Below are 71,439 nucleotides of genomic sequence, written 5' to 3' on the forward strand. Positions count from 1 at the left end.
TTTTAGTATGCAAATGAATGCAACCAAACACTGACAAGGGCTCATTATCGAGCCTACCTAGTGGCAGTGAAGGCAGCAAAAAAGGCATACTTTGCTGCCTTCATTGCATCCTTATTATGCCGTCTGGCAGAGCATTTACAGGTTATATTGGGCCTTTTACAGGCTGGCCCAAAGGAGGTGATAGAACCAACAGTAGCTCACTGTGACTTGTTTGCAAAGCATTTTTAAGATAAAATCACTTGCATCCACCAAGACGTTGACTCTGCTGTTATAGCAGATGAATCTCATGGGGTGTCCATGTGGGGTGTAATCCACTGGGAGCAGTCAAGTTCAACATTCCTTTTTTATGCTTTATTGAACTTAACAGAAAGTAACATAGTAACCAAAACAAAGTTGTTTCTCTATAACACAAGATTATAAAAATTTGTTACATTTTGTCACCATCTTCGTAAGGTTCCATTGATTTCCTGCCAACTCCATAAATCTTCAAGTACTTATATGCTTGATGCACTGTTCATCTAAGTTATTGCTATTAAACATTAAGAGATTTATATTTTCTTACATATATCTATTGTAATGCTGAAGTTATTCAAAGGCTGCCACAGATGTTATACTACTACAGTAGGATTTAAGATAGTTTTTATACATGCCCCATTTTTCAATAAATCTTTGATCTGTATATTCTCTAATTTCCCCTGTTAATTTAGCCAATTCTGCATATTCCATTAATTTTTGTTGCCATTCCAACTTTGACGGTACTTTCCCACCTTTCCAGTTTGAGGCTATCAGGATTCTTGATGCCACAATGGTGTATAAAAATATTTCCCTTGCATTCTTGGGTATGTCAGAACCTGAGATTCCCAGAAGGAAGGTCTCTGGGTTTTTTAAGAACGAAACTTTAAACATTATTTTAAGTTCTGTATAGACTACGTCCCAGAACTCACTAATTTTTTTTTGCATGTCCACCACATATGCAATGTCATTCCTACTGCTTCTCCACATCTCCAACATTTATTTGTAACGTAGGGTTAAGGTTAGGTTTTTTTTGTTTGTTTTTTATTTTTTTAATTTATTTTTATATATTTATATTTTTATTATTTTTATTTTTAATAGAGAGAGAGACAGAGAGAGAGAGACTGCGTCAGACCAACACAGCTACCTACCTGAATTTAGGAGACGATACATTTTAGAAAGAGTTTTTACATTTGAGTTTATCAGATCTGTTTCTAGTCTGGAGGGTTCTGCCGCAAATCCCGTTTTTAAATCTGCTTTGAATGTCTCATACAGTTGGTGGTATTGAAGCCAATCAGACAAATACTCTCTTATTTCATCACAGTTTTTAAGTTTCAATTGGTTCTCTTCCTCCTTTAATAATAGTTTATATGCTGGCCAATTTTCTCTCATGTTCTTTCTTTTTACGGCCGTTGCTTCTAGAGGTGATATCCACCACAGTTTTGGGTTCCAACAGTTCTTTATATTTCGCCCAGACCGTATAAAGCGATTTTCTTATGATATGCTTTAAGAAGTTCTTGTGAATCTTGACTTTGTAGTATCCTAAGTACGCATGCCAACTGTATCAGTTGTCATGGCCTTCTAAATCTAAAAGGTCTGGGTCTTGTAATACACACCACTCCCTAATCCAAGTAAAACAGGCCATCTCATAATATAATATTATATCTGGCAGGGAACCCTCCCCCTTTCCTTAATGTCAACCAATAGTTTATGTTTAATTCTTGGTCTTTTACCCTGCCAGATGAATTTGGAAATATCTCTTTGCCATTTTTGGAGGCAGTCTGCCTTTACCTTATATGCTTTTCCCCTTAGAGTTTATTTCTTTTATGTTTTTATCTTCTCTTATTTTTTTGTTCAACACCTCCATAACCAAAATAAATATCAGTGGGGATAGTGGACATCCTTGTCTTGTTCCTTTTCTTATTACGCATTCTTCTGTGATGCTACCATTGATAATTATTTTTGCACGTTGGTCTGAATAAATAGCCTCGATTCCTTTACAAAACTGTTTGCCAAATTCCATTTGTTGTAACATTTTTTTCATAAATTTCCAGGATATGTTATCAAACGCTTTTTCTGCATCCACTAGCATTAATACTGCTGGCTTATCAGTTCTGGTTTCCAGGTATTCCAAAACTTTGATAACATTTCTAATGTTACTTTGCATATGGTGTCCTGGGAAGAAGCCAGCCTGGTCCTTAAGAATGTTTTTCAGCCTTTCTGCGATTATGTCCACAAATATTTTGTAGTCATTGTTTAGAAGAGCAATTGGCCTATAATTAGATATATTTGTCAGGTCAGTTCCCTGTTTAGGGATTAAGGTTATGAAGCTCTCTGACCATGATTTTGTGAGCTTTCCATTTTTTTAGTATATCATTCATTGTATCCTTCAGCGATTGGAATAAAGATTCTTCAAGTTTTTTGTAAAAGCTTGCTGGAAGGCCGTCCGGGCCCAGCGTCTTCCCTATTTTTGTTCTTTTAATGGCTTGTTCTACTTCCATTGCTGTGATTGATGAGTTTAAGGAAATAATTTTCTCCTTTGGTATTTTTGGGAGTTTGTTTTGTTTCAGGTATTCTTCTATTTCTTCATTGCACTCTGATCCTTCTTTATATAATTTCCTGTAGAAGTTCACAAAATTTCTATTTATTTCCTTTGGGTCATCAATTATGTTATCTTCAATTTTAATTTTATTTATGATTCTTTCATTTTGTTTCTTTTTAAGTTGTCAGGCTAATAATTTTCCAGGTTTGTTGGCAAACTCAAAACTCCTGTGCCTTAGGCACTTAATTTTCCATTTGATTTCTTGATTAATGGTCATCGAAAATTGTGTCTGTAATAGTTTTAAGTTTTATTTAATTTGTTCTTTGTCCAGCTTGCGAAATAGTTCTTTTTCATTTCTTCCAATTTCTTCCCATATCTCCATTTTTTCTCTTTAATTTTCTTTTGATGAGCGTTCTGTTGTATGAATAATCCTCTTAGCACAGCCTTGCTTGCGTCCCATACAGTTTTAACGCCTGTTCCTTGGTTCAAGTTATATTCAAAAAATTCTTTTAATGCTACCCTTGCTTTTTGAAGGACAATTTCATCATTTAGCAAATTCTCATTTAGTCTCCATCTGCTCACTCTTCTCTCCGATCCTTTCATCCATACCCATACCGGGTTATGGTCTGAGATTGTTCTTGGCTGCTATATGGGACTGGCAGAAATGACCGGCAGAATCCGAGATCAGGGAAAAGAGACGGCGGAAGAAGATTGGAAGAAATTTAAGGACTGTCTTAGGAAACATTGTAAAATTATTGAAGGTTAGAACGATGTTGATTCAGAAATTAAGTGGTTATAAGCTGTAATGATTATGTGATCAAGAAAAGAAAGGCTAAAAATTATACAGAAATTAGGGGAAGGATTTGCTGAATTGAATTAATTAGAGATTGGAATACAGAAAGGGGAGGTATGAGGAGGTCGGGAAAGTAAGTTTTATGAATATAAGGGATTGAAATTATACCTGTTGTTGTATATGTTTTGTATGGTTTGTATGTATTTTTACTGTTTTTGTTTTTTGGTTTGTTTTTTTATTTTATATAAATTCTTAAAACCTTAATAAATATTTTATTTTTAAAAAGAGATTGTTCTTGGCTGGATTTCCACCTTATTTACATTTATTAATAGCTCTTTCAAGGTCCAAATGACGTCTATTTGTCCCACTGAATTATTAGGTTCAGAGAAATGTGTGAATTCCTTTCTAGTAGGGTATTTAAATCTTCATATATCATTCATACATCTTTACAAGAGGGGGTGGTCCCTGCCTGTTTGAAGGAGGCAGTAGTAAAACCACTCCTTAAGAAACTTTCCCTGGATTCAGAAAACCTAACTAACTACTGGCCAGTTGCTAATCTCCCTTTCCTGAGCAAGGTTCTGGAGCAAGTGGTTGCAGACCAGATCCAGGCGCTTTTGGAAGAAACTGATTTTCTGGATCCATTTCAATCGGGGTTTAGGCCTAGTTTTGGCACAGAAACTGCTTTGATTGCCCTGTATGATGACCTCTGTTGAGAGAGAGAAGGGAAACATGTCCTTGTTAATTCTTCTCGATCTCTCAGCGGGTTTTGAAACCATCAATCATGGTATACTTCTGGACTGACTCTCTGAACTAGGGGTGGGTGGCACTGCTTTACGGTGGTTCCAGTCCTACTTGGTTGGTCGTTCCCAGAGGGTGTTACTTGGGGAATGCTTTTTAGTCCCATGGGACCTTCAGTGTGGGGTTCTGCAGGGCTCAAACCTACCCCCCATGTTGTTTAACATCTACATGAAACCACTGGGTAGAGTTATCCTGAGGTTTGGAGTACATTGTCAGCAGAATGCTGATGACACTCAGTTCTATTTCTCCTTTACATATGTAGGTGAGGCAGTGGAAGTAATGGACAAGGCTCAGGTGGCCTCAGTGGCCCGGAGTGCTTTCCATCAGCTTCAGCTAGTGGCCCAGCTACACCCCTATCTGGACAAGAATAGCCTAACTACCGTTGCCTATGCTCTTGTAACCTCAAGGTTAGATTTCTACAATGTGTTATACATAGGGCTGCATCTGAAGACAGTACGGAAACTTCAGCTAGTGCAGAATTCAGCGGCCAGGTTGCTCACCAGAGCAAGACAGTTTGAGCATATTACACCAATCCTGGTCCGACTGCACTGGCTACAAATTAGTTTCTGGGCCTAATTTTGACCCATAAAGCCTTAAACGGCTCAGGACCGCAATACCTCAAGGACCGCCTTTTTCCATATGACTCTACCTAGACCCTGAGATCATCTTTTTGAGGCCCTTCTTCGTGTGCCTCCTCCTCAAGAGGTCTTGAAGGTGGCAACACAAGAATGGGTCTTTTCTGCAGTGGCTCCCCATCTGTGGAATGCTCTCCCCAGGGAAATTCGCCTGGCGCCTTCATTATACAGGTTTAGGTGCCAGACAAAAACGTTCCTTTTTAACCAGGCCTTTGGTTGATTTGATTGACATCCTATGCCCTTTTAAAATGTGGTAATGTGGTTCTTTTTTCTTTCTTTCTTTTTTGAGGGGGGTGTTAGTGGGTGGCTGTTTTTATTTTGATTATATATATTTTGCTTTTATATTTTGATTTTGTTCTGTGAACTGCCAAGACCTCCAGGTATAGGGCGGTATATAAATTCAATAAAATAATAATAATAATAATAATAATAATAATAATAATAATAATAATAATAATAATTTTTTAAAGGAAGAATTTTCTGGTGCTAAGAGCTGTTTGACAGTAGAAAAGTCTTCCTCAGAAGGTGGTAGACTCTGCTTCCTTGGATTTTAAAGCAGAAGTTAGATGGTCATCTCTCACGGATGCTTTGTTTGAGATTCTGCATTACAGGGGGGTCCTTTCCAGCTCTACAATTCTATGATTCTATTGCTCTCACTCTGCCTGCTTCTAGCCCAGCTCACACAACTAAGCTGTGGCTTTCATCTTTCTTACTACCAGCCATGTGAGGGAGGGGCCCATTCATTTGCCCTCTGGCTCAGAGCAGCGTCCTTTGACAGACTAACAACCACACTTGGTGGTAACTATGACCATTCTCTCACAAAGGAACTTGCCTGGACAATTCAACAATGGAATCCTCCAATAGATTTTAACCTTTGCTGGATCCAGGACCACAGGGATTAGAAGGTACTCAGGCATTATGAAGACTAAACCCCACAAACTGACAACGACAATTATAGTCAATGTGCATATAAGGCTCAGATGAATTTCCTGTTTGTCAAAACACGAACCTATCCAGACATGTAAGCCTGCTCAGACATGTAAAAGCTGGCATGAGTTTTTACTTCTTTTTAACTCATTGTTGAAGAGGCAACAACAAAGCCGCTGGGCTGCCCTTGAGTCCCTGGAGCAAATGAAGCAGAGTCGGGAGGATCCCAGTCTAGGGTGAGGTTTGTCTCAGACTTGATGTTGGGAAAGCCCAAGCTGTGGTGGTGAGGAGTTCCTGGAATGGGAGGTGCTGTGGGACTATTGTGTATGGGGTGGGACAGGGAGATATTCCAGGCAGGGGAGCCTTGATGCCAGTGCACTGGTTCTCTCCATGTCTGAGTGCAAATGAGGGTGTCATTGCTACAAGGAGGAACTGGCAGTGTTGGTATGGAAGCTGCTTCCCCCGCCTCGTAGTTCTGGGCTGGGTAAGAGTAGGGCATTGGCTTGGCATATTTATGCCTGCTGGGTAACTGGTGTGCAGGATTACTTTGAGCAAACAGGCTTTTCAACTACTTGGTTAAAATGTTATCAGGCTTAACTATCTTGATAGCAAACTATCACTAATTGAAGATGCTGCAATGAAATCTTGTCGCTTGCATCTTTGGCTGGGGAGTATATAGCATGCTATTGATGGAGAAACAGCCGCATTTGGCAGCCGTCTCAAAAAGAAGCAACAAACCACAGGAGAAATCACGGTTAACTGACAGCTGTACAAGGAGGATACAAAGACAGAAAGAAGAAGCAAAGAAATGGCAGCGATCTGGGAACTTTTTATTGTTCTGTCCGTGAGTCTTCTGATTCTGCACTTCCTGAAACATGTCTGGTCACGAAGACACTACCCTCCTGGTCCTCTTTCACTTCCTATCATTGGTGGTCTCTGGCGGATCGGGATCATGATTACTCAAGAAACGCTCATTCAGGTACCTTTTCCTAATAATTAATCAGCCGGGTAAGAAGCTTAGCAAGAAGAACTGCAAATTATTTTCTTCCTATGGTAACTGGGGATAAAAGTGTTTTGTTGGCAAAACCTTGTGTCTACATTAATCAATCCAAGGATTTTGGCTTGCTAACAATTCCACCCAATATTCTCTCCTTCTTGTTGACTTCTCCACCAAAAGTTATTTCAAAACCAAGTCCTTTGAGGGGTGGTTGAAAGAATTGGGAAAGTTTAGCCTGGAGAAGAGAAGATTAAGGGTGTGACATGACAAAAGTCTTCAAATAACTGAATGGCTCTTATCCAGATGATGGAGCAGACTTGTTCTCTGTTGCTCAAGAGGGAAGGACTAGAACGGATGAATAGAAATGGCAAGAAAGTAGATTGTGACAAAAGGCTTAAGAGAAACTTCAGAATTGTAAGAGCTGTTGTAAGAGCTGAGTAATAGAACTGACTTCCGTGGGAGGTAGCGAGCTTTATGGTCTTATGTTAGGGATACTGTAGTAGTCAGTGCTATTTTTCTAGAAAAAAAGGAGCTCTCCATGAGCTTCTCCTGTGTTCTTTTAGAATGGCAATGGTGCCCACCTTAGAGGTGTCGGAGCTCAGCTCCTGTGAACTGGTGTGTGGGAAGCCCCGGTAGTAGTCGTAGCCTGCATTGCAGATCCTGTGCTGAGCAAATGTTAGAGCAGATCAGACATGTAAAACCGGTCGACTGCAATTAATAGGCAGATCGTTGGGTAGTTCCTTATCAATCACGGTCGATCTGCGTCCCCCGCCCCTGTCACTATTTTCCTCCTCCTCTGGCTGAAATCCCAAGTAATGCCTCCTGTCTTAGTGTTTCATTATGCATCATGATGTAGCCCCCTAAAAAAAGCAACTGTTGCAACTCCCCCTAAAAAAAGCTCAACAATCCCGGCAACTCTCCCCCCCCCAAAAAAAAAATCTCAACAACTCCGGCAACTCTCCCCTAAAAGAAAGTTCATCAACTTTTGGCAATTCTCCCTAAAAATAGTTCAACGACTTTGGGCAATTCTACCCCCCCCACCCCGCTTCCAGTTAGCCACCACCTTCCACCCACCCACCCCGTACATGCTCCTCCTCCCTCCAGTAACAATGGGTAGATCACTGCCAGTTTTTTATATACTGGGAGTAGTCTCTTGGGAGTTGTACGTGCCTGGAATAAATTATCTTCAAGGCTCTTGCATGCCCTTCTGGCTTGCACTCTTTATAAAGACTTGAGGAATGAGATTATCACCCCTCTTTTATTGTCCATTCCGGGTCACCCAACCACTGCCACAGTGTCCTTTCTTTTGCAAGGTTTTTAGCTGGGGCAATCAGAATAAGATCCACAATTTGATTATTGATTCAAAACCCTAAAATGTATTTTATATGATTACTTTTTATTTCCTATCTGTCAGATGCTATGTAGTGGTTGCTCATGAGTAACCAGACAGGACTCCAACCTGTCTTTTACAGGTTTTATAGTGCAAACTATTTACAGTGCAGATACACAAAGTTCATGGCCGTCTTAGTCACTTGCAGAATCCGGGAGTGGCCCCTTCCGGCTTCTCCCCCAACATAAGAACTTCAGCACCCCAAGCCTCCGCCTCCCCTCCTTGCGTTTCACCCCTCTGCACAAGGTGGGCGACGAAAGTGGCGTGCGTCCCTCCTGGCCAGCCTGGCGAGGTGAGGCGCTGGGGCTCTCAGCAGCATCCTCGAGCCCTTCCCTCGCTTGGCTGGCCCCTTCCCTCTCTTCTCCACTGGAGGTGTGGCTTTTCCCACCACTGGAAGAGGAACTGCTCCTCAGGATTTTCGGGGGCTCCCTGTATACCAACGGCCCCCCTGCCTCCCTCCCCTGTTCTGACGGCAGTCCCCTGACACTATCCTTTCCATATTATATTGTTGTTTTATTGCTATGGCCGATGGCTGACAAAAATAAAGATTCATTCATTCATTCATTCATTCATTCAAGGCTCTTTGCAATTCCATCACATGATGCTGTCTCCTATTGTACTAATGTCCCACTTGTAATTTAATTTGGCACCTTCTAGCAAGCATCCTGCTTCTTGGGGGAAAGTCTCAAGCAATGTGTGTCACAATGATGGAACAGGTGCAGATGGTTCTTCTGCATATAGTTACTTTTTGTCAACTGCTTTGAGGGTTTTTGACAATTAAGCTTTGTATACATTTTATGAAACTAAATGACTGTAAGAAAAAAACTCAAAGCAGTTTACAAAAATATAAAACAGAAAAATGAAGGATCATTCACAACCCTGCTTTAAAACATACAAAATTTAAAAGATAAAAAAAAATTTAAATGTTTGAGTTGGGGCATTGTTTAGCTGGTTTTGGTTTTCCTAGTATGGCTCCAATTGTCTAAAATGATTTAACTGTTTTTAACTGTATTTAAAAGTTCTTAACTTGTATGTTTTTAAATTTGGTGGTTTTGTGGGATGTGCCTGGGAAGAGAGGGTTGTCCCAGCATGTCACCAGCCCAACACATGTGGCAGGTTATACTCTGGACCTTGTTTTCTCAACTGGGCAGGAAGGGGGTGATCTGAAAGTGGGAAATATTGAAATCAGCCCCCCCTTGTCATAGTCAGATCACCTCCTGCTGAGATTTAGGCTTCAGCACCCTTTCCCCTGTGCAAAGGCAGGGGACCTATGTGGATGGCCTGCCCTTGGAGGCTGATGCATCCAATGGGTTTCTAGACAGCTTTGGGGGGTTTTCTGTCCGATTTGACTGGTGCTCCTGACAAAGCCCTGGTCAGCCTCTGGAACATCCAAGTGGCTCAGGCCATTGACACAATTACTCTCTCTAAAGGACCAGGCATGCAGCTTAGGGCTACCTCTGGGTCCTTTGCTGTCACTTGAGGCTCAGGTGGCCTCAGTGGCACAGAGTGCCTTTCATCAGCTTTGACTGGCAGCCCAGCTGCACCCCTATCTGGAACAAAGCTATAAACGCAAACAAAAAAAGCAGTCGGTCCCTGGCGGGGTCTCCAGCCAGTTTAGCCCTCTGAGGCTCAGGGCAAATATACCCAGATGCCTCCCTTCCTTTGCATGGGTCTGGACTGAAGTGGACAGTTTTCTGAAGTGCCAAACGAGGATCCGAACAGTTTTGTGGTCAGTGCACACCTCTACTATTACACACACACACACACACACACACACACACACACACACACGTGTGCATTTCAACTGTAAAATGATGTTGAAAACGAAATATCCAATGGAGATCTAACTTGCAATCTTCCCAATTAATGACCAGTTAATGACCTGTTCCCCATAACGTCTGGTAGTGCTGATTTGGCATTTCCCACGTAATCTAACAGATTACTCAAAAAGTTGTCTCAGAGGACCTTCTCAGTAGTGGCACCCACCCTGTGGAACACCTTCCTGTCAGATGTCAGAAAAATAAACAACTACTTGACTTTTAGAAGACATCTGAAGGCAGCTCTGTTCAGTGAAGTTTTTAATGGCTGATGTTTTGTTATATTTTTAATACTTTGTTGGGAGCCACCTAGAGTGGCTGTAGTGACTCAGTCAGATAGGTGGCATATGAATAATACATTGTTGTTGTTGTTGCTACTGTAAACCTGGATTCTCATTAAGGAAGAAACTATATTGAAAACAATACGGCTTACCAAATGTTGTGGCCATTTACTTAAGAAACACAATTCCATGCACAACTGCATTCTAATTGTAAGATGGAGATGTTGAAAGCAAAAGATCCACTTCACAATCCACAAGATGGCTAAACATGCCCAAGGAAACATGTCTGGGGCTGTGTTATTCCAGAGGCGGAGCTAGCTGCTCTGGGACCCGGAGCGGCTCACGGGGGCGGGGCTAGCCGCCCACAGGGGTGCACCAATGCCGGCGTGCATCCCAGGGGGTTGCACTGGTGGCGGGAGTGTCCCAGGTGGTGCCGCCCGTGGCGATGTCACCCCCCCTAGGGACGGCACCGCCCCCACCTTTCTCTGCTACTGTGTTATTCTCACTCCACTTCTCCCAGCAATGAAGATTCCCAGGGGTACGCTGCTTATCAGGATCCAGTTTCTTTACGTCAGAGACTTATGTCATTTTGTAATATATGCATAGGTGAAAACAGTCAAATCCATTGATCCCATGCTAGATTTCCATGTAAATGTTGTTAGCTTACAGAGTGCAATGTCTGCTCTCTTCCTGTGCCTTTGGTCACAGAAAATGTGTAGAAAATGTAGTCTACTATTCTACACTCCCAATATCTTACCCCTTTTCCACAGGCTAGTGGATGGTAATCAGGACAAGACATTTCCCCCAATAATCTCATAGCTTTCTTAAACTATTAACTTACTGTATTTACTCAAGCCTAATGCACCATCGAATCTAAGGTGCACCTTATTTTTTGCAGTGGTAATTTGGCCAAAAAGGGTGAGCATTAGATCATTCTGGTCCCATTAACCATCTCCTAGCTAAACTCCAAATTTCACTAATGGACTGATTGTCACTTAATGCACTGTTTTTCTGGTTGTGAAGAACCTTGTCAATATCTCCCCCCACACACACACACACACACCTGTACTGTTCTAATTCTATGCAAGAGCAAGGCAGGCAGGGACAGGAAGGGGGTGTTTGCTTCAAATGGGTGTTTGGAAGATGGAATGACCCAGAAGAACAAAGGGAAGGTGATAAGGCAAGCAATAGGAATCTGACAGGAACAGAAAACTAGAGGAAAACTGCGCACAGCCAGAAGCTGGAGTGGTGAGGAAGGCTGTATTCAATGCATTAACTTGAATTGATCTGCTTGGTTTGAATGTGATATTTCTCTTTTGATCCAAATGGCAGATAGCAAAGCAATATGGAAATGTGTACTGTATATGGGGAGCATATGTACCAACAGTAGTACTATCTGGATACCAAGCAGTGAAAGAAGGCCTTACAAACCATTTCGATGACCTGTTCGACCGACCAGTAACCCCATTCCTGAAAACTGCACTTAAAAAGAAGGGTAAGTTTTTGTGAAGAGTGATGGGTTTGAAAGACCTTTTCTCCAGAGAAATCACCAAGCAAAAGAGAATAATGCTCTGAATGTTTCCATCATCTGGAGCTTTCTCCAGCACATGAGCTCTTGAAAGTAGCCATTGCACCACATTTGTCAGCGATGTCTTTATGCACTGAGATTACCACATCATCCTTAGTTTATATAGTCTCTTACATAAAAGCCAGAAGTCTACAAAAGTGATGCAAATGTGGAAGACACAGATTATCAGGAGGTGCTCAAAGAGGAAGTTTTGCTTGCTTGAAAGGAAGAAGTGACTGATAAGGAGCAGAGTAATTGAATGTACATGAATCTGGGGGGATACCTAAAAGAATCCAGAGTAGGTGGTTGTAAGGAGGATAAACGAAGGTAGTGTGGGACTTGTAACTTAAGTTATCCTTTGGGAAATGACTGTGGAACACTGAGTTCTTGAACCTGGCAAAGCCCTATAGTAAAATCTGCATACATCCTGAACAGTGTTGATCTGCCTGTTTGCCAACTTGGCAAGCCATCAAAGAAAACTGATGACGTTTGGGCCAAGTTGCCTCAAAATGTCAGCCAAAAGGTGCAGCTAGGAGCCTTGAGCTGAGTGACATCCATGTGCTCCTAAAACATGTGGCTCCTGGTACTTTTGGATAGAATCTATGGATGATAGGTCAAGTCCAGCTTGAAAACATGTTGATGGAGAAACACCTGTTGCCTTCAGTGGCCATGGCATGGGCTGCTAATTTAGAACAGAGGCACAAGATGTGCACAGGTCATCCCACTGAGGGCTCTCTCTCTCTCTCTAGAACATATAAGGTTGTAGTCAATATTAGGCATACTCAGAGTAGACCCACTGAAATAAATGGGTGTGATGAACTTGGGTCTATTAATTTTAATGGGTCTGCTCTGAGAAACTGGATACAGCCAGTGTTTTTCCCCCCTGGAAAATTGCCAAGGTTGCAGGTTTGATCCTGCATGGGACAGCTGCATATTCCTGCATTGCAAGGGGTTGGACTAGATGATCCTCAAGATCCCTTCCAACTCTACAACTCTATGATTCTGTGATGTCCATGAACAAGTGAAGGCAGTGGCCCAAGCAAACTGGAGTTAGTAGGCCCAGGGTCTTGGATGGCAGGCCAAGAGAACCAAGGTGCAGATGCAGGGCCACATTAACAACAACAACAACAACAACAACATTTCTACCCCGGCCATCTGGCTGGGTTTCCCCAGCCACTCTGGGTGGTTTCCAGCAAAAGATTAAAAATACATTAAAACAAAAAATACATGTAGACTATACAAATTGCTTCAGAGAAGCCTTTGAGCAACTGGTAGAGCTTTCTTGTCAAGATGGGTGCCCAACCCACTGAGTGCTGCATCTGGGCAGCTGTAAGGCTGCACCTCAGCATTAATAATAATAATAATAATAATAATAATAATAATGAATTTATTATTGATACTCCGGCCATCTTGTTGCAGTACCAAGTGGAACTCCCAGCCCACACATAGCATGTTTAGTTGCTCTGCCTCACCTTAGTGTTGCTGGACCTGTCCCCAATGAGAATACATCAGGGGTAGGTCAGATGTCAATGACATATGTAGCAGTACTTGTCAGTACAAACAGGAGGCCCAGAGTTCTGCTCAGCCCTGTCAGTGAGCAGCCCTCCAGTTCCTGGAGGTTAGGGGGACATCAGAGGGCAATGCCAGACAAAACACTTCTTTGTAACACTGTAAGTAATATTTTCTCATTGATTCTTGATTGTCTTAGGCATGGTATTTTCAAACGGTCGTATCTGGAAGCAGCACAGACGTTTCGGCGTGATTACTATGCGGAAGCTGGGGCTGGGGAAGAAAGGTATGGAGCACCAAATAGAAGAGGAGGCCATTGAGCTTGTGAAGATCTTTGCGCAGGCAAAGGGTATGTGATACTGGATAATGACACTGGATAATGGTGATGGATTTTGTAAGAATCAAGCTTGATACCAAGCTCTGCATGTTTATGAATGTTTGTAAGGTGATCAGCAATATTTAGCAGTACAGCAGACAAAAAATAGCAAACCAAATGACAAATTTTCAAACATCCATTAATTCTACAACTCCGCTCCTTGTCAGCTCTGAATTGTTTTATTGAGGTGCTAATGGTGGCCATTAAAATTCAGTGGAATTATTGAGGGGTTGGCAGCTTCCCTTTTTCTTTCAGTAGCTGCTATCAGCTGGAAGGGAGAGAACAACAGATGGGAAGTTGAGGTGATGTTTGTAGGGGGAAAACTAAGTCTAAGCAGAACTGGTGTGTGCTATCACTAGTGGAGAGGGGAACAAGATGTGGGAGAATCAGCTGAGGAAGGTTAAAGGGAAGGAGGAAACTGAGCAACTACTATTAAGCTCCAGGTATGGTGGTGAGAAAGGGCTTTCAAAGACTCAGTAACAACCACCTCCAAGTCTTGCCAGCAGAGTCCCATGCACATTTACTCAAAAGTAAGTTCAATTAGCCTTATTTCCAGATAAATTTGCACAGTATTGCACCCCAAGCACATTTTGGATAAGAGGCTAGCTGTTTCTTTGCAAAAAAAAAAATTTTTTTTTTTCAAAATGCAAGAGCAAGCTGAGTTAATTAGCATTTTACAAGCTTCGTACAAAATGAGTTCATGCAAGGGCATTTCAAGAAAAAGAAAACGTGTGAATTAATGCAAGCCTCATCAATATCTGTAAATAACTTCATTTTCAGGACATCCATTTGATCCATCACTGCTCATCACAAATGCAGTTTCCAATTTAATATGTGTTTTGGCTTTTGGGTACCGATTTTCCCTCGGAGACGAAAAGTTCCAAAAAATGATGGAAGGTGTTGATTTTTGCTTAAAACATGGAGGTTCCACAATTCATTGTGTAAGTAATTTTTTTTCTGATGGGTGTCAGAGAGGCCTTCACCACCATAAGTATTCACAGAACTATTCTGGTACTACTCTTAGAGTAGTATGTCACAAAGGGATTCAAAGCAGACTTGCTAAGCACTGGACTAATAACCTCAACTCACACACTAGAAAAAACATGCCTAAATAAGGATAGTAGTGAGTATTAAGGGAGGTAGAAGTTAGCAGGTGCAGAAGCCTACTAAATAAGATTAACCTATTGATATGTTTGCCTCGGACTTCATCAGATTTTGGAATGTGGACCTAGGTAGGCAGAAAAAAAATTTCCCAGCCCATTTTAGAGAGTTTGGCTTAGGACAATGGGGTGTTTTAATCTGTGCTCACTATCACACAAGTGTACCTACTTCTCAGGGTTGTTTTGAAAATAAAGTGGGCGAGGGAGATATATCACACTGAACCGCTTGGAGAAAATGTGAGATTAAAATGTATTGCTAGACCAAATCATGAGAGTGACAGGTTTTGTTTTCTTCTTCCCTGCAGCTGTATGAACTCTTCCCATGGTTGATGAAACATCTCCCAGGGCCTCACAATAAGGCATTTTCTTCCATAGAGCTAGTACATTCATTTGCAAAGGAAGAGGTGGAAAGGCATAGAAAGCAGCAAAAGGATGAGCCTCAGGATTTCATTGATTTCTATCTACTTCAAATTGAGAAAGTAAGTATCCAATAATAGCTCAAGACACTTTAGTGCATGAAACGAAGCAAACCTGGTTGGATTTAGCGGAAGTCCAACACCTGGAACCGTCTTGCTGCACCATTTAGACACACATTCCTGGTCTCATCTATGAATTCTGAAGGCAGAATCAGAATTCAAAATGACCTTAACAGATTGAAAAACTGGGCCCAAATTAACAAAATGAATTTTAATAGGGACAAATGTAAGGTTCTGTGTGCTATGTGATCATGATTATGAAGCCCAGCTCCCATACTTCTGAGGATGAGTGGCTATTCCACACATGATTCTGTCCTACAACGATGGAAAAAGATCTGTTACATGCCACCACAATGTCCACAGCAGTGTGAGAGTCCAGGGGTCTAGGACTTTACCCAGGGTCTGTGCATCCTTTGGAAATGTGGCACAGTGGAGACGGTGGTATCTTTATGGTATATGGTTTACACATATATACAGCCTGAGCCTGCCTTGGAGAGGTTCAGAGCATTCACACCCTAAGAAGGCCTTGCTTTTCCCATAGATACAGTTCTGGATTCAAACAGAAATCAAACATGCTCCAAAACATCACTCTGGCCCCCTCTATAGCTTGCTGACTACCCAAGATTTTCCTCCTTCACATATCAGGCAAACTGCCGTCCTAAAAACTACCAGAAGCCTTTTGTCTTACTAACTAAAACCAGGGCCTAGGGAGGGGCTTTACCCATTTGAATTTCTGGCAGTGATTCTCCTAATGATCTCCCTACTTTTTCTTCGGTTCACAACTCAGTCTTTACCAGGCTTTGTTTCCCTAATGACCCACTGTCACAAGGCAGGGGTTCAATGCATAGCACAGTTTAACCCCCAAATTGTGATTAGTTCTAACTTTTATTGGACCCAGGAATTTAGGATGTCTCGCACCCCACAAGCTCATATCAGATCTATCTATCTATCATTTATAAGCTGCCATGTAACATTATGTTCTTGGGGGAGAACTTAAAAGCAAGTCCTATCAAAATGAAAGATCCCCCAATCCCCACCCTTCACCCCATCACCTCTCATGCTGTGGGTGCTTCCCCAATCAGTTTGATTCCATTTTTGGGGTAGGAGAAGACTGGTTGATGAATGGTTTTCGGACAACTGAGCTGCAAAGCTATTCAGAAGTGTAGGAAGTCCCAGATCTGCTTTGAGAAACGTTGTTAGTGGGGTGATTTGATTTGGAAACATGATAACTTTTCCCAGATCACCCCAGTTCACCTTGTAATTCTGTGTTTTCTTTTTATTACCTCTTATGGTACATGTCTTCAGAAGAAAAGATCATTTCCTGTACCCTTTACACTGTAATGCTGTTTTAGATTACTACTCCAATCCATGACTCTGTACAGATATCTCCCAGTACACTCACCTGCAAAACATATTATTAGGTGTTGCAATAGGAAGACACCCCCCACCCCAAGGTCAGATAGATTTTGTGTGGCCTGTAAATAATTCCAACATTTCACCTTTTCCCATTATCGTCAATAGAGCAAGGATGACCCCAACTCTACCTTTGATGAAGAGAACCTGGCAGAGTGTGTTCTTGACCTCTTTATCGCAGGGACAGAGACGACTGCTGCTACTCTGCAATGGGGACTGCTCCTCATGGTGTCTTATCCAGATGTTCAAGGTGAGGGAGAACTTTGCAATGGAAGCAAGCACCTCCCTGGATCCCTGTAGGGAAGAGCTTAGATTTATCTGCTTTTTTAGTAGTAGGTTGTGATTCTTCCAAGGTTTCATAATGGGTGGATGACAAATATTCATTCATATCTGACAATCAACTAAAATGTATATGTATGTATTTTTAAACCCACACAAAACACTTCAGGCCTAATAACCTATCTTTGAAGTTTAATTAAATAGGTGGGACATGTTCCAAGGAAATTTTTTATGGCTGTTTTGGAAAGGCTCAGTGAACTGAAAATATTTGATCTATATCTGATATGCAAATGTAGTTTCTCCTACACTTGGCCGTATATTAGAAGCGATCATCAAAGGCATTCTCAACTGCAACAGCTTGGTACATTAAAATCAAATAGATAGAAGTTCAGTCTCCCCCTGGGCATCTAGCACTTTGACGGTATTTCTGCCTACTCCTCATTTATTTATTTATTTTATAACCCATCCCTTACTGAACCAGTCCATACTTCACCTGTCATACCAATTTCCACTGAATGAATCAATTTGGGAAGCCTGAGTGGGAAAAGGTGGGCCAGATGGATTTGGCAAAAATGGTGCTTGTTGTGTGTCAAGTAAGCTACGTGGGTGTATAATATGTATATTTAGCTGTCTGCAGATTAATACTACCTATTAGAATATATGGGAACAGAGATTCTGTGCTGACTTGTCAACTGTACTAGATTAGTCTGCTGGGATAATGTTATTGCTTCTATGCAGAATGTTCAAAAAGGTGCTAAAATGCGTCACCACTTGGATAATGAACATCTCTCAGAGGAAATACACAGAGAAGGGCTTCAGGTGGCAAACTTAGAGCGTGAGTAGGTTTTATGGAGAAAGGCAGCCCCCAATGTTCTGGGCTCCTGAGCCAAAGAAGTCTTGGTCTGTGTTCTAATGTCGGCTATTGTCATCAACAACGTAATTTTGTCAGTATCCCCCCCCCCCCCCGCTTCATTGGAGGCTCACAGCTGCCACTCTGCGCTTTTTACATTCTTGAGCCTCATAAGGGAAAAGGAGGGGAGTTCTATGATCAGGATGGGGAAAGCACAGAGCTCTCACCCCTGCCATTTTACCTTTTTACATGGAAAAGGGAGGGATAGCTACTAAGGATAGGCCTCAGTCCTGCTGTTAGGCTGTTAGCCATCTTTTCCCCCTTTCCTGCCCTGTCTCTCTGAGGCACTGAGAGGAAAAGGCAGGCCAGAGTTACCAGGCCGCTGCTGGTAAAATTCCTGAGGTAAAAAAAAATGAGGAGAGGCCCCAGGGGACTCTGTGGGGCACCTTCACTCCTACTTTAGTATCTGTGGGCTCTAGTTGTAGCCAAATGCCATTTTGCTGCTTCTGCTGCTGCAAGCTGCTTCACCCCTGCTGCTCCTGCCACCTCCTTGGGGTTCTTTACATGGCGTCCAAAGATGGCAGCCGCAGGAGGGTTGGTTGGCCCTCAGACTGACTGAGGAGCGAGCGCCATCACCAACTCTCCTCCTCTGCAACGTGCTTGTGCCTGCTTTGCAGATTTCACCACAGAAGCATTTGTGGGGCTGCAGCAGAAGGCCTTGAGGCATGGCTGAGCAGGGCATGGTGTGGGTCGCCACAGTCGCCAAGCAACCACTTTGCCCTACTCCTGGCCAGGAAGAAGACAGGGGGAAATGGGCAGCCATATAATTGTGCCAACTAGCCCTCTCCAGGGTTTCAAAGAAGGAACACTCGCAGCCATTGACGTAGCCAGGATTTTTGTTGGTGGGGGCAGGCCTTTTGTTAGGAGGGGGCAGAACCTCAGTTAGCTATTTATTTTTATTTATTTTTATTGCTATAGGGGGGCATCTGCTCCTACCTGGTCCCCCTCCCTGGCCCCCCTTGGCTATGCCCATGCTCCTAGCCCTGACTGGAGATACTGGGAATTGAAGCTGGCACCTTCTGCATACAATGCAGATGTTCTACCACAGAGCAATAGACCTTTTCCACATGCAGCTGCATTTACTTAATTGTTAACTTCTTATTTTCAGGATGCTGCCAGCATATACCAATGAGCCTCACTTAATTTACCAGGGTCTTCTCACCCCACCCTACACAGCTTGATTATCAGAAGCTTCTCAGATTTAAACCAGGGTATTTTAAAATAAAGCTTCATTTCCCACTTTTCCTGCAGATAAAGTCTACAAAGAGATGGAAGATGTTTTTGGTTCCTCGCTTCCCATATGTTATGAAGATCGAAAGAAACTGCCTTATACCAATGCTGTGATGCATGAAATTTTGCGTGCAAAATATCCCTTATTACTTGGGATTCCCAGACGAAGTGCAAAGGATATGAAGATGCGTGGTTTTCGCATTCCAAAGGTAGGAAACATCTGTATATTTTGAGAGAAAACAGCATATGATGGTGACACTTTGAATTAAGCATCCACATGTGTAATGCAGAATCTGAGGAACTAGGGGGGAAAACCCTGAAGGTTAATAAACTGTTACGATAATTATAAGCCAGAGTCTGATTGTGTAAGCAGTGTGGGATGAAGCCCAGATACTTAAAACATAACCAACTTTATCAAGATTAATAACTTCCCTTCACTATATGATGGCTTCAGAATCCAGTTTAATTATCTTTTTCAACTGAGTCCTGGTTGACATCACTGTGTTGCCTGGGGACAATGACGATACAGTCTTCCCATAAATCTACTGCGTGTGTCAGCCAGCCAGCTCCTAGTTTTTCAAAACCATTCTGAAGTGTGCTGGTCCAGATGCATTCTGAGCCAACTGTTTCTTCTTTTTAGGGGACATTTGTTATTACAGATCTGCATTCTGTTCTCGTTGATCCCACACGATGGGAAACACCTGAAGAGTTCAACCCACACCACTTTTTGGACAAGGATGGAAATTTCAGGTCTAGAGAAGAATACCTGCCATTTGGAGCAGGTATGCACAGAAATAATTTACAGTTATATTTAGTAGCTTGCTTCAAAGAAACTGATGGTCAAATGTGTGTGAACAAATACAAATGTGCAGGCACCATTCTAACTAGTTGCTTTGTGGGTAATGAATCTGCTCACACTTTTCACTGTTTTTAGCTAAAGACTACTAGAGGGCCAGTGTACCTGAAGGAGCATCTCCACCCCCATCATTTAGCCCAGACACTGAGGGTCAGCGCCGAGGGCCTTCTGGTGGTTCCCTCACTGAGAGAAGTGAGGTTACAGGGAACCAGGCAGAGGGCCTTCTTGGTAGTGGCGCCCGCCCTGTGGAACACCCTCCCATTGGATGTCAAGGAAATAAAAAACTATCTGAATTTTGGCAGACATCTGAAGGCAGCTCTGTATTGGGAAGTTTTTAATGTTTGATGTTTTTTTAAAAAAATGCTTTTTATTAATTTTTAACATAAATATACAATTTTGATCCAAATTTTCACAAATTCCATACTTTTGGACTTCCTTCAACTTCTCTGACAATCATCCATATTTAACTCTTGCTTACGCATTTCTTCTGTTCTCTATTGCCATAAGTCCCCCCTTCAATCATCCATTTTCATTTAACAATATACCTCAGTTTTTACAGTGCTTCTTTAAACCCCACTAGCGTTGTTTGTACTTCACATGTACTTTCCAGGTATTCCACAAATTTCCCCCAGTCCTCGATGAACTTTTGGTTTCGAAGATATCTAACTTTCCCTGTTAACTTGTCCAGTTCTGCATAGCCTGTTAATTTCATCCTCCATTCCTCTTTCATCGGTATTTCCTCTTGTTTCCACTTCTGGACCAGTAGAATTCTTGCTGCTGTAACTGCATATTGAAAAAGTTTATAATCCTTCCTTCTTATTTCCTTTCTTGTAATGCCTAAAAGTAGGGCTTCTGGTTTCTTAACAAATGTATACTTCAACATTTCTTTCATCTCATTATATTGTGGAGTTTGGAACTGACAGGGTTAAAACTCCGTGGTGTCCTGAATCTGGGAGGAGGAGCTTGTCGCAGAGAAGTGACTCACAGCGTGTGACTGCATTCAGACTTACTTTCACTTCTCACTGAGCAGCCGCTCGGCACAGAGGCTGCGTGTGTGCTTTTGGAAGCACGGGAGAAAATGCAAGAAAGCTCCGATGGAGTGTGACTGTTTTATGGCTTGTAAATAAATGCTTCTAGAGATAAGAACCGAACTGTCTCTGGACTTGATTTATCCCTCATCTCACACGGACCCAGGACCGCTGCGACTCTGCTCTCCTGCCAGGTCAGCTTCTGAACAGAGCTGCGCAAGGGAAGCGCGACTGGATGCAGGGGTTTTATTTACGCAAATATATATCATCTCCCATAAGCTCTTCACTTTCTTACACTCCCACCACATATGATAAAACGTTCCTTCTTTTTCTTTACATTTCCAACATTTATTACAGGTTTTATACATTTTTGCTAATTTTACCAGTGTAATATACCATCTATAAAACATTTTCATGCTATTTTCTTTTAACGCCGTACATGCAGTAAATCTTAAGTTTTCCTTCCATAATTTTTCCCAGTCATCAAATTGTATATTATATCCAAAATCTCTGGCCCATTGTATCATTACCGTTTTAACGTCTTCATCTTTCGTATACCATTCTAACAATATCTTATACATTTTTGACAGAATTTTACAATCATTGTTTATTATATCTGTTTGAAACTTTGAATCTTTTTCCATATACCCACTTTCTTTGATATATTTTTTAAACATTTCATTAACCTGAAAATAGTGCAACCAATCATAAACATGATCCTTAACTTGTTCATATGGTTTTATCTTCCATTTACCTCCTTCTTTAATTATTAAGTCTCCATAAGTAATCCAATTACTTCTCATATTTACTTTCTTCACAGACATAATCTCTAACGGAGATAACCAATGCAGAACTCTTGGTTCTAATAGGTTTTTATACCTATCCCATAATGGACCTTGGAATATGTGGCTCCCAAACCCTTTGTGTATTTTCTTCTTCTCACACCATAAATACGCGTGCCATCCAAATCTATTATCAAAACCTTCAAGGTCTAATAATTCCTTACTTTCTAATTTTATCCATTCTTTCAACCAACAGAGACAGGCTGCTTCATAGTACAATTTCAAATCTGGCAGGGCGAAGCCTCCTCTTTCCTTCACATCTGTTAATAACTTAAATTTAATTATCGGCTTCTTGCCCTGCCAGATATACCTAGATATCACTCTTTGCCACTCTGTATAGATTGATACCCCCTTTATTATGGGGATAGTCTGAAACAAGAATAACATCTTAGGAAGGACGCTCATCTTTATAGAAGAAATTCTACCCCAAAAGGATAGTTTCGGTCTGCCCCATACTTCCAGGTCTTTCCTTATTTCGTTCCACACCGGAATATAATTGTTTTGAAATAAGTCAATGTTTTTGGGAGTTAGCCAGATTCCCCAATATTTTACCTTTTTCACCACATCTATCTCTGTTTTTTGTTGCAATAATTCAATCATACTTTGGTCCATATTTTTCACTATTATTTTGGTTTTCTTTTTCTTTGGTTTTCTTTTCTTTTTCTTTCTGCTACCATTCCAAATTGCTCCATCTCCTTCAATACTTCTATTACACCTTCTGTTGGTTCTTCAATTGTTATTACCAAATCATCTGCAAAGGCTTTCACTTTATATTCATTCTGGCCAACTGTCACCCCTTTTATTAAATTATTTTGTCTAATCGCCCTCAGAAGGACCTCCAGGACCGTTATAAATAACAATGGTGAAAGTGGACATCCCTGTCTAGTTCCTTTTGTTATTTTGATATCTTCCGTAACAACATTGCTGACAATCAATTTTGCTTTTTGCTCTGTGTATATATAGCTTTAATCCCATTAAAAAATTCCTTTCCCACATCCATACATTCTAAATTCTTGAGCATAAAATCCCAAGCAATGTTGTCAAAGGCCTTCTCTGCATCCACAAACATTAAGATAGCTTGCTTTTCATTCCTGGCAGTCAGATATTCCAAAATATTTATTATGTTTCTTATGTTATTTCTCAACTGTCTGCCAGGAAGAAAACCTGCTTGATCTTCATGTATAATTTCTTGTAAGATCTTTTTCATTCTATTCGCTAGAATCCCTGCATATAACTTATAATCTGTATTCAGAATCTTGTTTGGGGATAAATGTAATGAATGCTTCTTTCCAGGTTTCCGGGATGTCCCTTTCTTTTAAGATATTATTCATGACTTCTTTCAACGGTGTCGTCAACACATCTCTCAATTCTTTATAGTATCTTGATGTGAATCCATCTGGTCCTGGGGCTTTCCCCCTCTTCAATTCTTTTATTGCCTCCTTTATTTCATCACTGCTTATTGGGGCGTTAAGTTGTCCTTTTCTTTCTGCCGGGATCTTTTGCACCTTTTTTTCTTTCAAGAATCGTTCTATTTTCCTCATATTGTTCCTCTCTTTATTCTTATATAGTTGCCTATAAAAGTCTAGAAATCCTTTTCTAATACCTTTTGATGTTTGATGTTTTATTCTGTTTTTAGTGTTCTGTTGGGAGCTGCCCAGAGTGGCTGGGGAAACCCAGCCAGATGTGCAGCGTATAAATAGTATTGATAATAATAATAAAATTTAGACACACACAGGGTGGGATAGGCACCAGAGAAAAGCATTCCTCTTTACCCAGGCCTTTGGCCACAATAATCTATGGCCTGTTAAATGTGGATGAGGGGAACTGTTGTTATGATTATTTTATCATTATGCTGTATATTATTATGTTGTGTGTTGTGGTTTTTTATTATGCTGCATAAATTATGTTCTTAATGTTATACACCAGTTTGGGATCTTAGGATAAAAGGTGGTATATAAGTTGAGTGTTGTTGTTGTTTGATTAAACAGTGAGAGGGCCATGGAAGGATCACATGTGGTTTAAAAATCAGGCTGTGGTCATAGTTCTGAGAGTGTGGGGATTTAACACTTTTCTTCCATGTCACTTTTCCAATGTGAATTCCCCTTAAAAACACTTTTTATGCCTTAGAGCAGGGATAGCCCTCCAGATGTTGGACTACAGTGCCCATCATCCGACTCTTGGCTATGCTGCCTAGAGCTGGATAGTTCAAGAACCAGAGGGAACCACATTGACTATACATCCCATGGAGCAACTGTCAGCTCTTGAAGAGAAATTCAGTTTGGGGAAATGGTTTAGAAGTAAAGGGGTTAAATCCTCAGCTCCACCAGCCACACAGCTGCAGTAAGAATTGGAGCATTTGGTTCCTGTGCTTGGTTTTTTTGTGGTTTTTTATTTATTGGCAAAACAATATAGAAAAAAGAATGGATCAGTTACAAACCGTAGCTCTGCTGTAAATTGCATGCACTTCCATGTACAGAATATTTTTCTCTGCATGGCTACTGCAGGAGCTGAGCCCAGAACAAACAGCTGCTCCAGCCTCTTTCTCTCTTTCCATCTCTTCATTTTTTTCTTTTTGTTGTAGCTTCTGTTATCTCCATCACTGTTGGACCTGGTAGCTGCCACTATTGGCCACCAGGTGTCTGCTCTAAGATTCACATACAGGCAATGTGTGATTAAATGCACTTTTATTTATTCCTTCTCTTATGTCCTTCTGGCAGTAGTTAGACCTGCTTTCTCAAAGTACTACATATAGTGATACAGCCATGACCTGTATGCTCCATATCCAAATGCTCACGCTGCTTTCAAGCATAGTCTAAGGAAGTTAGATTAGCCTCAACCAGAGCCAGGGCCTTCTCAACACTGGCTCCGGCCTGGTGGAATGCTCTGTCTCTTGAGACCAGGGCCCTGTGGGATCTGATCTCTTTCCGCAGGGCCTGTAAGACAGAGTTGTTCCACTTGGCCTTTGGCTTAGAATCAGTTGGATTCCCTCCCCCTCTTTCTTTTTCCTTTCTCCTCCTATGAAGAGATTGGTCCCTAATTGTTTTAATGTTGTATCTTAATTTTTTTAATTGTATTTTAATCAACTTGTTTTTATTATTGGTTGTTAGCTGCCCTGAGCCCGGTCTTGGCTGGGGAGGGTGGGGTATAAATAAAAAATTATTACAGTGGTACCTCAGGTCAAGTACTTAATTCGTTCCAGAGGTCCGTTCTTAACCTGAAACTGTTCTTAACCTGAAACACCACTTAACTAATGGGGCCTCCTGCTGCTGCTGCGCTGCCGGAGTCTGATTTCTCTACTTATCCTGAAGCAAAGTTCTTAACCTGAAGCACTATTTCTAGGTTAGCGGAGTGTGTAACCTGAAGCGTATGTAACCTGAAGCATATGTAACTCGAGGTACCACTGTATTATTATTATTATTATTATTATTATTATTATTAATTATCATCATTATTATCTTCCTTTGGGAACTGCAGCCACTCAAGGTTAGCTTTCAGTATTTCCTGGAGCAAAGCCAGGACCCTCAGGATGTCAGCCCAGAGGATTAAAGGGAGGTACTTTGGGAGTAGCTGTTTTCCAGCTTTTTGTTGCTGTTGTTCTGGCTAAAACTACTGGCTGAGCAAATCAGATGAAGTGGAGAATAGATGGAGTTGGTTATGACTCACTTGCTGCTTCCCCCTTCTTTCCTCTGCAGGGGCTCGAGCCTGTGTGGGAGAGCAGATGGCCAGGATGGAGATATTCCTCTTCCTAACCATCCTTTTGAGGGCATTCCGCTTCCAGCTGCCAGAAGGAGTGAAAGAACTCAATAACAAGCCTGTTTTGGGGCTGACATTGCACCCCCACCCTCACAAACTCTGTGCTATTCCCCGCTGCAGTGCATCAGGAAGCACATAAAAATAATTGCCGTGGTTTGTTTATTTATTGTCATAAATTTCTCCATTATTATTATTATTCACTTTGACTGACATTCTGTCCTTGGCTTTCGCAGTTCTACTATCATTGGACCAATTAAAATATCCCTCATTTGCAGCAGGGGCAGAGTTAGTAATCTTTGATAATATGGCACTCAGAGCTAGGCCAAAATTTGGCACCCCCAAACAGATATTCTCAATTATGTGTCTTCTCAAATTTGTGCCCCCTCGGCTCAGTGCCCTGTGGAAGGGAACCTCCCACATTATTTTTATTTATAATAATAAACCCCAATAACCCCCCTCCTACAAGCTCATTTAAAAGGTCATAGAATGTTTAATCAGCCAAAGGCCTGGTTATAGAGAATTTTTTTTCACCTGGTGCCTAAAGGTGTATAATGAATGTGCCAGCCAAACCTTCCTGGGAAAAACATTCCACAAACAGGGAGCCACTGCAGAAAAGGCCTGTTCTCATGCTGCTGCACTCTGGACTTGTATTGTATTGATTTGTATTTGAATTGGTATTGCTATTTGGTATTGGCAGTCACGAAATTAAAAGACGCCCGCTTCTTGGGAGAAAAGCGATAATAAACCTAGACAGCATCTTAAAAAGCAGAGACATCACCTTGCCGACAAAGGTCCATATAGTTAAAGCTATGGTTTTCCCAGTAGTGATGTATGGAAGTGAGAGCTGGACCATCAAGAAGGCTGATCGCTGAAGAATTGATGCTTTTGAATTATGGTGCTGGAGGAGACTCTTGAGAGTCTCATGGGCTGCAAGAAGATCAAACCGATCCATTCTGAAGGATATCAGCCCTGAGTGCTCACTGGAAGGATAGATCCCAAAGCTGAGGCTCCAATACTTTGGCCACCTACTGAGAAGAGAAGACTCCCTGGAAAAGACCCTGATGTTGGGAAAGATGGAGGGCACAAGGAGAAGGGGACGACAGAGGACGAGATGGTTGGACAGTGTTCTCGAAGCTACCAGCATGAGTTTGACCGGACTGCGGGAGGCAGTGGAAGACAGGAGTGCCTGGCGTGCTCTGGTCCAGGGTGTCACGAAGAGTCGGACATGACTAAACGACTAAAGAACAACAACATTGATATAATATGTGTATATTGGACTTTTGTAATTGAAAATTAATAAAAAAAAAATTAACAATTATCTCAGGGTCTGGGTCAGTTCATATAGAAATAGACAGTCCTTCAGGTATTGTGGTCCTGAGCCAATTATAGGTATAGCCAGAAACTAATCTGCAGCCAGTACAGTTGGGCCAGGATTGGCATTACAGTGGTACCTTTGGAGACGAACAGGATCTGTTCCGGAGCACTGTTCGCATCCTGAAGTAAACGCAACCCGCGTCTGCGCGTATGGCGATTCACCGCTTCCGCACATACGTGTGACAGCAATTTGACCGTCTGCAAATGCCTGAGCAGCGAAACCTGGAAGTAACGTGTTTCACTACTTCCGGGTCGCCACGGAGCGCAACCCGAAAGTGCTTGACCTGAAGCAACAGTTAACCTATATTTTCTTATAATTGCTTTGATATTATTATGGTTGTATAACTTTTGGCTCAGTTGAAAGTGAAGAATAAAGGATGGGAGGTTAACTGTTAGAACAAATTAAATGATAGTAATTATAAGGCTCAGCATTTATTGTGGCAATATATTTGTACTCTTACATCCTAGAAGTATAAACAATCCGCCTAAAAATTTTCCTACACAAGTTAATAGCCCCAGACCAGACTGGCTTTGTCCCTGGTCGCAATATAACAGACCCCATCAGGAAACTACTGAACCTGATTGAACACAGCAAGGCAACCAAACTCCCATTGACAATTATGTCCCTAGACATCCTCAAAGCTTTTGATTGCTTAGAGTGGAAATACCTATTAGCAGTACTAACTAACATGAAGTTTGGCCCCAACTTCCTACAAATCCTCAAACAAATATACTCCCAAGAACTCATAACCCACCTACTCTCAGCAACCAGAAACATCATAGCCAGACACTGGAGAGACCTGTGAAGAGTAAGCATGGACCAATGGTACCAAATAGTATGAGAAACAGCCCTACTAGAAAATTTAACCAATAAACTGAAACTGACACGGGGACAAATAGAAGACAATAGCTTCACCCCGGTATGGCTCCCCTTCATCACATACACAGCCCAACAAGACAACGACAAGAATCCACCAACAGCATATGAATCAATATGGCTAACCTGATTCAAAAACACACACTCACCCCACTCACACGAAAACAAAGTTCAACAAAGCCAATCACAAACAAGCAACCACACCGTAAGCCAACCACAATTTTTCTCACCACCAAAGGAACACAAGCGAATAGCAAAGAGAATCTGCACAAATGACGCTGACACAAAAAACCCACACGTACATTAAGCAAAATAGAAATATCGCCTCCCGACCCCACCCCCACTCACCATGGCCACCTCTTCTCCCCTTTTTTCTTCCTAATATAACCCTAATGTCTCAACAAATGAAACTGATCTATGGAAAATGTCACTTGAAAAAAGAGACATTGCGCATACCTTTGTAAACCAAGAAAACTTTAATAAAATATTATTTTTTTAAAAGGAGGGGGTAGTATAAACAATGCAAACAATTAAGGGCCCTAAAGCCAAGAGAAAGTTAGTTGTGCTTAAATTACATTAAAATCAATGGGACATGTCTTAACATAATTATTTTGAAACAACATACAATTCACATTTGTCATGATAATACCCAAATGTGTTACTTTATATATATATATATATAAGATATTTATTAAAGTTTTAAAAGTTTATATAAAATAGAAAAAACAAAAAAACAGAAACAGTAAAAATACATACAGAACACATACAACAAACAAGTATAATTTCAATCCCTTATATTCATAAAACTTACTTTCCCGACCTCCTCATACCTCCCCTTTCTGTATTCCAGTCTCTAATTAATTCAATTCAGCAAATCCTTCCCCTAATTTCTATATAATTCTTAACCTTTCTTTTCTTGATCACATAATCATTACAGCTTATAACCGCTTAATTTCTGAATCAACATCGTTCTAACCTTCAATAATTTTACAATGTTTTCTGAGATAGTCCTTAAATTTCTTCCAGTCTTCTTCCGCCGTCTCTATTCCCTGGTCTCGGATTCTGCCAGTCATTTCTGCCAGTCCCATATAATCTATAACCTTCATCTGCCCCCAAATGTGTTACTTTTTTCCTCAAATTGAAACCCTATTTTCTCCTTCAAAAGCTTTTGATCTTCCATTGTCATATTCTTTATTATCATTATCATTTTCTGGTGATTAATCTTAAAACCGGCTAATGTACAAAAATAATTTAATTTATTCATAAGAGTCTCTGCTCTCTGTAGTGGATTTTCCAAAACTATCATCCAATCATCAGCAAAGGCATGTAACTTGTAAGTTTCTTTTTTTAAATCTTTACCGCCAGAATTATTTCATCTTGTCTAATGTCTCTAAGCAAACCTTCTAAGACCAAAATAAAAAGTGACAGGGACAATGGACATCCTCCTCAGCAACAGATTGTTGACAATGTGTCACATCAGTTAAGGGTATTCAAGGACAGTACTGTAATGAACTTTGCAGTAAGAGGAGTGGTTTTAAAGGCCGAAATGCAAGGCACCTGAAGTTAAATCCAGATCAGTATGGAACACCCTTTGGTTTATGGCTCATTTGCCTGGGTTAACAACATTCACCTTGTTTATTCCAGGATGCCTCCTTGACCTGCTGTGCCTTTAACAATTTTATACTGGTGCACTAGTTGCAATCCTAGTTTGGCCTGCATGATTCATGCCTGGGAAACAGATGAATGCAATTCATAGTGCTTCCTTTGAAGATTTGGTACCGGCTCTCAGTAGTTTTCCGGGCCCAATTTAAACTATAAAAGTGTTACCTGATAGAATGCTTTCTCATATATTAAGATCCTTTACAGAGGCTGTGTTTCATATGAACCAGCTAAGCTTTCAAAACGGACATTGTCCCCCTGTTCACTTACATCAGGCAAACTGCAATCCTAAACAGAAACTACTAATCTTTTGTCTTACTGGCTATCTTCCAGCCAGTATCTGACACAGCCTTAGCTTCACTGATGGCCAATCTTAATAGGTTATTACTGCCTCCAGGCGATTCCCTGGCCAGGAAAACAAGTTTAGCCTGTATTTTTACACTGCCACATTAAATGACTGGCTCCTTTTCTTAAGTATTGGTTAAATTCTAACATTTGCTAAATCTAGGGAGTACCTTGCACCCACAAACTCTGGGACCCAAAACCTATAACAGTGATTTTCTTACCTGGTTGCCTAGTTTCTTCTGAGCAGCCTCAGGTACTCTCTGTTATTTTAATATTGCATTTTACTTGCTTCCTAAGCCACACAGGAAACAGCTGTTTATGGTTGACCATAAATTGTCAGGAGTTCAGCCTACACTCGAGCAGGACCCTGGCAGAGACACATGCGCGACTGGCATGTTCCCTCCCTCCTGGTCGATTGTTCAGGAGCTTCATAAGCTTTCTTCTGCCCGAACATCACAGCGACCGATGCCAACCGACACCGGAACACTTAGGGATCCGCAGAGTTTGCACATCATGTGCGCGACAGACCTCAGCAACTCAGCATTTTGGCTAATCTACTTTATTTACATATAAACACACATGGAGCACTGCAACATGGCTCCCTCTCTCTCTAGCATCAGACAGCAAAGAGAAAAAACAAAACAAAGGACAATAGTCCCACTTCACAGAACACAGTAACACGAAACATCCTGTCTTCGTCACCTTCCACTCTGTGGAGTCAAAACATATACCGTCATGTGAAAGACAACAATCCCATGACTCCAATCAGAGATCAGGAATTCTAACATAAATACGGTAATAAAATACGGTAATAAGATGGTTTAAACAGCAATTAGTCCAAGTTAGCTGTAAGGTTGTTAACCAGGACTTGGCATTGATGCCCTGTTACCCCAGCATTTTGCTAACTGCTCTGGCGTCATGTCTTCTTTTGGACTCAATTCAAAATGCAGGTTTGACCTCTCATTCTCCTGGCTTGGGACCAAGGACTTTTAGGCAGACTTATTCCTTTGTCACAGCACAGGTGGATACATAATGCCAAGGTGCAATTTTCCTGGCCTCTCACTACAGAGACAGCCTGAATTTGTGGGTGTGAAGTTTGATGTTATTCTAGTGTTGCCATTTTTCAAAAAGTAAAAACCAGGACACCCCCAAGCTTTTCTTTGATTGATCCAGGATGAATCCCCCCCCCCGCCCAGATATCAATTCCCCCTTCAAAATCCCAGTGATATCCGGCAAAATCTGGATATATGGCAGCCCTATGTTATTCAGAAGACCAGGGAATACTATCTGACTCCTCACATCCATGAACCAGCCCCAAAGCAGGCTGCAGATGTTCTGACTATTTCCTGTCTCCCTCTCAAATATTTTATTGGGGGGGAGGCGGCGGCGGGACCTTAGTCCCTTGGAGTTGGCTCCTATGTTGTGGAGGAATATATGCTCTTCACAGCTTAGGGCAGCCTTTTTCAACCTTTGGTCCTCAAATGTTGGACTACAACTCCGGTCATCCCCAGCCAGCAGAACCTGTGTTCAGGGAAGATGGGAGTTGTAGTCCAACAGCATCCTGGGACGAAAGGCTGATTTAGGGATAACCTGGATTTCTTGAGTGACAGGTTATCTTTTGCTTCTCGCCCTTTGGCTTATGCTTCTAGGTGGTTGCTCCCAACTAAATACCTGACAGGTAAGAAGGACAAACAAAAGCTCAGGATAATCCTCCTAGACTAATGTGTAAATCATAAGACAATTATCCTTCTGATTGCACACTTCTTTAACTTTGCATTGTTGTTTTCAGCTCAAAAATAAACTGATATAAGTATTCTGAAATGAATTTAAGAATAAAGTAACTTTAGAAATGTTACCCCTTGCTCTTTCCTGTAATTTCAATTGCAGTCGTTAACAGTCGTCAACAGATTTACCACACCTATCAGCCAATCACCCATTCCCACCACCCTTTTGAGTAATACCCCTCCCTACCCTCTCACTATATATAAGGGTCTGGTGACTTCTGATTCCGCGTATCTGAAGAAGTGTGCATGCACATGAAAGCTCATGCCAATAACAAACTTAGTTGGTCTCTAAGGTGCTACTGGAAGGAATTTTTTATTTTAGAAATGTGAACATTGAGAGGAAAATATGTTCAAATACATGCATTTTAACAATATGAATTTCCGCTCAGACTTCCTTTTTTAAAAAAATGTAGTGGGACAGAAGACTTATCCTGAGCACATATGAAAAGAAGTGATATAGACAAAAAGTAGATTGACCTATTCACCAAGCAGGGCATAAAAATGGAATCTACACTATGAAACAAGAATCAGTGTTATGCATACATTTGCAAACTGAAGGTTTCAATATGGATGCCATGTGCAAAAATACACATCAGTTTTTGTGGAGTTTTCAGGGAGGAAATCAAGTACCCATTCATAGAAGTTAGTTGGCAAAGCCAGAATATCCAACATACTTTGTGGAATTTTCATCATCGCAGAGACTGTGGGGAGGCAAAGCCAAAGATTGTGTAAAAATAAAAGGACAGCTTTTGTGTACATATATTTAATGAAGAGTTGTTAAGTTTGTAGTCAGAATAAATGTGGTCACCACCATTATCTATATCACCTGGTTGGCTTGGATTATATTAGACTTTGATATGGAAATCTCTTTCCAACAGAAGCAACTAAGAATGTTTCCAGATTGTCGCTTATTTGTGAGAGAAATTCGCTTCATTTTTTCTTTCTTTTTCACTTTTTCTTTTTGCAGTAATAACAGTGACAGGAAAAGGTACTAAAAAGAGTGGGAGACCAGTTCTTTCCTATGTTATATAATAACCTCCCCACAAACTTTGCACAAACAAATCAAGGTGACTACAGTAATTAATAAATGGGTCTAGAAGTAACCACACGTGCTGAAATAATACATGCCTATCTGATCCCATTAGATGTGCAAAAGGCCTTGCTGCTTACTAATATGTTAATTATAGTATTTAAAAGGCAGTGAGAAGAGAAATGAAGACAGAATGCAACATCTCTGAGAGAGCCAAAAAGCCACAGGAGAAAAGAGCATTCACCTCTCACAGGCGTGCTGGACAGATACAGAAAGAAAAGGCAGGAGGATGTTGCAAACAATGATAGACTGGATTAAGAAGATTCCATGCCCAGTTCTGAGCTATCTGAGACAGCTCTGGTCACTTAGACGCTATCCTCCAGGGCCTCTTCCACTTCCTCTCATTGGAAGCCTGTGGCGGTTTGGGATCAGACTTTCTTCAGATGCTTTCATTGAGGTACATCTTTCTAATTAATTGATCTGCTTAATTAATTAATAAAACCCACAATGTGAATTGTGAATTGTTTTCTTCCACTGGTAACTGGAAGAAATTATCCAATGATAAATCATTTCAAGGTGTGAAATCTAAAATAAGTAGGAATGTAATGCAACAATTGCCAGATGGGGAGCTATGTTAGCCCATTTGCAGCTAAAATAACACGGAGATTTGCGGAGCCTTTAAACACTCACAACTTTATTAATCTTATGCTGAGGGCCTCCTTGGTAGTTGCACCCGCCCTGTGGAACACCCTCCCACCATATGTCAAGGACATAAAAACTATCTGACTTTTAGAAGACATCTGAAGGCAGCCCTGTTTAGGGAAGTTTTTCATGTGTGACGTTTTACTGTGGTTTTATAATTTGCTGGAAGCTGCTCAGAGTGGCTGGGGCAACCCAGAAAGATATACATATATTATTATTATTATTATTATTATTATTATTATTATTATTATTATTAATGTGTTGACAGTTTAAGATGTCGAAAGACTCTTGGCTATAAGAGTGTATGCTTAGGAGAAAAAAACCTTATTGACTTGTTTAGTCTACTGTTCAATAAAAGTACTGATAGTTTTTATTGATTTTATGTATCTTATAGTAAATTTATATGCACAATTATTATCGGTCAGTTTTCATATCATTTACTCAATAAACAAAAATCTTCTGCTTGCCTATAACTCCAACAGCAATGATTATTTTTATTTTACAATCATAAAATGACTAGCTCAGCTCCAGTTTGCCTGTGAGCATAGTAGCAAAGGAGACCCTTAACTTTACACAGAGCCAGCCCTGGAAGGCGGGGTTTTCTGTATGACAGAGGTTTGAAAACTGTGGCTCTCCCAGCTCAGCTGGGATAGCTGGATGGTAAGTACCAATAAGGCATCAGCCCATATCAGTTTGTCAGTCTCTAATACTGAAACTGCTTCAACTACAAAATTCTCCAAAATCTCCAGCAAGTTGACCTAAAATCCCCAGTCAATGAACAATATGCCACTGAACCAGCATTTCCAAAGCAGTCATCAAGGAGCACAACAAGCAGTGACTCAGAAGGTGTATAGACTCTATGAGTCACAGCTTTTTATCAAAGACATGCATCTCACACCTCTCTAAAGGCCTTTGGAGGTAAAGTTAAACTGTTGAAAGGTTGCAACACCTGCTGTGGCTGTAGAGGCCGATATGGGAGAGACATGTTTTGTTGCAGCTGGGGCAGATAAAGGCATCTGGTTGTGCTGCTGCAGATACACCATGGCGTTTCTTCTCTCTGCATTCCTCCCAGAGGTCATTCTTCCTCTGGTCACTGCTGTGGATGCACAACCTATTTGATCGTTTCCTGGCACTGTCATCTGCAAGGGATTTCCACATGGCAGGGTTGATGTTTCCAGCCTTCATGTCAGGTCTGCAGACATCTTACTAGTACAGTGTTGGTCTGCCCCTGGGCCTGGTACCTAAAGCCAGCTCTCCGCAGAGCATGTACTTGGGGATCCTGCCATCTTCCATTCTGTAGACATGACCAAGCCAGTGTAGACACTGCTGAGACAGGAGTGTTCTGCACTAAGTTTCTGAGCCATGTACAAAGTGCAAAGTAATGGCAACCTTCTTTTCACTTCAGACTCGACCAAGTATCTTGTTATGAGCTGGGCGGCAGGGAATAGGCTGTATGCAAGAGACCCTTCTAATCCCTGGATCAAGAAAGTATTAAAATATAAGCAAGGATTAAAATTCCTGGTGAGGTGATAGCCATTAAGGGAACAAAGGAAGTGGCTCCACACCAGTGGGAAATGCATGGGCCTCCCTCACTGACTGAGAGTGGAGTGATGTGAGCTAGAAGCTAGAAGCAGCCGGCTGGGAAGCCAGAGAGACAGAGTGATGCTTGATTTCTGTTTGAATACAAGACTGTGGCTATGGGGGGGGGGAGCAAGGCCCTTTTGGGGTGTTAATGCTGTGAGCCCCTCCATCGTAGGCTCAAGCTGTATATATGTGTAAATAAACTATATATCCTAAAGCAGTGGGGTCAAAAAGGGCCAGATTTGATGAAGTGAAGGGCTGTGTGGGCCGACCAAAGTTGTTGAGCTTTTTTTAGCATTCAAGATGTTGAGGTTTTTTAGGATTTTACCCAAGCAAATAAACTGCCACAGGGGCTGGATTAAACTGACCGGAGGGCCAGATTAAACGCCTGAAACGGACTTTGGACATGCCTGTCCTAAAGACTCCATACATTAGGGGTCTCTAAGGCACAGGAAGATTCTGGTCATTTCTACTCAGTATGGTGGGATTTTATTTCATGTATTATAGTTTCAGATTTACAAGTTTCTATCCCCTATCTAGAGCAATATGGATGCTTTGATCTTAGATTGGGTGGTATCATTTAATATGTTTAGGCTTTGTATGCCCTGCATTTAGCTGGATACAGTATAATTTTTGTTTTGTTTTGTTACTGTTCATCTGTCTTTGTGGTTCTAAAGTAATTTGAAAATCAATTTAAAAACCTTTTTAAAAAACCAAACAGTTCTACAGTGGTACCTCGGGTTACATACGCTTCAGGTTACATACACTTCAGGTTACAGACTCTGCTAACCCAGAAATATTACCTCGGGTTAAGAACTTTGTTTCATGATGAGAACAGAAATCGTGCTCCGGCAGCGCGGCAGCAGTGGGAGGCCCCATTAGCTAAAGTGGTGCTTCAGGTTAAGAACAGTTTCAGGTTAAGAACGGACCTCCGGAACAAATTAAGTACTTAACCTGAGGTACCACTGTATGTTGCTTTGGGGGGCAAAGCCCACCCACAGCAGCACGCATGAAAAAAGGCTACAATTATACAAAGAATTTAAAAAAAAAAAATCCAAAATAATATATTTTACCCCAGCTCCAATCCAGCAAACAGGACACAAACTAGTCAAGGGAAGGCCAGATAAAACAAATGGGTGTTTAATAGCCCTCCCAAACTGTGGACTTAAGAGCTGTAACCCTCTTTCCATATTATATCTCTCTTATCTTGCAATATGCTTTGTCCTTCACTTTCTCAGAGGTTCCCCCCTCCCCCCCACCGTAACAGAGACTTCCCTTTTTTCCATGGCATGGTAAGGCATTAGTAAGATACAGGTGCTATTGTTAACAAAGTTGTGTATGCTTAGTTATTACATGATTATTCAATGAAGAAATGTAAGTGGTTACTTTAAAATAGTAGCTTATGTTTAAAAGGGAGTGGAGAGCTCCACCCTGCCAGAAGCTGAAGAAGGGTGTAGGTCACATACTAACTTGAAATCGCCTCCTCCATATGATTGCTTCTCGTCTCTACTTTGATCCCAATGGCAGATGGCAAAGCAATATGGAAACGTTTACACTATACGGATAGGACTTCTACCTGTCGTAGTACTGTCTGGCTTCCAAGCCGTGAAAGAAGCCCTGATCAACCACGAGGAAGATTTTGTTGACCGACCGGTGACGCCTTTCCTAAGAACAACATTAAAAGGAAGGGGTAAGTTGTGGATAATAAGATGTTTTACTTGTCTTCCCCCCAGGGAACTCATAAGAATTGGAAGATTGAGGGCAGACAAACAAAAGTACTTCACACAATGCAAAAATTAAACTATTGAATTCAACTATTGAAGGCAAATTGGAGAGCTGTGGAAGATGCTTAGATATGGTTGCCATATTTCAAAAAGTAAAAACCAGGACACCCTGAAAGATCCCCCAAATTAGGAAGACCCCAAAATTGTTGAGCTTCGGGGGGGTTGTTGTTTTTTTTACAAAAACACAAATATTCAGTTAACTTGCCAAAGATCCAGGACAAACCGCCACCTTTCCCCCTGGATGTCACTTCCACCTTTGAAATCCCAGTATGGCAGCCCTAGCCTAGACAACTTTCAGGGAGAATAAAGCTATTCATGGACACTAGCCACTATAGCGAAGCTCTTTCTCCACAATCAGAAGCAGCATGCATCTGAATTCCAATTTCTGGAAACAAGAGGAGAACGTAGTGTTGAACTCAAGTCCTGCTTGTGAGCTTCCAGCGAGCATCTCGTTGGCCACTATGACAGGAGGATGAGCCATCAGGCTCTTGTTACTATAGAATGCAACCATTATGGAGCTAAATTTAGAACCTGTTATCATCAGGTGCTGCAGCAATAATCCACTATTATACTTTTTTGCCCCCTCCAGTCCTTTTATATTCTAGCATTAAACACTTTAACTGAGCATTGTTATTAAAAGAATGTGGGAAATCACGTATAAAGTCGACCACTTAACAACATTTAAGTAATATTAAAAAGTGTTTGAATTTAAGGGAGCTGGTACAATGAGCATGGAGGTACCCCATGTTAAGAAGTCACAATTCTAATAGCTACTGGTAATCAACAAAACCCAATCTTCTACGGATTTATCTGTAACCCTTCTATAATGAATAATTACCAATTACTTAAAAATAATAACAAAGAGCATCAACTGCTACAGCTGGACACCTTGGGTGATGCCTAAGTGCCTCTTACACACCAGACAGAAGAGTACTTGAAATTAGTTCTGATACGGTGTCCTCTTTCTTTGTATGCCCAGTCAAATAAGATGCTATTTGACAAACTAAGGCCTGGGGGCTGGATCCAGCCCAATTGCCTTCTAAATCTGGCCTGCGGACGGTCCGGGAATCAGTGTGTTTTTACATGAGTAGAATGTGTGCTTTTATTTAAAATGCATCTCTGGGTTATTTGTGGGGCATAGGAATTTGTTCATTATTTTTCCCCGAAATATAGTCCAGCCCCCCACAAGGTCTGAGGGACAGTGGACTGGCCCATAGCTGTCAACTTTTCCCTTTTCTTGCGAGGAATCCTATTCGGAATAAGGGAATTTCCCTTTAAAAAGGGAAAAAGTTGACAGCTGAAAAAGTTTGATGACCCCTGCTATAATAGTTCCTAGTTTTACTAGACATAAGGGCAAGTAGGTAATTATAAGGCATCTTATCTAGTTTCGCTGTGGTTCTGCACCAGCCTTGCATTTCTTGAGTTCTGAAAGAAAGTGCTGCTCTTGAATGCATGCCTAAGCACTTAATTTGGCCTCTTCTAAGCTGGCAACCGGGACGCAGGTGGCGCTGTGGGTAAAACCTCAGTGCCTAGGACTTGCCGATTGTATGGTCGGCGGTTCGAATCCCCGCGGTGGGGTGAGCTCCCGTCTTTCAGTCCCAGCTCCTGCCCACCTAGCCGTTTGAAAGCACCCCTAAGTGCAAGTAGATAAATAGGTACCGCTTTATAGCGGGAAGGTAAACGGCGTTTCCGTGTGCTGCGCTGGTGCTGGCTCACCAGAGCAGCTTCGTCACGCTGGCCACGTGACCCGAAAGTGTCTGCAGACAGCGCTGGCTCCCTGCCTCTTAAGTGAGATGAGCGCACAACCCTAGAGTCGGACACGACTGGCCCGTACGGGCAGGGGTACCTTTACCTTTACTTTAAGCTGGCAACCAACCCAACAATCTTTTGGGCATGAGTATTTGTGACCAATAATTTGTTGTTTCTTGATGGCTTCAGGAATTGTATTTTCAAATGGTCACACGTGGAGGCAGCAGAGGCGGTTTGGTATAGCTACTATGCGGAAGCTGGGGCTGGGGAAGAAAGGCATGGAGCACCAAATAGAAGAGGCAGCCCATCGTCTTGTGGAGGTCTTTGCAAATTCAAAGGGTATGTGATACAAGGGTGATAATGCTGGCACATTCCAGTCTGCTGAAACCTTTATTTGATCTATCTATGTTGGGAGGAATGTCATGTATTTTGCTTGTTTTCTTCTGGAGCAAATTATTGCTGGAGATTCCAGTATCCTTCCAACCCTAATGTGAAATTTATCAGCTTGACAGTAATATGACAGTAAATGACTTCTTTTGCAGGACAGCCATTTGATCCATCGGTACCAATCACTAAGTCAATCTCCAGTGTAATATGTGCTTTGACATTTGGAAACCAGTTATCTACAGATGATGAAAACTTTAAGAGACTGCTGGAGATACTTGAAATGAGCTTACAATTTGGAGGCAGCTTTTTCCATGCTGTGAGTTCTCCCCCCCCCTTCCTTATTGAGCCAGACAGATCTCCCCAGTGCCCTAACCCATGGCCAGTAGCACTCAGAAAACCGTTTGGGTCGTGGACAGAGTGTTGGGCATAGATGGAGAAGGCCTGGCTTTAAATACCTGTTTGGTCCCTCTTTCTCAGCCTAACCTTCCTCACAAGGGTTGTTGTAAGGGTTAAAGACGGGGAGTGGGTGGGAATATTCTTCCATTTTTCAAGGTCCTCAGATCTTGGGTGACATTTCTTTTCTCTCCCCCAGTATTTTGCATAAGTTGTTCTTTTTGCAGTCGTGAACAGATAGTACCTCTGCTGTTTAGTACTATTCTTTTCAAGTTATAAATAAACATTTGGATTTTGCTTCCCTTTAGCTTTATGAAATGTTCCCATGGATCATGCAATATCTCCCAGGAACTCATAAAAAGATATTTTCTGCCTATGATGAGGCAATTTCCATTGTGCTGAAGGAGATAGAGAAACATAGGGAGCAACATTCCCTGACTGAGCCACAGGACTACATTGATTTCTATCTACTTCAGCTTGAGAAAGTAGGTACAATATCCTCACTGTATGTGAATTCTGTTCATCACAAAAATGCATACCCTTGGCTAAAGTAGGCAAATATATGCAAATCTTAGTTAAAACAACACACAAAATTGCTTGATATTAGAAGAAATTGCTTTGCCAAGCTGTGTATACTAGGTTAGGCAATATTGAATACAAAAATGTGTATATTAAGAGAAAATTGCACAAAAATACTGAAGAATTTTCATGAACACCAAAAAGTGAAATGCTTTAAGTCTGTTGTAAAATAAATTTAATGTTTATCATTATCCTTAACAGACCCAGAATGATCCTTATACTACATATGATGAAGATAATCTGGCTGAGTGTGTTCTGGATTTTTTTGGTGCAGGGACAGAGACAACTGCTTCTACTCTGAAATGGGCAATGCTCCTTATTGCAATTCATCCAGAAGTCCAAGGTAAGAGCAGTGCCGGATTTAGGGCAGTGCGGGCAGTTCCCCACACAGGGTGCCAAGGCAAGGGTGGAGAAACTGTGACACAGAGCACTTGACAACATGCACAGAACAGAAAGCAAGAGGGAAGCGGGCACTGGAATTTGTCCTTGTTTAGGGCACCCTATTACCGAAGTCTGAGCCCAGGGTAAGAGAGACCTGTTCAGTGACAGCAACAGCCCATCCTGATCCAGGAATGAAATGGTCTGTATTCCGTCCTAAGACTTCTCTCTCAATCTGGAAAATACTTCCTTTCTATTGGCTCTGCCCAGAGCAGGAAGAAACCTCCCTTCCTCCTTTGCAATCTAGTTTCAGTCTAATTCTTCAAGCCTAGAAAGAAGGGTGAACTCACTCGTTCTTACTATTCCATCCTGAAACTTCTCTCTCAATCTGGATAGTATTCAACAAAACTCCACAAAGCTCTCATACATAGATTTATTGAAGAGAATCAAGGCACATGTAGAAATATTACTCACATTCCAATAGTCTGTTGTTTAGCTCTGAATGAAGATGGTTAGAAAGCTTTATATGAAATTCTCTTTGGAGTTTGTGGAGTTATGTAAGAACAAGTGAGTAAATATTCTTTTCCCTCAGATAAAGTCTACAAGGAGATGGAAGATGTTTTTGGCTCCTCTCACTCAATCTCCTTTCAAGATCGTAAGAAACTACCTTATACCAATGCAGTGATTCATGAGATCCAGCGTGCTAAATATATATTGCTTTTTGGGCCACCTAGGCAGAGTGTGAAGGATGTAAACATACTTGGTTATCCCATTCCCAAGGTACAGACTCTGCTTTCTCTGCTTCATAGCCATTTGGGTCCACTGTGCACATTCTCTCCACATCTCTTCTCTATATATTATGTGGACTGAAGATAACATGAGCCTGGTGAAGTTGATTTCTATATTAAGAGATGTATTGTTTATTTATTAAATTTATACACCATCCTCCATCCAAGGATCACAGCAGTTTACAGTGTAAAAACACAAAAATACATAACATAATAACAAACAAAACAATAACCCAGCCATGCCTCCAGGTGCAATTCTGTTAAATCAGAATTGTGCAAAAGTATTTTTTAAAAAGAAAAATGAACAAGAAATCTGAGGTTTAATCTTGTAAGCTACTTGGGAATTGGGGAGGGAGGGATAAAAATACATACTGTGGATATTTCCTGCTAGCCTTCAACCAGTGGTGTAGGCAGCAAGCAGCAGAATGGCAATGAGCCTGTGCCAACTGAGTACGCAGAAAAATTGGGTCTCAACAACCCGTTTGCAAGATAATGCCCTGCCTGGATGTAGGCTGAGTCATTTGTTTCTTCCTTGCAGGGAACCTTTGTTATTCCAGATCTGCGCTCTGTTCTTTACGATCTGAAACAATGGGAGAATCCTAGAGAGTTCAATCCAAATCATTTTTTGGACAAGGATGGAAATTTTGTGGCTAGAGAAGAATTTCTGGCATTCGGAGCAGGTAAATGATAAAGTGATTTATAACCATGTTTGCCGGGTTGCTTCAATGAGGTCAAGCTTTGATCAGGAAGGTGTGATAGGGTACAAAATATAGGTGGCATTGCAGTACCAGGCACACAGCCAACAGAAATGAACTTTCATCTCGTAGAATGGATGCTATGAAGCAAACACTACAAGCAGCAGTTAAAACAATTGCTCTGTGAGATACGATCCTACTCCCACATTGCAGTGCTTTTAGCCAATGAGTGAAAGTGGTTGGGTATTGGAAAGAGCAGAGATCTCAGGGCAGGCAGAAAGAATAAATAACTGCTGTGTAGCAGGCAGATATTCAATAGGTTAATCTTTTTCTAGTATAGATATACAAATATGGGAAAGCTTCACCTGCTGGCATTTTGTCTTTTATTACCTGTGTGTGACTCATTCATTATTACTGAGTCCTTTGTCCACCCCACCCGTGAAAGAGAATACAACTTTTCATATGGAATAAAGTGTATGCATATTTAATCCAAATTTGTGTTTTCTTCTGCAAGTACGTGGGACACGGTGGCGCTGTGGTCTAAACCACAGAGCCTAGGGCTTGCTGATCAGAAGGTCGGTGTTTCAAATCCCTGCAACGGAATGAGCTCCCATTACTCGGTCCCAGATCCTGCCAACCTAGCAGTTCAAAAGCACGTTAAAGTGCAAGTAGATAAATAGGTACCACTCAGGCGGGAAGGTAAACGGCATTTTGGTGTGCTGCTCTGGTTCGCCAGAAGCAGCTTAGTCATGCTGGCCACATGACCCAGAAGCTGTCTGCGGACAAACACAGTAAAGCAAGATAAGTGCCGCAACCACAGAGTCGGTCACAACTGGACCTAATGGTCAGGGGTCCCTTTACCTTTACCTGCAAGTACGTAGAGACTCTGAAACAGGTCACAGTAGCCTTCTCAACCCAAGGGAAAACATGGGGGCGGGGAGGGTTGAGCCACATACTTCTAAGCAACCTCTGTTGCCAGTTAACTGGCAAGCTATCTATACATTAAGGGTAACTCTAGACAGCATGTTGTGAAACCTACTGAAAACAGTAAGATGCTCAAAGACCGCCTTGAAATTTGAGAACAGTGGCAAGCCATGTAAAGAAAAGTCATAGAACATGGCTTCAAATGAATTGTTTAGGATACATTTTCACTTTTGAAGCATTACTGTCAGCTGTCAAAACTCTGGGGAGAATGCAAATAATTAGCTGCTGAATCTAGGCTGTAATCCAAGAAGACTGTTAATGCTATTCTTCAGCAGCAGGAAAGAGATGAACAGAACTCTTCTCCCTGCATATATCTGGGACAGGTGATTTCGTCTTCTTCCTTTTCCTGGTTAGTGAGTCAATTGATGGAGTGTGTCACACTGAGCTATCAGACTTTCATCATCAGCCTCCCAGCAAAGCCTGAGAATAGTCACAGGACCTTGAGCTCCAGCTCTGGTAGAAGATGGGAGGTTTCTGAAGAGGCTGTCAGCACTTTCCCATTCAATTTAAGCAAACAGCAGAAAGAGCAGTCCCCATCTATATCTTATGCCTGCTCCATAGAGATGATTGGTGCACAGCTTAAAGGTCTTATCTTAAAGGTGTTTCTCGATGCAAAGGTCTACAGGATGGCTCTTCTGCCAGGGGATCTCCTAGGACAAAAAATCTGGTTTGACCAGTATTTTTGACATTGCTATATTCAGCGTCTGGAACCTTCTCTTAACACTCCAAGTATTGATTAAATTCTAACATTTACTAAACCTAGAAATTATGAGGAGGATCAGGCTCTCCATGAGGTAGAGCTTACTACAATGATCCAAAGTTTAGGGGATCCTTCTGCCCCCAAACTTATAGCTCAGTTGATTAGAGTGTGGTGCTGATAACACCAAGGTTGCAGGTTTGGTCCCTGTATGGGTCAGCTGCATATTTCTGCATTGCAGAGGGTTGGACGAGATGATCCTCAGGGTCCCTTCCAACTCTAGAATTAATGATTCTATGATTTTATATATTTGAGGGAAAACAGACTAAGAAGAAGATCAACAATGGAGAGCCTATGCATTTTTTAATAATAATAATTTAAAAGGAAACTGCTAATTCCAGGAGGCAGAACTTACTACAATGATCCCATTTTTAATGCCATCTTTCCCAAACCAAGTTCTTCTATGACAGAGTATCCCTATACCTTACTTGGTTGTCTCTAAGGAAGTATACCTGAAGTTCCATTAGCCTCATGAGAAATAGGGGAGGATCTTATGCTCTCCCAAAATATTATGTATAGTATTACTGAATTTGTTTTCAGGATGCAGAACATGTGGATAGCTATACTTTTGCAACTGTCTACATTTGGTGAAAGTTATTGGTGGCACTTGAATCATATGACAGTTAAAATTAAAGTTACTGCTAAAATTGGGTTTATAGCAGTGGGGTTTTCCATGAGACCACTTTTGGTGGTAGGTAGGAAACTTGGCCCACCCAGATTCCTTACTGAGATTTTAAACTAGTTGCTGAGAGTTGGATTTGGTGGGAAATGTTTTGCTCACTTCCCACTTTCTCCTTATTTCCTCTTCAGGAGCCCGTGCATGTATTGGGGAGCAGATGGCGAGGATTGAGCTGTTCATCTTTTTCACCAGCCTGCTGAGGGCATTCAGCTTCCACATACCAGAAGCAAAGAAACTCAACAAAGAACCTGTAACAGCATTGACAATGCATCCCCGTCCTTATAAACTCTGTGCTGTTCCCCGCAGCAGTTCATCGTAAAGCATATACTGTAAAAAATAATAATACTTCCAGCGTCCTATATCTTGCTGTAAATTTCTACATCGTTCTTGTTCTCTTCATCCAACATGCATTACAGGAAGTTGGACTAGATCCCTTTCAACTCTGCAATTCTCAAATTCTCGAATTCTGTGGCTTTCCCTTGGTTGCTCAGGTGCTACTTTAATTATGTGGTTTGTAGCTACATCTGAGTTTTAAAAATACTCTTTGGGTAAGATATGGAAGGGATGCTACAAACAAATCAGCTGTTGTGCAGAGGATCGGGACAATGAAGGTTTTCTTTGGAATTTAAACAATGTGAAAGGACAATGCCTGCTGTTGACTGGAATTAAGGGGAATGGGGCAGATTCTTTTATGTTTTATTACCATAGATAATTTGCTATGATGTGCTTGAGAACAGGGGCTCAATACTGCACAATCTAAAAAACAAGTTATAAACTTTTTTTATTATTATCTTATATGCACTAAGGGATTTCATGGGGAAGAAGCCTCCAGTTTGAGGAACTACTGAGTGAGATCCCATGGTCAGAAGCACTCAAGGAGACAGGGGCCCATGATGGATGGGAGTTTCCTAAAGGTGAAATATTGAAGGCCCAAATGCAGACAATTCCAGCAAAAAAGAAAATTGGGAGGCATCTAAAGAAACTGGTTTGGCTGCATAAGGAGCTTACAGATCAGCTGAAATTTAAGAAGGGTGTGTACAGGCAACCCTCGATTTGCACAGGAGTTGCATTCTGGGTCATTGTGTGCAACAGTGGAATGCATGTAAGCCCTGCTAAATATAATAATTTAATTGACACTGAAATGGAGAAATTCCACTTGAGTGTACTAAGCTAGAAACAGCTCTCTCTGAGTGCCTAGATGAGTTTATCATTAACTATTGTTCTTGTCCTCTGCTACCTAACGCATGAGTGTTTAACCTTAGATCACATAAGAGGCATTGAATTACAACTTCGCCATCTTGGAAAGGTGGTGGATGAGTCGTTCTTATGCTCTGTGAGAGTAAGATGCACAGCCTCAGGCAAACTGGAAGCTGTAGGAAGAGAGAGGCCTCAGCTTTTAGGTCTGTTTGGAATTATCTTTTATTTCTAAGATGCCGAGCCTGTGCTGGACGGCACAAGATATTATATGGAATTATTTGGTTGAATCATTTACTGCTTTTTGTTCCACAATTAAAGTTTTGAATCAAACAGATGGGTCTAGACAATTTTTATCCATCCAGTCAATTCAAGCTGTGCAATATTAAAATCTGAAATAAGCCCACCCCGTTACACCCACCCCACCCCCTTTTACTGCTACTTCCAGGTTGTGGTAAAGCACATGTGCAATGATCATTGCCTATATAAGAAATGGAAAAAATGGGAAATCACAAAGGAGGAGCATAAACAGGTAGCTAACAGATGCAGGGTGAATGTCAGGCAAGCTAATGCTCAGAATGAGTTGAGTCTTGCAAGAGAGGTTAAAAATAATTTTAAAAGCTTTCTTCAGCTATGTTTCAAGCAGAAGAACAGGTGAGGTTCCTACAGACTGGAGGTGAGCAAAAAAGGAATATCCAGGTAACTACCAACCAGTGAGCTTGACAACGATACCAGAGATGGTCCTAGAACAGATAATTCAACAGTTGGTCTGTGAGCACTTAGAAAAGAATGCTATGATTACGAAGACCCAGCATGAGTTTCTCAAAAGTAAGTCATGTCAGATGAATCTCATTTCTTTTTGATGGAGTTATAAGCTTGGTGGGTCAGGTGAATGATGTGAATATTGTGTATTTTTATTTTAGTAAGGCTTTTGACAAAGACCCCCATGATATTCTCGCAAGGAAGCTGGTAAAATGTTGGTTGAACTAGGTAATTGTTAGGTGGATTTGTAGCTGGTTGACTGATGGAACCCAAAGAGTAGTCATTAATGGTTCCTCATCATCCTGGGAAAAAGTGACAAGTGGGGTGCTGCACAGTTCTGTCCTGGGCCCATTGTTGTTTTAAAATGACTTGAATGAAGCAATTGATGAGATGCTCATCAAATCTGCAGATGACACCAAACAGGGGGGGCTGGGAGAAGACAGAACCAGAATTCAAAATGACCGTAACAGATTGGAGAACTGGGCGCAAGCTAACAAAATGAATTTCAATAGGGACAAATGTAAGGTTCTGCACTTAAGCAGGAAGAACCAGATGCATAAATATAGGATGGGGGACACCTTGTGGGAAATAGCAGATCTTCAGCCAGAAGTTTATGGAAGTGAGGCACACCTTAGCTTCCACTCTAACCAACGCAATCTCCAGTCATAACATGGCGTCTGATACACTTCTAGGGACTTGTACCACCATTCTTAGGAATTATGAATGAACTTGCTCTAAACAGAAGAAAAGGGAAGGTGGTGGTCCTAAAATGGTACCATATAACAGTTGGGCCAAAACTTTAGCCTGGTATAGTTTTGGAGCTGCGTGAGTGTAGTGGCCACCCCTAGTCTGGAGAAATTTGAGGATGTTATGCACAGATTTATTTATTTTTTACCATTGTTGGTTACTTGAATGTTATGGGCTTTCCTTGAGCCAGAGGCCTGGAAAATTACACCTAGATATTAAAGGTCAGCACATCTTCAATTTTATGGCCTCCAATGGCAGGGGCGTAGGAAGGGGGGCGGTGGGGGCACTCCGCCCCGGGTGCCATCCTTGAGGAGGGTGGCAAAAAGGCTTGAGCTGCCAACACCACAGCACACAACGGCTCGCCCCGGCACTGCAGCGCGCAGCGGATCACACCACCCCCTGCGCAGCTCGCCCCAATGCTGATGCCGCAGAGCACAGCGGATCGCACTGGCCACCCCCCTGCGCAGTTCCCCCCACCATTACCCCGCACTCCTGGCTGGAGAAGGCAGGCAGGCAGGGGAGAGGATGGGAAGGAGGAAGGCGAGCAAACAATGGAGGGGGCAGGAATGGGTGCCCCCCATCCTGTCCATCCCTATGGGTGCCGCTCGCCCCATCCCATTCATCCCTATGGGCGGTTCGTCCAGCCCCAGGTACCCGAGAGGCTTCCTCCGCCACTGTCCAGTGGTCCATTTTCTAATCTTGTTTACCAAATGCCTTTATCTTTGGGGGTTTTTCTGGTGATTTATTGTAAGGGAATCTTCATTACAATATTGTTCTAAGGCTGGAATCCTTGATAAAATTGCAGCAGCATCTGCATACAGCAGAACTGAAATCCAATGATGGTGTAGCTTGGAAGAGTGGAGCTTTTGTCTGCTTAGGCTTTTAACCAGGTTGATAAAAGCCTTCAATCAATGTTTGTGGCCTCTAACTTGTGCCAGAGATTAGATCTAGAGATGGAATCAAAGGCCCCCTTTAGATCAATAAAGGCGACGTATAGTGATACCACGCTCCATGATGAGTATTTCTCCTTGAGATGTTGGAGCATCATATAGTGGTCTATCTTACTCTTGCCTTCTCTAAATCCCACCTGTTGAGATATACTCAAATGAAAATCAGCTACTCTGCACTCAAATTTAACTGCAGGTTCTTATAATATGAAAATCACAAAGGCACACTCCAACAACAACAACAACACTGACCCCTGCAGGTAATTGCTGCCATTTGGAATGAAAGCATGTTTGTGCTCAACTTGTGCAGCAAGAAAAAATAAGTTTCCTCAGGAAATCATCCTTTAAGCTCATGAATAAAAAGACTGGGGTGTAATGCTGGTTTCTTTCTTTGCACCTGATGTTACTGTCTAGGATGAGGCTTCATTTACACCTGAAGCCTGATCCATTACCTCCTGTAGCTGGCACCCGGAAATGGGTTTTAGTTACACAGCCAGCACTATCCAAATATTATCTTCTCCTTTAGCGTCTATCTGTGGCAAGAGTAAAATAGAAGGATTCCCTCGATGCCTAGATCCAGGTTTGGGGCAAGTACTCTTTAATGAGAGAGCCCCAGTAGAGATTAAAAATTACAAAACATGCAGCAAAGTGTGGAAATATAGGCAGTTAAAGCTTTAAAATGTCCCTTTCGAAGTTCCTTCCAAAATCATGCAATTCCCTTAGTATAGAAGATTTATTAGTAAAAACAGAGACCTGTTGGAGGATTAGGCCATATGAAGAAATAAAGAACAAATTGACAGGCTGGATCCAATTTCACCAAATTAATTCTATTTGGACCGAGGATAAAAAAATGGGATAAGTGAGAAAAAATCTAGATTCCAGATTGAAATACTAGAAAGCAAAACAAAACTCCTATCGAAAATGTATAGCCTGTTGCTTGAATGGGACACCAAGGATGAAGAAGTAAAGGAGGTAATGGTGAGATGGGCAATGGACTTCGGATATAACATAGTTTGATAAATGGCAGGCATTATGGAATAAAGGTATGAGATTCTCGGCATGTACAACACTCAGGGAAAATATGTATAAAATGATGTACAGGTGGTACGTAACACCCGTAAAACTGGAAAAAATATATAAAACTGGTGATAAATCATGTTGGAAGTATAAGATCAAGGAGGGCGATTTTTATCATATGTGGTGGTTGTGTGAGCCTATCAGAAAATTCTGGGAATCTATTTACAACGAACTTAAAAAAATCCTTAAATATACCTTTATAAAAAAACCCGAAGCCTTTTTGCTGGGGATAATTGGAGAGGAAATCAAAAAGGAAGATCAAACACTTTCAGTACGCGACAGTGGCTGCCAGAACTCTAATAGCGCAGAATTGGAAGACACCAAAAATCCCAACCATAAATGAGTGGCAATCCAAACTATTTGATTATTTAGAATTGGCAAAAATGACACAGAAAATAAGAAATCAAAAAGACATAAAGTTTAATAAAGATTGGAATAAATTTATGGCATACATGGAAACAGAGGTAAAAAATCTAAAAATTACAGTAGGTGTGATATAACACTTGTGATGTAAAGAGCTTTTTGAGGAAAAGAAACTGCAGATAGAAAAATCTTACAACACATTCCGAAACCGAGATGAAGGGAAGTCAGTCAGTGTTGTGTGTTATGTAGTTAATGTAGTTTTCTTTTGTCCTTTTTATTATTATTTCTCTCTCTTACTTTTTTTATGTATTCTTTTTTGTGTGAATGTGTTATGTATGTCTCTTTTGTTTGTTTTAATGTACGATGTTACAAAATGAATTAAAATCAATAAAAAGAAAAAAAAAGAAAAAATAAAGTGGCTGCAGTCCACCTGGGATGCAGAAGAGCAAAAAAATAAAAATAAAAATGTCCCTTTCGAAGTTCCTTCCAAAATCATGCAATTCCCTTAGTATAGAAGAGACTGTTGGTGTAATTTGAAAAAAATGGGTGAAATTGCACTAAGTGTTTGGCCCATGTCTTGAGCAGCCCATCCTCTGTGTCTGGATTCTGTTTAGAGCTAGCATGCCAGCTGCACTGGGTGGCTTAGAACCTATCGACCATCGGCAACCATCGGCAACCATCGGACATAACCATCGTACGTAACCATCCTCTGCTACCATTTGTTGGAAAAACGCCCGGGAAGGCCACCACCTTCCCAAGACACCGAGGTGTCTCTCCGGTGGTCACCCTCTGACTGTAAATTGCCCTCAGTCCAGAGAGACCGGTAATAAGCGACCCCTCCCTCCTGAGAGGAGCACACTCGTCTTCTAGCATCCCACTGCAGAAGAAAGAGACAGTCAGTAGCTACACACTACTTTATTTACAGACTCATCCACCCTCCCTTTCTTTAAGGGATGTATGTATGTACAGAGGCAGCTATAAGGCCAAGACTGCATTCAGCAGCATTGGCAGGAGTGTGAAGTAGCCACTGAGAAAGCCACTCCCGAATTTAGTAGGGGGGGTGTTGCGGGCTCATGACCCCGCCCACACACACTCTCGCGGGGCTGGTGCCAGCCCCACAGGAACCAGGGATTCCCTTTTATTATTCATCTCCTGCAGCCTCAGCCAATTGGCTGGCAGCAGGGGCGGGCCGACCTAGGGGCACTTAAGGTCGGGGCAGCCCTTGGCTCGCCCCTTTTCCTCCTTCGCAGCAGCTGTGTTTTTCTTTCCCTCCCGCTAGGTCTCTTCGTCTACACATCGTCGGAGGCTCCTGCAGCTTTCTTCCAACACTGTGCAGCAGGACCAGGGGTTTTTTCCCCACAGCGCGCTCTCCTTTTGGTCACAAAGACCTTGGATTACAGTTCTTTTCACAACTAAGGGGACAAGGCTTTGTCTTCATATCGCAGGGCGTCAGTCCTGCGTGAGGTTGGTGACTTTGGGGGGAGGGCGCCGAACTGAGCTTCTGTTTAAACTCTTGCGGCTGTGCATCTGGTCGTCTGAGCGAGCGCAGGGACGTTTGTTTAAATTCTTGCAGCCGGTGCCCCTCACACTTGCGCGCCTGAGCGTTCGCAGGATCGCTGGTGCTCCCTTGATAGCTGGCAGCTTGTTAATTGAGCAGAACAGGGTGCTTTAGCCATCTTCCTAAAATAAATAAGTAAACAAATAAATAAAATAAAGGGTGGAGAAGCTGCTGCTTCTTTGAGGGCGCGCAATCGCGGGGCTTTTCTAGCCGTGGAGTGAAAGTGTTTACTGGCTACCTAGGTTACTGCAGCTTGCGGCCGCCATTTTGTCTTAGCCACGTGGCTTGAAGGGGCGCCCGCCATCTTAGGTGAGGCATTTGCCCTCTGTGAGGTTAAGTGTGTTTTGATATAGAACCTTTCTTTGAATATTAAGCTGTGTCTTCGCTGTGCAAGGGGTGGCAACATTGTGGTGTATCAAGTAAAACTGCTCTTGTTGTTAGCACAGTCTTACCAGTAGCTCAGACTGCCTAGTAACTCGCAACTTTGTTAGCCTTCTGCACGCACGCTCAATAAAATCGCCTGTGCAGGAGGAGCTTTTCTGTGACTGGGGGCTGCTACTTTGTAGCTTCATTGGTAAGGTTATTCTGTTGATTGTGTCAGTACACCGGGGCTTTGCAAGGGGAATCGCTACTTTTGCAAACTGCTGGGAGCAAGTACCTAAAGTGTATAAAGTGGTAAAGTGTTGTGTGCTGTTTCTAAGGTGCCGGTAGCTTGCAAGATTAATTGGGGGGCAATTAGCAAACGCTGCAGCTTGCATAGTATTCAGCTCTGCTCTTAAAATTGATAAATAAATAAAAAATAAATAAATAAATAGATAAATAATAAAAAATAAAATAAAATAAAATAAAATAAAAGGTATCATAAACATATATATATATATACTGTTAGGATATTTCCGTTCCACCTTAAAAGGCAGCAGGATGTTTGTGTCACAGCCTGCGTAAGTTCCTGTCTCACAGGATGTTTATGCTATATGTTCCTTTCGTTTTTGTCTGTCTTGCCTGAGCAGTCGGAGCAGACGGTCATGTTTTCTTTGTTCTGACCAACGCCAAATAAACTGTAAATATGCATGTTCTGCTCTCATGCTGTGCAGCTTCTTGCTGTGTGAATTCTGCTGTTTAGAGTGTGCACTAAGCCAGAGGCTTAGTGTCGCTAAATTGCTGATACTGCGTGACTACGGGAGGTCGATGGATCGTCCGGCACCGAGCTTGGGAGCTCAGATGGACCTTATCTCCCTGGCAGTATCCCAACAACAGGTTATGGGCCCAGATTCACGGCACTTACAGGAGAGTAAGACTGCGACAGACTGCTGAGGTATGTGTGGGAAAAGCGAAAGCAAAGGCTTTTCTGTTGCCGCGGCAGCCTCTTTGATGTCCGGCTGGCCTAATTGGCCTGGGAGCCGAGCCAAGCAGGCTTCGTGATTTATGGGTGCCAAGATAAGGAGTCTCTGAAGTGAAGAAGACTCACGGCTGATGTTAAGAGGTGGAATGGAGTTTTTCCAAGCCTCTGAAGCTGCTGAGTACCCAAAGTTAAATCGGGACAATTATGAGACCTGGGCAAAATGGTGTGAGAGTTTGCTGCGTCAGTTTGGAGTCTGGCATACTGTCTGTGAAGCCCCTCCAGTTCCTCTGACAGGGAGATGGGAGGCTCAGAATTCGAGAGCCATAGACGTAATAGTCTTGTCCGTCTCTCTGGAGGAAATTGCTACGCTAGCTGGCAACACGACTGCGCGTCAGATGTGGAATGCTTTGAAGATAGCCCATCTGCCAGTCATCCCAGCCCAGAGTTTGACTGCATCGGAGGTCCTGGTTGTTTCCCAGAATGCGAGTGAATGCAAGGATGCCGAGGGCACCGGTTGCAAGCTGCAGGGGGAGCTGACTGTGATGTCATCCCAGGCAGCATTCCAGCCTCCAGGGGGAGCCAAGGAGTCGGCAGCTGAGAGCTCTGTTTCCCATGGGAGCCAAGGTCAACTTTGCAGAGGCCGGAAGGCCAGAAGTAAACAGAGACGGATGCCTGCAGATGGCCCGAAGCAAAAGGGGGGTGAAAGGCCCACGCCAGTGGAAAACAAGGCTTTGTTTGCTGGCACAGCTTCGCCAAAGGCTAAAGGCAAGTCTGATGGCCAGGAGCAGGGGGGCAAGCTGCAAAAGCCCACGCTGGTGGAAAACAAGGTTTTGTTTGCCAGCAAATCTGCTTCGAAGGGGAAGGCCAGGTTTATTGTTGACTCTGCGGCCACGCGCCATCTCACCAAAGACCGCCATCTGTTCATCTCCTTCACACCTCAAGATGGAGAGGTCCAGCTGGCTGATGGAAGGACTTTGCAAGCTACAGGAGTTGGGACTGTGAAACTTGAAAGTCTGCATACTACCATTAGTAATGTTCTTTTTGTTCCAGGAGCTGTGGACAATTTGATTAGTGTACCACAGCTGACTGGGCGTGGTTTTGAGGTTTCCTTCAAGAGGACTGTCTGTATCATCAGAAAAGGCAAAGAGGACTTTTTGCATGCAAAGTTGTTGGATGGTTTGTTCTGTCTAACTTATGATGATGTTGCTGTGTCTAATGCTGATACTTGTTGTGTTGCACAAACTAACAAGGTTCTTCATGCAGGATGCATTCATGATGCACATCGAAGATTTTGTCACCTCTCTTGGCAAGCGCTAGCCAAGATGCCTGAGTTGGTTGAAGGTTTGGACATCAAACCTTGTAAATTTCACATGAAGTGTGTATCTTGTGCAGAGAACAAGGTGAAGGTTGCTCCAAAAGGCAAGGAGTCTAGCAGGCAGGCTTCCAAACCCTACCAGCTAGTTCACGCAGACCTGGTAGGTCCTCTAGCGCCCTCTTTGGGAGGAGCAAGGTACTTCATGGTTCTAATTGATTCTTTTTCTAGGTACATTCATGTGTTTGTGCTCGAGCAGAAATCGCAAGCGTTTCCTAGGTTCAAGGCATTCTGTGCTTGGTTGGAGAATGCTCATGGTAAACGTATTGGCTGTCTGTTTACTGATCGGGGCGGGGAGTTCACTTCTCAGCAGTTTGAAGCTTTCCTGACTGAGAAGGGAATCCAGCATGACTTGTCAACGCCTAGATCGCCATGGATGAATGGGCTTGCGGAGAGAGCAAATCAAACGTTGCTGCAAGGAATAAAAACCTTATTGCATGATGCCAACCTCCCTGAGAAGTTTTGGGGGGAGGCTCTCTCGAATTTTGTTTACAGTTTTAATCGCAGACTGTCATCACCTATTGGCTGCACTCCCTATGAGAAAATGTTTGGTAAGAAACCTAACACCAAGCACTTGAGAATCTTTGGTTCTGACATGTGGGTACACACCCCACAAAGCAACAAGCTTGGGAAGCGTGGGGCACATGGTTTGTTCATGGGGTACGATAAAGGTGCATACAGAGTATGGATGACTAACTCAAAATCCATAAAGTTCACAAGGAGTGTTGAGTACAATCCTAAGTGGGGGGAAAATGTGGGAATTTTCCAGAGTTACCCAGAGGAGGATGAAGGTGATGTGGAGAAAGCAGATCATGCTGAGAAAGCTGAGGAAACTGAGGATGATGATGATGATGATGATCAGAGTTCGGATTCCAGTTCAGTGGGCGGCGCTGCTGCTGCTGTCAGTGACAGTGATGACACAGCAGACTACAAGAGCGCAAAGGCCTCAGTCAGACCATCTGATGCGTCTGACAATGAACTGGAAGAACCACTGTTCACCATTGGTCACTTTTCTCCTAAGAAGGAGGAGATGAGTCCAGAAGACTTGCGTCTGGTTCGCAGGTCTGAAAGGGCGACCAAAGGCAAACCTCCAAAGAGATTTGCTGATGAGTTTGCTAAGACGGCAACTGCTGTTCTTAGTAGCTCAGAGAAGGTGTGGGAACCTTCAAGCTTCAAAGAGGTCCAGGAGTTAACCTCTAAAGATGCTGAGCCTTGGCTTAATGCCATGAAGGCTGAAGTTGATTCCTTGAACAGGAACCAGACTTGGGAGCTGGTACCGGTAGTCCCAGGAATGAGACTGGTTGGCAGCAAATGGGTCTTCAAGGCCAAGACAGACCAGAATGGCAAGGTTGTCAGACACAAAGCCAGATTGGTTGCCAGAGGTTTTTCACAGGTACCAGGGCAGGATTACCACGAGACCTACTCACCCACGGTCAAATATGAGAGCATTCGGCTGATGCTCAAGATCGCTGCGGAGGAGAAACTGCATGTTTCCCATCATGACATAAATACAGCTTTTTTGTACGGGATTTTGGGGGAGGAGCTATACATGCTTCCACCTGACGGGATGCAGATACAGAAGGGAATGGTCTGTAAACTGCGGAAATCCTTATATGGTCTCAAGCAGAGTGCCAGGTGTTGGAACACAAAACTCACTGAAACGTTGCTTTCTCTAGGTTTTCACCAGGGCAAAGCTGATCCGTGTGTGTTTGTCAAGGAGGAGGGGCAAAACAAACTGTATTGTTTATGTTTTGTTGATGATCTTCTGATGTTTTGGAAGAATCAGGCTTTCTACCAAAGCACCCTAGCTCAGCTGAAGGAGCACTTTGACATGAAGGATCTTGGTGAGGTATCCAACTATCTTTCTCTGCAGGTGGAGAGGGACCAAGCAGGTAATTTTCTGGTACACCAAACACAGAAAATTGCTGATGTATTAACCAGGTTGAATTTGGTTGATGCAAACCCAGCAGACACACCGATGGTGACCGGTTACCAGGTAGACAGTACTGCTGAAGCGTTTTCTGACACAACGCTGTACAGATGCATTCTAGGCAAGTTGAATTTCATTGCTAGATGTTCAAGACCTGACATTGCTGTAAGCACTAACCTGCTTAGCAGACATGCTAACAATCCTACTGTTCAGGATTGGAAAGCTCTGAAGCGCATAGCCCGGTATTTGAAAGGGACTATGCACTACAGGCTGAGGTTCACCAGTCAGAAGACTGGAGGTCTTGAAATCTTTGCAGATGCAAGTTTTGGAAGTGACACCACGGATGGTACAAGCACTTCTGGAGTATGCTACATGTACAACCACTGCCTGTTTGACTGGTTGTGCAAAAAGCAGACGACAGTTAGCCTAAGTTCCTGTGAAGCAGAACTCAATGCTCTGTCATTTTCACTCATGGATTGTGAATGGTTGATGCAACTGTTTAAGGACATTGGGGTTTCTGTGAAATGTCCTATACAAGTGTATCAAGACAATAGATCTTGTTTGGCTTTGCTGAACTCGGAGAGTTGCAAGCAAAGGACCAAGTACTTGCAGATTAAGCTACATCGTGCAAGAGAGTGTATTCAGAAAGGACTCATTCAAGTGTCCTACATGCCAGGAAATGAAATTCCTGCTGATCTGTTGTCTAAGGTTGTTAACAGAGAACAACTTAAGGTTTACGTACAAAGGTTGCAATTGGGTTGAACCACAGGTACTACAGGTTACACGGAAAGGGGGAGGATGTTAGGATATTTCCGTTCCACCTTAAAAGGCAGCAGGATGTTTGTGTCACAGCCTGCGTAAGTTCCTGTCTCACAGGATGTTTATGCTATATGTTCCTTTCGTTTTTGTCTGTCTTGCCTGAGCAGTCGGAGCAGACGGTCATGTTTTCTTTGTTCTGACCAACGCCAAATAAACTGTAAATATGCATGTTCTGCTCTCATGCTGTGCAACTTCTTGCTGTGTGAATTCTGCTGTTTAGAGTGTGCACTAAGCCAGAGGCTTAGTGTCGCTAAATTGCTGATACTGCGTGACTACGGGAGGTCGATGGATCGTCCGGCACCGAGCTTGGGAGCTCAGATGGACCTTATCTCCCTGGCAGTATCCCAACATATACATATATATATATATAAAATTATATAATAATAACAGTAATAATAATAAAGATAGATAAATAGATAAATAAATAACTCACATTGATAGTTAGGTAGATAGATAGACAGATAATTAGATAGATAATCAAATCCTTGCAGTCAGGCGTACACTCATTTCATATTTCGGGGGTGAACATGTCAAACAGGGACAATGCTCAAACACCCCAGTCGGGCGGTGCTCTAGTGCCTGTTGGGCCCTGTAACCCCCAAGCCCTGGCCAATTGTTCTCAGCTCTGCAATCATTTTACGCGCAATGCAACCCTCCAGTCGCCTCAACGGCTACCATAGTGGAGGTATCCCAGGATTGTATACCCGACACCCCTCCCAGTCAGCAGGGCCAGGCAGGTCCCTCTTCAGCTACGTCACCGCAAGCTAGCACGTCACAGCAGGGCATCAATAGGCCCCAGACACGTTTGCAAACCGCACGCGCGCAGAGTTCTAAGTCTAGTGCCCAGAAGGCCAAGGCCGGTGCTCAGAAGTCTAAGGCCGGCACACAGAAGGCCAAACCATCTCGGACCACCCCTTCTAACACAAGCCAGGGGGCAATTGGTGTTCCTAGTGTTTTTCAGAATACTCCTGCCCAGCACAGTTCGTCGGAAGGGTCTTCTTGGGATGATGAGTTGCCACCCCAGCAGGCAGCGTCAACTTCTAAAGATCCAGCCCCGCAGGACAGTAGCTCCCGCAGAGGGAAGCGGAAGGCGAAGAGGAAACGTGTCTAAGAAGAGCAGAAGAAGAGACCCATCTGATTCCGAGGATGAGACAGGTACGTCTTCTTCAGAGGGGGATAGTGACACGCCCATGGAGACTTACTGGGGGGAAGGGGAGGAGACAGGCGCCCCCCTGTGGGTCCATGAGAGGCGGGCCAATTCTCATCGAAAAACCTTTAATGGTACTCTCGAATGGAAAGATGGGGCGCTGGTGGAGGATGTGAAAGTTTCTACTCACTTATCCACTGATTTTATATTGGGTAATCACCTTTCCAAGAGGAAAAGGGATAAGATTCTGAATGGTGATTTCATAGATATGTTCAGGTTGCTCCCGCCAGCACAAATAAAAGGAAAAGGTGAGAAAAAGAGGTATTATGGTAAAAAAAGATACAGGACACCTCGCGCGGAGCGTACATTCGAGAACTGGCTCAATGGATACCAGGTATTCATGGGGATAGTTGTAGGATGTTATCCAAAACGTGGCTTGCACCTTGCATCTTATCTGGCGCATGTTAGAAGGGCTCGTGAGTTAGCGGGAGATGAGGCTGCTATATCGTACGACGAGGATTTCCGTAGGAATGCCTCGCTTTTGTCCTCAACGCGCTGGGATCAGAGGGATAATAACTACTGGATGGAGCATGTGGGGCCTAACATCGAGAAGAAAGCTCATGACCAAGCAAAACCTGGTAAGGTGGACGCCAAGCGCCGGAGGCAATGCTGGGACTTCAATAAAGGGGCCTGCCAGCGCATCTCTTGTAAGTACTTGCACGAATGCGACAAATGCTTAGGCAACCACCCAGCTAGTAACTGCTACAAGGGTAGTCAACAGCCCTTTCGAGGCGGCAGGGGTCACCTCCACCAGGGAAGCCGGGGTGTCCCCTCTGGTTCTTCAGGATCTGTCCAAGGGGCAACAGGGAATCGCTTCTAATCTGTCCCTCCTGCTAGCTCACTCTCCGATTAAGCTTCAACCCCTAAGAGCGCTATTAAATTTATACCCTAATAGACAGGCAGCCATTCTTTTAGGGGAAGGGTTTTCTCAAGGGTTCAGAATTCCAGTGGTTTTTACCCCCAATTCCAGTTGCACCCCCAATCAAAAGTCAGTCTTAGAGAGACCCGACATCGCACTAAAAAAGATCCAGAAAGAAATCCTAGCCGGGAGGGTGGCTGGTCCATTCCAGGAACCTCCTATTGAGCAGCTGCATATTTCACCGCTCGGTATTGTCCCAAAAAAGGCCCCTGGGGAATTCCGGATGATTCACAACCTTTCCTACCCCAAGGGTGCTTCGGTTAATGATGCTATCCCCCAGGAGCTATGCACAGTGAAGTACGCATCTTTTGATCAGGCGGTGAAGTTGGTCCGGAGATTCGGTAGGGGCGCTTTTCTGGCCAAATGTGACATCGAATCCGCATTTCGCCTTCTCCCAGTTCACCCTGAGGACTATCACTGGTTAGGTTTCAAATTCCAGGGCGCTTATTTCATCGATAAAGCGATGCCTATGGGGTGCTCAATCGCTTGCGCCGCTTTCGAGACCTTCAGCACCTTCCTGGAATGGGCGCTTAAATTTAAAACCGGTTCTGAGGGGGTGGGGCATTACTTGGATGACTTTATTTTGATCGCAAGTAATGCTGAGGACTGCTTGGCCTCGCTACAGGCCTTCAAGTCCTTGGCCGAGGAACTGGGCGTCCCATTAGCAAGCGAGAAGACAGAGGGCCCGGTCACCACTTTGACGTACTTGGGTATCGAGCTTGATACGGTTGCCCAAACGTCTCGCCTGCCTAACGAGAAATTGCTGGCCCTAAAAGAGCTTATTTCACAGATGCTGCCCCTGAAGAAAGTGACCCTTAGACAAATTCAATCACTCTTGGGTCATCTCAACTTCGCGTGCCGGGTAGTTTCACCTGGTCGCCCCTTTTGTGGACGGTTGGCTAAACTTTCAGCAGGCCTTCGGTCACCTCATCATAGGGTGCGCCTCTCAAAGGCAGTAAAATCAGATCTCCAGGTGTGGTTGCAATTCTTAGATGGCTATAATGGTATTTCACTTTGGCAAGATAACATGGCCTTGCAAGCTGACTTCCAGGTGCACTCAGACGCAGCAGGTTCCCTGGGATTCGGCGTCTACTTCAAAGGTCAGTGGTGTGCACAACGTTGGCCCTCGTCCTGGCAGGGTAAGCCCATACTGCGTGATTTAACATTCTTAGAATTCTTCCCTATCGTGGTGGCGATTCACATATGGGCTGAACAATTTAAAGACCACAGGGTTTGCTTTTGGACAGACAACCAGGCGGTGGTGTCTGTCCTAAACAAGCAATCCTCTCACTCCCCCAGGGTGGCGTCGCTGTTGCGTTATTTTGTTCTTTCCTGCCTTCGGCTAAACCTATATGCCTCTGCCAGATTTGTCCCAGGTATAGATAACAACATTGCGGACGCTCTATCTCGTTTCCAGATGGATCGCTTTCGCTCCTTGGCACCGGATGCACTGCAGCTGCCGCAGTCGTTTCCGGAACATCTCTGGAGTATTGGCAACGAGAAGCAATAAAGGGAGTATTGTCATCAGTAGCACCCTCAACCCTAAGATCCTATAATAAGGCGTGGTTGGATTTCACATCATTTCACCAAAAAAAGGGCTATTCAAGCCAGGCAGGCCCCCGTCTGAATCAGAGGTCATTGAATATCTTGTCCACCTCCGTGACTTAGGTCGAGCCCCCAAAACCCTCAACATTCACTCCGCAGCAATATCATTCTTCTCCAAAGCTTTGTTCTCAGCTGACCCCTGTGCGCACTTCGTGGTGCGGAAGATGCTGGAGGGCTGGCGTAGGTCGCGGCCTACTGGCCCCGACAGCAGAAGACCCATAACTTATGACTTGCTCTGGGAGATACGTAAGAAGCTTAGGGACATCTGCTGGTCCAGGTATGAGGCCAGGTTATTTTCCACAGCGTTTTCCTTTGCCTTCTTTGGGGCCTTACGCATTGGCGAGGTGGTCTGTGAAGAAGTACCGGTTAGTAGCAATAGGGGGCTCTTGTTGGAGGATGTATCTTTGTCTAGCTCAGAGGTAATCTTGAGGATCCGTAGCTCAAAGACCGATCAGCTTGGTAGAGGGGCCTTAATCCGCTTGCAGGCAACTCAGAAAGCTGGCCCCTGCCCGGTAAAGGACGCAAGGAAGTTTTTGTGCATAAGATCAAAAGTAAGTGGCCCTTTCTTCATACACGCCGATGGCTCCCGCCTGTCAAAACATCAGTTTACAAGGGTTTTGCGCAAGGCGATCGCGGCCATTGGGCTTCCACCTGAGGAGTTTGCTGCACATTCTTTCCACATCGGGGCTGCGACCACCGCTGTCCACATGGGTTTACTGGCGGAGAGGATAATGGACATGGGACGGTGGAAGTCGAGAGCGTACAAGGGATACATCCGCAAACCACGCTAACTCCCCCTTCCACAGCATTCCCCCTGACCCGGCTCTCCTATTCTCTTCTTTCAGGTGTCGGGGCAGTACGTCTCTGGATCATTGGCCACAGTATTGTTCACTGGGCAAGACTTCGGGCGGTCACCAGGGACTGGCGCGGTGACCTGCAACTCCCCAACAATGTCAAATTGTCTTGGATTACACGGCGGGGAATGCGTTGGGAAGAGTTCCTCCCGGCAGTATCAAATAGAATTGCAGTTGAAGGCCCACCCGATGCGCTGGTCATCCAACTGGGCGAGAATGACCTGGCTTACAGAAAAGGGGTGGACTTGATGTGGAACATTGTCAATGACCTGGAGGAGTTGCGGGCTTCATATTCAAACATTACAATAATCTGGTCATCTTTGCTGGAGAGGCGCTACTGGCGGGACGCCGCAAATCCTGTGGCTGTGAATAGAGCCAGGAGGATCCTTGAGCGCTCGGTGGCGCGTAGAGTGGCTGCGATGGGTGGGCGGGTCATTGAGCACCCATGCATCCAGTTTAGCAAGGAAGCACTCTATCGCGGGGATGGCGTGCATCTCTCTGATGCGGGAAATGATATTTGGCTGGCTGATATTTGTCAGGGTATCAGGGATTGGTTACAGGTCTGAGGGTATTGGCGGCGAGCCTGGCTCGGGTGGCGGTTAGGCATTGGCCGGGGTATTGTTATGCAAATGAGATCGGGGGGAAGAACGCCATCACCTCCCCCACTTCTTGAAGGGTAGTTCGTTAAAGGACTCCGAGGGGCGTCGCCTCGTCCGAAACCTACGGAGGCTAGGGCCTAAAGCGCGCTCCCGAGCGGTAACCCCTCGGGGAGCGCCTAGGGATGTGCATCTCGGGGGCTCCCCCTGCTGGTGTTTAACCCTTCCCGGTTAGAACCGGATAGTCTGTTAGGGCCAATGCCTAAGCCAATACCGCTCTTACCTGTAATCAATAAAGTTGTGGCCATTTTTCGCCCATTAACCTAAATTCTGGTGTCCTGTGTCTTTATTTACTCCATCTGTGGGAGGGGGAGGGAATAGCCACGCAAAGCCACTCCCGAATTTAGGAGGGGGGGTGTTGCGGGCTCATGACCCCGCCCACACACACTCTCGCGGGGCTGGTGCCAGCCCCGCGGGAACCAGGGATTCCCTTTTATTATTCATCTCCTGCAGCCTCAGCCAATCGGCTGGCAGCAAGGGCGGGCCGAACTAGGGGCACTTAAGGTCGGGGCAGCCCTTGGCTCGCCCCTTTTCCTCCTTCGCAGCAGATGTGTTTTCCCACCCACCCGCCCTTTAGGTTTAGCATTCAGACTTTGCTATGGGCTTTGGCTGGTCGCCGCAAGGGGCCTGGTAGGAGTTTTTCCATTTGGCTAATTGGCTGGAATTTTGAAGCCACTTGGTTTTTTCGCCTACCTCGTAGCAAACGTCACAACTTCTTGGTCTTGGCGGTTAGGCATTGGCCGGGGTATTGTTATGCAAATGAGATCGGGGGGGAGGAACGCCATCACCTCCCCCACTTCTTGAAGGGTAGTTCGTTAAAGGACTCCGAGGGGCGTCGCCTCGTCCGAAACCTACGGAGGCTAGGGCCTAAAGCGCGCTCCTGAGCGGTAACCCCTCGGGGAGCGCCTAGGGATGTGCATCTCGGGGGCTCCCCCTGCTGGTGTTTAACCCTTCCCGGTTAGAACCGGATAGTCTGTTAGGGCCAATGCCTAAGCCAATACCGCTCTTACCTGTAATCAATAAAGTTGTGGCCATTTTTCGCCCATTAACCTAAATTCTGGTGTCCTGTGTCTTTATTTACTCCATCTGTGGGAGGGGGAGGGAATAGCCACGCAAGAGGTTTTGCTCAGTGCAAGGTTATCAGCAGAGAAGCTGAAGATTACATGCTGTAAGGTTCAGTATAGCATGGTGAGCTAGCATGGTAAAGTGCTAGTGGATCTCTCTGTACACTTGTATCATTACAAGGTTTACCGTACTTTTAAGTAAACAGGCACTGTCTTTATTGTATTTTTGGCACCTGTTGAAGAATTTCCTCTTCAAACATGCCTTCTAAGTTTAATAATTTTATCGCAGTCAGTATCTGAATTTAGCTGAAATTGTTTTTATATATCCAATGGTATTAACTCTTTTCACAAATGCAGTTGTTTTGCATATGGTTTTTACTGTACCGTGAAATCACTTTGAGATGCTTAATAAGAAGCATTTAGTAAAGGAAATAAACAAACATGGTTCCTATCCCCAACACTGCACAAACACACGTTTGTGGCAGGGAAGAAACCATTCACAGCTGAAAATGGCAGGTTCACCATGATTGTGTGGGCGCATTGTATGGATGCTTTTTAGAGGGCACCCGCACAATGCCAGCACCCAGTCATGGTGAACTTTATTTCCCCCTCAGTTCTTCCATCTTCTCAGACCTCATAAACTACCCCTACCCGAAACAAAAAAGTAGCACAACCTGCACAGTTGTAGATGCCTTTAGCACTATTATTCTGCCTTTTGAAAAGGTGGGGTTTTGTTGTGGGCAGAGACAGCAACATAGAAGGCTACCTTACCATTCGTCTATTCAGCTCAGTATTGTCAGCACCAACTGCCAGCATGTCTCCAGCTTTCAAAGAGGGAATCTTTCCTAGCCCTACCTAGAGTTATCCTACAGTGCGTCCATTTGAAAACTGATATAGACTATCCCAATAGTGGCACAGAAAGTATCTACACCTGACCAATGGCATTGTGGGCTGGGTGTATAGCATGATCACAACCACCATTTCCTTCTTGATTCATCTGGGGCATGTGCACGGTGGAAAAGGCATAGAAAACATAATAATGAGGAGGGTTTTCACATATCAAGTAGCCATCCCTAGGCTTGTAGATGGCAGGATCTACAATGAAAGCAGTATGTTGAGGACAAGAATGAATGATTCTGGATCAAAAAATGCTACATTTTTGTGCTACAAATAGGTTAGTATGTCAGCACAGCACAAAACTCCACCACTGATCCATCTCAGCATGCAATTCTCCCTTTTAAATGTCCAATTCAGCACTTAACAAAGAAAATACAATGACTCCATAAGCTGAAAAAGAGCAGATTCAACAAATGAGCCTCCTTTTCACCTTTGAATGGAATAGGGTAAAAATACCTAAGTTCAGATATAGAATTCAGTCCTGAGCACAGAAACTGCAAAGGGCATGGGAGGTTCCCTTCCACAGGGCACTGAGCCGAGGGGGCACAAAATTGGAAAGACACATAATTGAGAATATCTGTTTGGGGGTGCCAAATTTTGGCCTAGCTCAGAGTGCCATATTATCAAAGATTACCAACTCTGCCCCTGCTGCAAATGAGGGATATTTTAATTGGTCCAGTGATAGTAGAACTGCGAAAGCCAAGGACAGAATGTCAGTCAAAGTGAATAATAATAATAATGGAGAAATTTATGACAATAAATAAACAAACCACGGCAATTATTTTTATGTGCTTCCTGATGCACTGCAGCGGGGAATAGCACAGAGTTTGTGAGGGTGGGGGTGCAATGTCAGCCCCAAAACAGGCTTGTTATTGAGTTCTTTCACTCCTTCTGGCAGCTGGAAGCGGAATGCCCTCAAAAGGGTGGTTAGGAAGAGGAATATCTCCATCTTGGCCATCTGCTCTCCCACACAGGCTCGAACCCCTGCAGAGGAAAGAAGGGGGAAGCAGCAAGTGAGTCATAACCAACTCCATCTATTCTCCACTTCATCTGATTTGCTCAGCCAGTAGTTTTAGCCAGAACAACAGCAACAAAAAGCTGGAAAACAGCTACTCCCAAAGTACCTCCCTTTAATCCTCTGGGCTGACATCCTGAGGGTCCTGGCTTTGCTCCAGGAAATACTGGAAGCTGACCTTGAGTGGCTGCAGTTCCCAAAGGAAGACTAAGCTTGAAAGCAGAGTAAGAATTTGGATATGGAGCATACAGGTCATGGCTGTATCACTATACGTAGTACTTTGGGAAAGCAGGTGTAACTACTGCCAGAACAGCTTAAGGCAGGGGTCAGCAATGTGCGGCCCATGAAGACCATTTTACCATCCTACGAGCCGCCCCTGAACCAAGCCATCCGCTCAACGAGTCCCCTGCACACTGCACTAAACCAGTGCAGCGCGGCACGGGGACACGTCGAGCGGCACCAGAAATTGTGTCTGCACATGTGCAGATACTGGAAATCGCGTCTGCGCATGTCCAGATGCCGAAAATTGCTTCTGCGCAGGTGCGATTTTTGGCATCTGGGCATGCGCAGACGCAATTTCCGGCGTCGTGCTGCGCCAGTCCGGCCCACAGATGATCTCCGTGGGGGTGATCCGGCTCATGGCCGGTAAACCTTGCCGACCCCTGGCTTAAGGGAAGGAATAATCAAAGTGCACACATTGCCTGTGGGTGAATCCCCAACATCTCTGAGGAGACACCTGGTGGCCAATAGAGGCAGCTGCCACAGTGATGGAAGGAGAAGGAGAAGGAGAAGGAGAAGGAGAAGGAGAAGGAGAAGGAGAAGGAGAAGGAGAAGAAGAAGAAGAAGAAGAAGAAGAAGAAGAAGAGGAGGAGGAGGAGGAGGAGGAGGAGGAGGAGTTTGGATTTGATATCCCGCCTTTCACTCCCCTTCAGGAGTCTCAAAGCGGCTAACATTCTCCTTTCCCTTCCTCCCCCACAACAAACACTCTGTGAGGTGAGAGTGGGGCTGAGAGACTTCAAAGAAGTGTGACTGGCCCAAGGTCACCCAGCAGCTGCATGTGGAGGAGCGGAGACGCGAACCCAGTTCCCCAGATTACGCGACTACTGCTCTTAACCACTACACCACACTGGATCTCATGATGGAGATCCGGTCAAAGGCGACTATGGGATGCGATGCTCCTTACAACAAAAAGAAGAAATGGAGAGAGAGAGATGGAAACAGAGCAAGAAGAGGCTGGAGCAGCTGGTTGTTCTGGGCTCACCTTCTGCAGCAGCCATAGAGAAAAAAATATTTTGTACATGGAAGTGGATGCAATTTACAACAGAGTTACAGTTTATAACTAATTCATCATTTTATGTTAATAATTTTTGGAATTTTATGAAACTTTCAGTATATAATTTTGTAAATAAAAAAGGAAGAAAACTGCAATAGATAAATCTATATAGCCACTGGATCCCCCAATTCTGATTGGGGCTTTAATTCTAGGAGAGTGAAGATTTTAACCCTTCCCTTTTAAACCATTTCCCTAACTAAATTGCTCTTCCAGAGATGCTGTTTGCGCCAAAGCAGGGATAGCCAATGTGTTACCCTCCAAGTGCCACTACAACTCCTATCAGCTCCAGCCAGCATGGGCAAGAGTCATGGATGATGGACGTTGTAGCCCAACAACATCTGGAGAGATACCCCTACTCTATGGAGGGAGAATTCAGATTGGAAAATGGTGTGGAAGAAGAATGTTAAATTCATTGCTCTCTCAACACTATCACTCCAACCTGATTTTTAAACCACAGGGGATCCATTCATGGCCCTCCCTCTGTTTAATCACCTTTGACCATTCGCTTGTTTGAAACAAGCTACTAAATACCCAGCTCTACCTCTCTTTTAAATCAGAACCAGTGAGGGCGGTGAAGGTCCTGTGTGAGTGTCTGGAGGCGGTTGGAGGATGGATGGCGGCTAACAGATTGAGGTTGAATCCTGACAAGACAGAAGTACTGTTTTTGGGGGACAGGAGGCGGGCAGGTGTGGAGGATTCCCTGGGCCTGAATGGGGTAACTGTGCCCCTGAAGGACCAGGTGCGCAGCCTGGGAGTCATTTTGGACTCACAGCTGTCCATGGAGGCACAGGTCAAATCTGTGTCCAGGGCAGCTGTTTACCAGCTCCATCTGGTACGTAGGCTGAGACCCTATCTGCCTGCGGACTGTCTCGCCAGAGTGGTGCATGCTCTGGTTATCTCCCGCTTGGACTACTGCAATGCACTCTACGTGGGGCTACCTTTGAAGGTGACTCGGAAACTACAACTAATCCAGAATGCAGCAGCTAGACTGGTGACTGGGGGCGGCCGCCGAGACCATATAACACCGGTCTTGAAAGACCTACATTGGCTCCCAGTACGTTTCCGAGCACAATTCAAAGTGTTGGTGCTGACCTTTAAAGCCCTAAACGGCCTCGGTCCAGTATACCTAAAGGAGCGTCTCCACCCCCATCATTCCGCCCAGACGCTGAGGTCCAGCGCCGAGGGCCTTCTGGCGGTTCCCTCATTGCGAGAAGCAAAGCTACAGGGAACCAGGCAGAGGGCCTTCTCGGTAGTGGCGCCCGCCCTGTGGAACGCCCTTCCAGCAGATGTCAAAGCGATAAACAACTACCTGACATTCAGAAGACATCTTAAGGCAGCCCTGTTCAGGGAAGTTTTTAACGTGTGATATTTTACTGTATTTTTGGTTTCTATGGAAGCCTCCCAGAGTGGCTGGGGAGGCCCAGCCAGATGGGCGGGGTATAAATAATAAATTATTATTATTATTGTTGTTATTAAATGTGGCCATGATTATTTCTACGATTACCTGCTCCAAATGGCAGGTATTCTTCTCTAGACCTAAAATTTCCATCCGTGTCCAAAAAATGGTGCGGGTTGAACTCTTCAGGTGTTTCCCATCGCGTGGGATCGACAAGAACAGAGTTCAGATCTGTAATAACAAGTGTCCTCTGAAAAGAAGAAACAGTTGGCTCAGAATGCGTCTGGACCAGCACAAAACAGTTTTGCCATTCACTGCCCCAGTAATCAATCTTAACACATTTCTAACATACCAAGACACAGTCTATATTTATGGTGTACAATAATCACAATATTTAATTCTGATTCTGATTTGGTGCATCAGAATATAGTGTGTGTCAGCCCAAGGCACATCAGAGGCTGCTGAGTTCAACACAGGGCGTGTTTGAGGCTGCTCTCCTTCTGCTTCAATTTGTTGTTGGGAATTATATAACTTTTCTTTCCCTTTTGACAGAAGTGAATGAGATTGGCATGCATGCTAATCCCTCACAGGTGGAAAAAGCCTGCCAAATTATAAGAAAGCAGGTCCAGGGATTCTTGTACTGGATACTTTCCTTGCAAGTTTTTATGCCTTTGGAGGTTAGATGACCATCTGTTATGGATGTTGTAGTTGAGATTCCTGTATTGCAAGGAGTTGGACTAGATGACCCTCAGCGTCCCTTCCAACTCTACAATTCTATGATTATATGTATCTTGATAAAACTTGTTATGTGTTTGGGTTTCATCCTCTCATTCCAGATCACTTATGCAATAGTCTGTTCCTTGTATTTGTCATAATAGAATTTTTTAACTTTCAGGTTATTAATCTTCAGATATTTTTTTCGAGAGAGAGGGGAGATCCTTCTCCCTCAGATTTTGTGCTACATGTGTGCATTTAAAGTGCCACTATCAGGTGCTCTTTGCTTTCAAAATATACAGCTGTTGCCTTATCTATATCCTGTACCTTTGGAATGTGAAAACCATGGATTTCCATATCCTTTGCACTTCGCCTGGGAATCCCAATTAATAAGGGATATTTTGCACGCAAAATTTCATGCATCACCGCATTGGTGTAAGGCAGTTTCTTTCGATCTTCATAGCAAATGGGAAGAGAGGAACCTAAAACATCTTCCATCTCCTTGTAGACTTTATCTGCAGGAAAAAGTGGGAAATTAAGCTTTACCGTATTTTAAAATCCACTAGTTTTAATCCGAGAAACACACAGCAACTAAACTGTAGAGGATGGGATGAAAAGACCCCGATATATTAAGTGAGGCTCATTGGTAGATGCTGGCAGCACCCTCAAAATAAGAAGTTAACAATTACCGTATTTTTCGTCCTATAGGGCGCACCGGCCCATAGGACGCACCTCGTTTTTTGGGGGGGAAATGAATAGAAAAAAAATTATTTCCCCTCCCCAGCCGCGGCTGCCGCCCCAAGCCTTGCGGACACCCGCCCGAAGCACGGGGAGCCCTCCGGAGGGCTCCCCGTGCTTCGGGCTGCAGGCTGCCGCCCCAAGCCTCGTGTGCCCGGAGGGACCTCCCGCCGGGCGCGCAAGGCTTGCGGACACCTGCCCGAAGGGCGCCCCGTGCTTCGGGCTGCAGGCTGCTGCCCACAAGCCTTGTGAGCCCGCGGGAACTCCCGCCGGGCTTGCAAGGCTTGCGGATAGCTTCCTGAAGCCTGGAGAGCGAGAGGGGTCGGTGCGCACCGATGCCTCTCGCTCTCCAGGCTTCAGCGAAAGCCTGCATTTGCCCCATAGGACGCACACACATTTCCCCTTCATTTTTGGAGGGGGAAAAGTGCGTCCTGTGGGGCGAAAAATACGGTAAATACCGTGAATGCAGTTGCATGTGGGAAAGGTCTATTGCTCTGTGGTAGAACATCTGCTTTGCATGCAGAAGGTCCGTGATTCAATTCCCAGAATCTCCAGGTAGGGCTGGGAATGTTCCTTCCCTGAAATCCCGGAGAGCTGATGGCAGCCAGTGTAGGCAATACTGAGCTGGATGGACCCTGGCCCTGACTCAGCAGCAGCCAGTTTCTCATGTTTCCACAAATTCAGAGGGGAGTTCCTTACTCTCTGGGAAGACTATTTCACCAGGAGCCAGATCAAATGTTTCTTTCACCCACTCAGTTCTGCCCTTACTGAAACTCAGTGCCTGGCTTCTCTCCCACACAGAACAGGATTGCAGCCAGTGCATGGAGGCCAGTTAGCACAATTCTATGGCTGCCCATTTCCCCCTCTCTTCCTCCTGGCAAAGTGGTTGCTTGGCCACGGTGGCGACCCACACTCTGCCCTGCTCAGCCATACCCCAAGGCAAATACCTGTGGCTGCCGTTGGAAGATTCAGGACAGGCAAAGGAAAGTACTTCTTCATATAAGGTAAAGGGACCCTTGACCATTAGGTCCAGTCGTGGCCGACTCTGGGGTTGCGGCGCTCATCTCGCTTTACTGGCCGAGGGAACCGGCGTACAGCTTCCGGGTCATGTGGCCAGCATGACTAAGCTGCTTCTGGCGAACCAGAGCAGCACACGGAAGCGCCGTTTACCTTCCCGCTGGAGCGGTACCTATTTATCTACTTGCACTTTGACATGCTTTCGAATTGCTAGGTTGGCAGGAGCAGGGACCGAGCAATGGGAGCTCACCCCGTCGCGGGGATTCGAACCGCCGACCTTCTGAACAGCAAGTTCTAGGTTCTGTGGTTTAACCCACAGCGCCACCCGCGTCCCAGGTCTTCTTCCTACAGCACAGAGTTAAATTCTGGAATTTACTCCCACAAGATGTGATGCCCACTCACTTGAATGGCTTTAGAAGGGGATTTGCTGATTTTTTAAAGAGGATAAGGCTATCAATGGCTGATAAACATGATGGCTATGTTCTCCCTCATCCCTGCTGTGTAAAAAGTAGTATGTCTGTAAATACCAGTCGGTGGGAATCACAGAGAATACTGTTCCAATCTGGTCCTGTTCACAGGCTTCCCATACGCACCTGGTTGGCCACTGTGGGAACTTTGTGATTTGGTGGATAATTTGTTGCATTTTTACTGGGGAGAACTGGGTACAGATTCTCCCAAGCTGATCATGGGGCATTCTGGTTGCTCTTGAGAAAATAATTGTGCTCAGACTATGAACATATATTTGTCATCCACCCATTATGACACCTTGGAAGAATCACAACCTGCTACTAAAAAAAGCAGATAAATCTAAGCTGTTCCCTACAGGAATCCAGGGAGGTGCTTGCTTCCATTGCAAAGTTCTCCCTCACCTTGAACATCTGGATAAGACACCATGAGGAGCAGTCCCCATTGCAGAGTAGCAGCAGTCGTCTCTGTCCCTGCGATAAAGAGGTCAAGAACACACTCTGCCAGGTTCTCTTCATCAAAGGTAGAGTTGGGGTCATCCTTGCTCTATTGACGATAATGGGAAAAGGTGAAATGTTGGAATTATTTACAGGCCACACAAAATCTATCTGACCTTGGGGTGGGGGGTGTCTTCCTATTGCAACACCTAATAATATGTTTTGCAGGTGAGTGTGCAGGAAGATACTTGGACATAGTCATGGATTGGAGTAGGAAAGGATCTCTCCAACACCCTTCTGAAGACATGCAAAATAAGAGATAATAAAAAGAAACCACAGCCCTTTTCAAGTCAGCTTTCCAAAAAAAAAAATTTGGGGTGATGGTGCAAAAACAGTGGCATCATCTGCACAAATCCAGTGCAAGTTTATGGGTATCCTCTCCCAAACTTATTTAATAGTGGTTTGCATTGTCTGTTTGCGTACCTGAAATTACAAGGTGAACTGGGGTGATCTTGGAAATGTTTTTCTGAATCAGAGCACAACACTAACAAGGCATCTCAGAGCAGATCAGGGATTTTCTACACTTCTGAATGGCTCTGTGGCTTTGTTGTCTGACCACCCCACCCCACCCCAAAATGAAATCAAGCTGGCTGGAGTAGAAAAGGAGGCTGAAAGGAAATAATAATAATAATAATAATAATAATAATAATAATAATAATAATAATTTCTCATTTATACCCTGCCCATCTGGCTGGGCTTCCCCAGCCACTCTGAGCAGCAAAAAGTGATTATTGATCCACCCAACCAAAACCATCACGATAAATCATCTATGACCCCAAATGAAGTGGTTTAAAGTCCAATTTCCCCCAATACAGCCGTACCTTGGTTGTTGAAC

At 43.6% G+C, this 71,439-nt stretch overlaps 3 protein-coding genes across 5 annotated transcripts in view; 2 read left to right on the forward strand and 1 right to left on the reverse strand.

The window, feature by feature from the left end:
- Positions 1–6,047: 6,047 nt before the first annotated feature.
- Positions 6,048–26,909, forward strand: LOC310762205 (cytochrome P450 2J6-like). 2 transcript variants are annotated; one of them, XM_083612892.1, is made up of 9 exons: positions 6,049–6,686; positions 11,525–11,687; positions 13,468–13,617; positions 14,425–14,585; positions 15,110–15,283; positions 16,802–16,943; positions 19,134–19,321; positions 19,753–19,894; positions 25,531–26,909. In XM_083612892.1, the coding sequence occupies exons 1-9, from the start codon at positions 6,516–6,518 to the stop codon at positions 25,728–25,730; spliced, it is 1,491 nt and encodes a 496-aa protein (XP_083469018.1). In that variant the 5' UTR covers positions 6,049–6,515; the 3' UTR covers positions 25,731–26,909. The 2 variants fall into 2 exon arrangements, with proteins under 2 accessions (XP_083469019.1, XP_083469018.1); XM_083612893.1 differs by lacking the exon at positions 11,525–11,687 and having other exon boundaries at positions 6,048–6,686.
- A 4,367-nt stretch (positions 26,910–31,276) lies between these two features.
- LOC310762220 (cytochrome P450 2J4-like) lies at positions 31,277–45,643 on the forward strand. Its single transcript, XM_083612916.1, has 9 exons — positions 31,277–33,117; positions 36,471–36,633; positions 38,666–38,815; positions 39,019–39,179; positions 39,565–39,741; positions 40,037–40,178; positions 40,806–40,993; positions 41,540–41,681; positions 44,248–45,643. Exons 1-9 carry the CDS (start codon positions 32,950–32,952, stop codon positions 44,433–44,435), a joined length of 1,479 nt encoding a protein of 492 aa, XP_083469042.1. The 5' UTR covers positions 31,277–32,949; the 3' UTR covers positions 44,436–45,643.
- An 18,516-nt stretch (positions 45,644–64,159) lies between these two features.
- The window catches only part of LOC310762204 (cytochrome P450 2J4-like), a 16,713-nt gene continuing 9,433 nt past the window's right edge, over positions 64,160–71,439 (reverse strand). Inside the window, exons 6-9 of one of the 2 annotated variants that reach the window (XM_083612890.1) lie at positions 70,512–70,653; positions 68,215–68,402; positions 67,282–67,423; positions 64,160–64,413 (exon numbers count right to left, since the gene is read on the reverse strand). In XM_083612890.1, coding sequence (XP_083469016.1) covers positions 64,214–64,413; positions 67,282–67,423; positions 68,215–68,402; positions 70,512–70,653 — 672 coding nt within the window. In that variant the 3' untranslated portion in view covers positions 64,160–64,213. The remainder of the gene's footprint in view (positions 64,414–67,281; positions 67,424–68,214; positions 68,403–70,511; positions 70,654–71,439) is intronic. The other variant, XM_083612891.1, reaches the window with a different exon arrangement.

This window comes from Podarcis filfolensis, assembly GCF_964270895.1.
Source record: "Podarcis filfolensis genome assembly, chromosome: 5".
Lineage (NCBI taxonomy): Eukaryota > Metazoa > Chordata > Lepidosauria > Squamata > Lacertidae > Podarcis > Podarcis filfolensis.

Coding starts and splice junctions, on each gene's coding strand:
- LOC310762205 (XM_083612892.1), top strand. CDS start 6,516: ATGGCAGCGATCTGGGAACTTTTTATTGTTCTGTCCGTGAGTCTTCTG. Junction 15,284..16,801: donor ATCTACTTCAAATTGAGAAA/GTAAGTATCCAA, acceptor TATCGTCAATAG/AGCAAGGATGACCCCAACTC. Junction 19,322..19,752: donor GTGGTTTTCGCATTCCAAAG/GTAGGAAACATC, acceptor TCTTCTTTTTAG/GGGACATTTGTTATTACAGA.
- LOC310762220 (XM_083612916.1), top strand. CDS start 32,950: ATGTTGCAAACAATGATAGACTGGATTAAGAAGATTCCATGCCCAGTT. Junction 36,634..38,665: donor AACAACATTAAAAGGAAGGG/GTAAGTTGTGGA, acceptor TGATGGCTTCAG/GAATTGTATTTTCAAATGGT. Junction 41,682..44,247: donor ATTTCTGGCATTCGGAGCAG/GTAAATGATAAA, acceptor TTTCCTCTTCAG/GAGCCCGTGCATGTATTGGG.